General features: G+C 39.6%; 3 protein-coding genes across 4 annotated transcripts in view; all 3 read right to left on the bottom strand.

Annotated features, from left to right (window-relative positions):
* Window positions 1-24,725: 24,725 nt before the first annotated feature.
* LOC125379277 lies at window positions 24,726-34,033 on the bottom strand. The gene is made up of 5 exons (XM_048395543.1): window positions 33,664-34,033; window positions 27,298-27,491; window positions 26,808-26,899; window positions 25,399-25,603; window positions 24,726-25,047 (listed from the first exon to the last, which is right to left on the bottom strand). Exons 1-5 carry the CDS (start codon window positions 33,986-33,988, stop codon window positions 24,922-24,924), a joined length of 942 nt encoding a protein of 313 aa, XP_048251500.1. The 5' UTR covers window positions 33,989-34,033; the 3' UTR covers window positions 24,726-24,921.
* Window positions 34,034-40,860: 6,827 nt separating this feature from the next.
* LOC124124940 lies at window positions 40,861-49,231 on the bottom strand. The gene is made up of 5 exons (XM_046488231.2): window positions 48,845-49,231; window positions 43,655-43,848; window positions 42,852-42,943; window positions 42,449-42,653; window positions 40,861-41,664 (listed from the first exon to the last, which is right to left on the bottom strand). The coding sequence occupies exons 1-5, from the start codon at window positions 49,161-49,163 to the stop codon at window positions 41,539-41,541; spliced, it is 936 nt and encodes a 311-aa protein (XP_046344187.2). The 5' UTR covers window positions 49,164-49,231; the 3' UTR covers window positions 40,861-41,538.
* A 13,935-nt stretch (window positions 49,232-63,166) lies between these two features.
* Window positions 63,167-72,089, bottom strand: part of LOC124124941 — an 11,305-nt gene continuing 2,382 nt past the window's right edge. The window contains exons 2-5 of one of the 2 annotated variants that reach the window (XM_046488232.2): window positions 70,069-70,232; window positions 68,752-68,855; window positions 66,981-67,185; window positions 63,167-64,520 (exon numbers count right to left, since the gene is read on the bottom strand). In XM_046488232.2, coding sequence (XP_046344188.2) covers window positions 64,395-64,520; window positions 66,981-67,185; window positions 68,752-68,855; window positions 70,069-70,232 — 599 coding nt within the window. In that variant the 3' untranslated portion in view covers window positions 63,167-64,394. The remainder of the gene's footprint in view (window positions 64,521-66,980; window positions 67,186-68,751; window positions 68,856-70,068; window positions 70,233-72,089) is intronic. The other variant, XM_046488233.2, reaches the window with a different exon arrangement.

Raw genomic sequence — 72,089 nt, 5'->3', positions numbered from 1 at the left:
GACTGGATAGGAGACAAGGTAGTTCGACTGGATAGGTGACAAAGTAGTTAGACTGGATAGGAGACAAAGTAGTTCGACTGGATAGGTGACAAAGTAGTTAGACTGGATAGGTGACAAAGTAGTTAGACTGGATAGGAGACAAAGTAGTTCGACTGGATAGGTGACAAAGTAGTTAGACTGGATAGGAGACAAAGTAGTTCGACTGGATTGGGGACAAAGTAGTTCGACTGGATAGGTGACAAAGTAGTTCGACTGGATAGGAGACAAAGTAGTTCGACTGGATAGGGGACAAAGTAGTTCGACTGGATAGGGGACAAAGTAGTTCGACTGGATAGGGGACAAAGTAGTTAGACTGGATAGGAGACAAAGTAGTTCGACTGGATAGGGGACAAAGTAGTTCGACTGGATAGGGGACAAAGTAGTTCGACTGGATAGGAGACAAAGTAGTTCGACTGGATAGGAGACAAAGCAGTTCGACTGGGTAGGAGACAAAGTAGTTCGACTGGGTAGGAGACAAAGTAGTTAGACTGGATAGGGGACAAAGTAGTTCGACTGGATAGGTGACAAAGTAGTTAGACTGGATAGGTGACAAAGTAGTTAGACTGGATAGGAGACAAAGTAGTTCGAATGGATAGGGGACAAAGTAGTTCGACTGGATAGGAGACAAAGTAGTTCGACTGGATAGGAGACAAAGTAGTTCGACTGGGTAGGAGACAAAGTAGTTAGACTGGATAGGGGACAAAGTAGTTCGACACGCACACAATAAGCTGGGGATACCGAGGGACTTGCCCGCCCATGCTTCCTTTACCAATTAGTACTTCACTTGCTCTTCTAATAATGTCACTAACGGTGTCCTATTGTTGGGAAACCAAGCGGGGATCAGTTCTCACATTTGGAACGTGGCTCTCGGTTATTTGTAACATCACTCCATTACCCTTATTCTCGTTCCATTTTTGGTTTATTTCCTGGTATAAGGTCCCTCTGCCCGTTCACAAATGCATTAGTATGGTAGGTTTTCCCAAGGAACAGCGGTATTAAACACATTGAGATTTGTTTACTCTTGCTTACGCTGTTTTTTTACATGCCTGTGATATCAATAGTAAGCTGTATTTTTATACCTGATTTCACAATTTTTGAATGTAAGTTTAATTAAGAATTGAACGTCAGTTTGGATGGGTTCATTGAAGTGTGAACGATTTAAAAGCGCTGGTTGAACTGTGTGAACCTCCGAGCTGTGTGAACTCCAAATATCAAATCACGTGACTACCCCTTCAGCCAGTCAGCATGAAAGAAACAGTGTAAACTTTAAAGTATGAAATTATATATTCATGCGCGTGAAATAAATGGAAAGTTCCTAACTCGATCAGACTCCATGAAAATATAACAACTTAATATTGGTTACGCGGACAGCTTAAAGTTATATCTATGTATTCATATCACAAATCACAAGATCAATTATCATCAGTTAACATACCTTATTGATCACTATGACGATAACCGAGTACCACATTCTGCTAATTTCCAAAACTATACAGAAACAATGTGAATTATCGTACGAATACATACTGAAACAATTATCAAATTAATTTGTACTGACCACATTTGCAATCTAACATTGTTGAGATTATTGGAAGTTTAAGCGTGACATTAGCCCGTTTCACAAGTTTAAGCTTCAAATACGTTCAGATTAAACTCATACTACTTTCATTCCGTTAGGAATTTAAACACATGCCGCTTTTAAGATTAAACATGTCTAACGTGTATTTTAGACACGAACACACTGTTACAGTGAATCCTTTAAAAACTGTGCATTAATCAAACCGACATACTTGAATAGATTCAGAATCCTTCGCAATACATTTTTAATTATGACGCTGGTATAAATGCGCTTTGTTATAAACGTACATTTAATAAAACTGCAGACTGAAGAATATACACGTAAGTGACAATTGCTAATGCAAAACTAAAAAAAGGTGTTTACCTTGTGGACGATGTCCTGAGAATAAGCTGCTGCATTGAGGTGAAACACAAACGTCAATCTTATCTCGTGGGATTATCAGTGTTGAGAAAGGCGTCAGTATCGATGTTGAGAACGTGGGACCAGAGATCAGCATCGCCACAGCTATGGGGACGTTGAATAGCCCTGTGGATCAATGTGTGAAGTTCATTTGTTCCACTACTGTTCATATAGTGATGGAATGATTGCTAAAAGCGGCGTTAAGTCCTACTTACTATTTGACATGATCATTAGTACGTGACAGATGCTGGGGAGTCACGTTGTGGAAACACAGGACTTGGCAACAGTGGAAGTAGGGATTTCATGGTGATAGGACATTTAACATAGGCCTTCAAACTTCGGCATTGTATAACAAACATTTTTAAACATTTCTTTCTTTTTGTTAATAAGCAGTCTATTCGCTTTTGCACAGTGGATATGTTCAAAGTTTAGTTTCAACAAAATCATGAAACAGCCTATATATTTCAAATGTAACGTATCGTTTTTAGTTTCATAGCAATCAGGGAATGCGCTATGGTGTGACTGGCTTTCTGGTCAATCCCTTTTTTGTCGAGTTTGTTTGGATGCCACCGTCGCTTATGTGAGGTGTAGGGCAACTGGCGTGTACTTTTATATGCACATTGTGTGAGTTGCGGGTCTTACTGGTAGGACAGGTTACCCTCCTCGCGAAAACAAGGTGTCATCACTGATTTTCAGTGAACCATTCAAATATATTTCACTGCTGTTTTGCCTTTTCACCCAGAGGAGTCTGTTTCGAGACTGGTCGTTCTATGGCGTTGACATTATGATTTTTTTTTATTTATGATAAGTCAGTCAAATATTTAAAATTCTATTGACACTATCTTGCTTAAAATATGATACCATCTTTTTCCCACGATTTGTTTTCCATTTCAGCCATACATCAAGTATTAGTCAATTATTTATGACTGTTTTGACACAAACGCACTGAGGTGCTGCTATTGGCTGTGCAGAGTTGCGTCCTTTGGGCACGCCAGAAACCTATGATTGTGGGCTCGAATCCCGGTTCGCCCCCATTTTGTGTCTATGTTTGTCAGCACGATACCCGTGCTCGTGGGTTTCATCGAAGTGGTAAACGTTTGAGACCTCCATCACTTTTGACTTTCCTCCGACATTAATCGGACACCCCTTGATATAACGGGAATACTGTAAAAGGCGGCGTTAAACCCAACTCACTAACTCACTCACATTCATGTCCACCTGCTTGGTCTCTTCTTTAGGATCCCGGCAAACATCAGACCATCCATCTCAGACCTTCTGTGGAATGTCACATTGGTGCCACTGTCCATGTTGTACACTAACTCGCTAACTAACTAACACAGAGGACATAGCAACATCTGCGACAAGTTGGTCAGGGGTGAAATAACATGAGGAGTTAGTTAAGGTTTGGTAAGCTGGTGTCACCAAAGGTCAGATGTATCTAGTAGGTTGGTGTTAGTTAGGATGGGATATTTCTTAGACGTCAACCTGTTTTCATTGCCAGATGAAAAGGCCATGGTCAACCGACTTCACGCGACTTATTGACATTAGGTTTAGAAGTGTACGTCAGGTCAGTTGATAGATAGAGCAACAATTTAAAGATAGAAGGTGAGCGAAAGAGAGAGAGAGAGAGAGAGAGGGAGAGAGAGAGAGAGAGAGAGATAGAGATAGAGAGAGACAGGGATAGAGACACACGGAGAGACAGAGACCGAGAGAGAGACAAATACAGAGACACAGAGAGTGACAGACACAGGGACACAGAGAGTGACAGACACAGGGACAAAGAGAGACAGGGAGACAAACACAGAGACAGAGAGACAGAGACACAGACACAGAGAGAGACAATCACAGAGACACAGAGTGAGACAGACACAGAGACACAGAGAGAGAGACAGACACAGAGAGAGACAGGGAGAGACAGACACAGATACAGAGAGACACAGAGAGAGACAGACACAGAGACACGCAGAGACATGGAGAGACAGACAGACACAGAGACACAGAGAGAGAGACAGACACAGAGAGAGACAGGGAGAGACAGACACAGAGACAGAGAGACACAGAGAGAGACAGACACAGAGACACAGAGAGACAGGGAGAGAGAGACAGACACAGAGACACAGAGAGACAGGGAGAGAGAGACAGACACAGAGACACAGAGAGAGAGACAGACACAGAGAGAGACAGGGAGAGACAGACACAGAGACAGAGAGACACAGAGAGAGACAGACACAGAGACACAGAGAGACAGGGAGAGAGAGACAGACACGGAGACAGAGAGAGACAGACACAGAGAGACAGGGAGAGACAGACACAGAGACAGAGAGAGACAGGGACAGGGAGAGACAGACACAGAGAGACAGGGAGAGAGAGACAGATACATAAACAGAGAGAGACACAGGGACACGCAGAGAGACAAGGAGAGGGAGAGACAGACACAGAGACAGAGAGAGACAGGGAGAGAGAGAGACAGACACAGAGACACAGCGAGACAGGGAGAGAGAGACAAACACAGAGACACATAGAAACAGGGAGAGAGAGAGACACAGAGACAGAGAGACAGGGAGAGAGAGACAGACACAGAGACACAGATAGAGACACAGAGAGACAGACACAGAGACACAGAGAGACAGGGACAGAGAGACAGACACAGAGACACAGCGAGACAGGGAGAGAGAGACAGACAGACACAGAGACACACAGAGAGAGACAGACACAGAGAGAGACAGGGAGAGACAGACACAGAGACAGAGAGACACAGAGAGAGACAGACACAGATACACAGAGAGACAGGGAGAGAGAGACAGACACAGAGACACAGAGAGAGAGACAGACACAGAGAGACAGGGAGAGACAGACACAGAGACACAGAGAGACAGGGAGAGAGAGACAGACACAGAGACAGAGAGAGACAGGGAGAGAGAGACAGACACAGAGAGAGAGACAGACACAGAGAGACAGGGAGAGACAGACACAGAGACACAGAGAGACAGGGAGAGAGAGACAGACACAGAGACAGAGAGAGACAGGGAGAGAGAGACAGACACAGAGACACAGAGAGAGATAGGGAGAGACAGACAGAGAGACACAGAGAGAGACAGACACAGACACACAGAGAGACAGGGAGAGAGAGAGACAGACACAGAGACAGAGAGAGACAGACACAGAGAGACAGGGAGAGACAGACACAGAGACACAGAGAGAGAGACAGACACAGAGAGAGAGACAGGGAGAGACAGACACAGAGAGAGAGACAGGGAGAGAGACAGACACAGAGACAAAGAGAGACAGGGAGAGACAGACACAGAGACAGAGAGAGACAGGGAGAGAGAGACAGACACAGAGGCACAGCGAGACAGGGAGAGAGAGACAGACACAGAGACACAGAGAGAGAGAGACAGACACAGAGACACAGCGAGACAGGGAGAGAGAGACAGACACAGAGACAGAGAGACAGGGAGAGAGAGACAGACACAGAGACAGAGAGAGACACAGGGACACGCAGAGAGGCAGGGAGAGAGAGACAGACACAGAGACAGAGAGAGACAGGGAGAGAGAGACAGTCACAGAGACACAGCGAGACAGGGAGAGAGAGACAGACACAGAGACAGAGAGAGACACAGGGACACGCAGAGAGACAGGGAGAGAGAGACAGACACAGAGACACAGAGAGACAGGGAGAGAGAGACAGACACAGAGACACAGCGAGACAGGGAGAGAGAGACAGACACAGAGACACAGCGAGACAGGGAAAGAGAGAGACAGACACAGAGACACAGCGAGACAGGGAGAGAGAGACAAACACAGAGACACATAGAGACAGGGAGAGAGAGACACGGAGACACAGAGAGACAGATAGAGACACAGAGACACACAGAGAGACAGGGAGACAGACACTGAGACAGAGATACAGAGAGACAGAAAGAGACAGGGAGACAGGAAGAGACAGACACAGAGAGACAGGAAGAGACAGACACAGAGAGACAGGAAGAGACAGACACAGAGAGACAGGAACTGACAGACACAGAGAGATAGGAAGAGACAGACACAGAGAGACAGGAAGAGAGAGAGACAGACACAGAGACACATAGAGACAGGGAGAGAGAGAGACAGACACAGAGACACATAGATACAGGGAGAGAGAGAGAAAGACACAGAGAGACAGGGAGAGAGAGACAGACACAGAGACAGAGAGAGACACAGGGACACGCAGAGAGACAGGGAGAGAGAGACAGACACGGAGACACAGAGAGACAGATAGAGACACAGAGACACACAGAGAGACAGGGAGACAGACACTGAGACAGAGATACAGAGAGACAGGAAGAGACAGACACAGAGAGACAGGAAGAGACAGACACAGAGAGACAGGAAGAGACAAACACAGAGAGATAGGAAGAGACAGACACAGAGAGACAGGAAGAGACAGACACAGAGAGACAGGAAGAGACAGACACAGAGAGATAGGGAGAGACAGACACAGAGAGACAGGAAGAGACAGACACAGAGAGACAGGGAGAGAGAGAGACAGACACAGACACATAGAGACAGGGAGAGAGAGAGACAAACACAGAGACACAGAGAGACAGGGAGAGAGAGACAGACACAGAGACACAGAGACACACAGAGAGACAGGGAGAGAGAGACAGACACAGAGACACAGAGACACAGAGACACACAGAGAGACAGGGAGAGAGAGACAGACACAGAGACACAGAGACACAGAGACACACAGAGAGACAGGGAGACAGACACTGAGACAGAGAGACAGGAAGAGACAAACACAGAGAGACAGGAAGAGACAGACACAGAGAGACAGGGAGAGACAGGGAGACAGACACAGAGACAGACAGAGAGACGCATGTTCGAATCTCCAGAAATGACGTCATGATAGAACAATGTCTTGAAATATACCATACTTCGTTTTCTTTGTTCTTTGCGATTCATCCCGTAGTTATCTCTTTCATGTGTGTATTGACTTCTAGCCGCAGTCACGTTCAAAGCTCAATAACTTATCAAGTAAACAGGCTAAGCACACACTCCAAAAGAAGGTATTGGACACACCAACAGGTAACATCAGCAATGTGTTTGTTCTAACGATGTTTATGTGTGTAACCTGATGGCTTAGTTATTTCAGATGCTTTGATCTTATTTTCATTTCTTATCACAAATCTTCTTTGACCAAGTGTGCCTTTGCGATCAAAGACGTCGAGTATTCTTAAAAAAATATTTCTATTTAGACTTCAAACATTACTGTTTAGGTCATGCTAAACCCTTTAATCAAAACGTGTGTATAAGGACTGGCTTTCTGTTGCCGTCCTTACATGCACATTCCTGTAAACTTATCTTGAGTTTTGGAACAGCATAAATGACTGAAAATGATTTTTGATCAGATTACACTGTAATGGGGTAGCAATCGGAAAGGGTGACTCTTAAACATTCTCCCCATTGAGGAAACATCTTATACTCGTATTTTCTATAGTATTGCTTCTCTGATCAGAATGAATTATCCCAAGCATGTGTTTATGGATCAAATAGTGATGATCCCAAGTGTTTGCTAACAGGTACCCGTCACCCCTCACCCGTCACCAACACATGCACAGGCAAGTCAAACAAAACGGAAACATACGATGCAAAGTGTATTAAAATCTTGTTTGGAAATGTCATCCACTGGTCTTCCAAAACATTTTGAAACCTTAACAAAGGCTTTGTGTGATGCAACTCTGATTGAGCACCCTTTGAGTAAACAGACACAATACATTTTCTGAAGAAAAAAAACATGCTCGATTATATCTCCAACCCTGCTGGAATAGTGCTGAACATAAGGCAAAGTTGACTGTTGGAAAGTTAAAGTCATCATTCTTGTCATATGGACTTGTTAATATGTTTTTGTCACTCTTATTATTTATAGATTGATATAAAGAATAAAATATGAGGTCATGTCACTGTTGTCTTTGATTTCTGGGTAAATCAGTGCAAAGGGAATTGACAACTTGACAAGTATTGAACGCTATCGAATGTACACTCCCACATGACTTCAAACATCGCAACTGGACTTGGATACAAAATGCACCGAAGGCGACCATTGTTAAACCTGCTGAGAAGTGCTGAGAAGGAATTTCAATAAGAATTCATGCATTCACAGCAAGGGTGACTTGAGTGCTTCATAACATAACAAAGGCATTAGCTTGAACACACTGGCTTGGTGTTGATGGAAACATGTATGGTGGGAAATGTAGCATAGACTTAGGATCATCATACCCATCAAATGTCATTACGTAGATAGTATCCCACATTCCGTGAATCATTTATCGATTCATCACATATGATTTAATCTCTGATTTTTAGTTATATATTCACATAGTTTTCACCGCTATTTATTATTTTGCCGTATGGAATCAGTTTAAGCGATAATCAATACTGGTCGTTGTCTGGCGTTAACATTTTATATTTGCTTGGGGTGGGTCGGTGTCTGTGCTGATGTACTGAAGATCCTGATCGGCATCTTAAGCTCAGCATCATTTGTCAGTAATACTGAGTCATCAACAAAATAAATGTTTGGGCCGAGACATTAAAACTGCCCACTAATGTGCTGCAAACGACACATGTTTCGGGAACGTTATTCTCTGCTAACTATTGCTAGAATATATGTGCTTGTACACAACATGCATGATCAATATGTCAACCAAAAAAGTAGGCGGTCATTGGGTTATGAGGCACTTCTCCACACTAACCTGCCCTATTGTGTGGGGTCCTGGAAGAAAGTGCTACGTTGTGTAGGTCCTTGTAGAGAAGTGCCTCCTCATGTAGGTCCATCAAGAGAAATACCTCCTCATTAGGTCCATGAAGAGAAATACCTCCTAATGTAGGTCCTTGAAGAGAAATGCCTCCTTATTAGGTCCATGTAGAGAAATGCCTCCTTAATAGGTCCGTGTAGAGATATACCTCCTTATTAGGTCCATGTAGAGAAATGCCCCCTTAATAGGTCCGTGTAGAGATATACCTCCTTATTAGGTCCATGTAGAGAAATGCCTCCTTAATAGGTCCATGTAGAGAAATGCCTCCTTATTAGGTCCGTGTAGAGAAATGCCTCCTTATTAGGTCCATGTAGAGAAATACCTCCTTATTAGGTCCGTGTAGAGAAATGCCTCCTTATTAGGTCCATGTAGAGAAATGCCTCCTTATTAGGTCCATGTAGAGAAATGCCTCCTTATTAGGTCCATGTAGAGAAATGCCTCCTTATTAGGTCCGTGTAGAGAAATGCCTCCTTATTTGGTCCATGTAGAGAAATGCCTCCTTATTAGGTCCATGTAGAAAAATACCTCCTTATTAGGTCCATGTAGAGAAATGCCTCCTTATTAGGTCCATGTAGAGAAATGCCTCCTTATTAGGTCCATGTAGAAAAATACCTCCTTATTAGGTCCATGTAGAGAAATGCCTCCTTATTAGGTCCATGTAGAGAAATGCCTCCATATGTAGGTCCATTTAGAGAAATGCCTCCTTATTAGGTCCATCTAGAGAAATGCCTCCTTATTAGGTCCATGTAGAGAAATGCCTCCTTATTAGGTCCATGTAGAGAAATGCCTCCTTATTAGGTCCATGTAGAAAAATACCTCCTTATTAGGTCCATGTAGAGAAATGCCTCCTTATTAGGTCCATGTAGAGAAATGCCTCCATATGTAGGTCCATTTAGAGAAATGCCTCCTTATTAGGTCCATCTAGAGAAATGCCTCCTTATTAGGTCCATGTAGAGAAATGCCTCCTTATTAGGTCCATGTAGAGAAATGCCTCCTTATTAGGTCCATGTAGAGAAATGCCTCCTTATTAGGTCCATGTAGAGAAATGCCTCCTTATTAGGTCCGTGTAGAGAAATGCCTCCTTATTAGGTCCATGTAGAGATGGCCTCCTTATTAGGTCCATGTAGAGAAATGCCTCCTTATTAGGTCCATGTAGAGAAATGCCTCCTTATTAGGTCCATGTAGAGAAATGCCTCCTTATTAGGTCCATGTAGAGAAATGCCTCCTTATTAGGTCCATGTAGAGAAATGCCTCCTTATTAGGTCCATGTAGAGAAATGCCTCCATATGTAGGTCCATTTAGAGAAATGCCTCCTTATTAGGTCCATTTAGAGAAATGCCTCCTTATTAGGTCCATGTAGAGAAATGCCTCCATATGTGGGTCCATTTAGAGAAAAGCCTCATTATTAGGTCCATGTAGAGAAATGCCTCCTTATTAGGTCCATGTAGAGAAATACCTCCTTATTAGGTCCATGTAGAGAAATGCCTCCTTATTAGGTCCATGTAGAGAAATGCCTCCATATGAAGGTCCATGTAGAGAAATGCCTCCTAATTAGGTCCATGTAGAGAAATGCCTCCTTATTAGGTCCATGTAGAGAAATGCCTCCTTATTAGGTCCATGTAGAGAAATGCCTCCTTATTAGGTCCATGTAGAGAAATGCCTCCTTATTAGGTCCATGTAGAGAAATGCCTCCATATGTAGGTCCATTTAGAGAAATGCCTCCATATGTAGGTCCATTTAGAGAAATGCCTCCTTATTAGGTCCATGTAGAGAAATGCCTCCATATGTGGGTCCATTTAGAGAAAAGCCTCCTTATTAGGTGCGTGTAGAGATATACCTCCTGATTGGGACCATGTGGAGAAATACATGTTTTATCAGGTCCATGTTTAGAATTACCTCCTTATTAGGTCCATTTAGAGAAATACCTCCTTATTAGGTCCATTTAGAGAAATGCCTCCTTATAAGGTCCGTGTAGAGAAATGCCTCCTTATTAGGACCATGTGGAGAAATACATGTTTTATTAGGTCCATGTAGAGAAATGCCTCCTTATTAGGTCCATGTAGAGAAATGCCTCCATATGTAGGTCCATGTAGAGAAATGCCTCCTTATTTGGTCCATGTAGAGAAATGCCTCCTTATTAGGTTCATGTAGAGAAATGCCTCCTTATTAGGTCCATTTAGAGAAATGCCTCCTTATTAGTTCCATGTAGAGAAATATCCCCTTATTAGGTCCATGTAGAGAAATGCCTCCTTATTTGGTCCATGTTGAGAAATACCCCCTTATTATGTCCATGTAGAGAAAAGCCTCCTTATTATGTCCATGTAGATAAATGCCTCCTTATTAGGTCCATGTAGAGAAATACCTCCTTATTAGGTCTATGTGGAGAAATACCTCCTTATTAGGTCCATGTAGAGAAATGCCTCCTTATTAGGTCCGTGTAGAGATATTCCTCCTTATTAGGTCCATGTAGAAAAATGCCTCCTTATTAGGTCCATGTAGATAAATGCCTCCTTATTAGGTCCATGTAGAGAAATACCTCCTTATTAGGTCCATGTAGAGAAATACCTCCTTATTAGGTCCATGTAGAGAAATACCTCCTTATTAGGTCCATGTAGAGAAATACCTCCTTATTAGGTCCATGTAGAGAAATACCTCCTTATTATGTCCATGTAGAGAAATGCCTCCTTATTTGGTCCATGTAGATAAATGCCTCCTTATTAGGTCCATGTAGAGAAATGCGTCCTTATTAGGTCCATGTAGAGAAATGCCTCCTTATTAGCTCCATGAAGAGAAATGCCTCCTTAATAGGTCCGTGTAGAGATATACCTCCTTATTAGGTCCATGTAGAGAAATACCTCCTTATTAGGTGCATGTAGAGAAATGCCTCCTTATTAGGTCCATGTAGATAAATGCCTCCTTATTAGGTCCATGTAGATAAATGCCTCCTTATAAGGTCCGTGTAGAGAAATGCCTCCTTATTAGGTCCGTGTAGACAAATGCCTCCTTATTAGGTCCATGTAGAGATATACCTCCTTATTAGGTCCATGTAGAGAAATGCCTCCTTATTAGGTCCATGTAGAGAAATGCCTCCTTATTAGGTCCGTGTAGAGATATACCTCCTTATTAGGTCCATGTAGAGAAATGCCTCCTTATTAGGTCCATGTAGAGAAATGCCTCCTTATTAGGTCCGTGTAGAGATATACCTCCTTATGAGGTCAATGTAGAAAAATGCCTCCTTATTAGGTCCATGTAGAGAAATGCCTCCTTATTAGGTCCATGTAGAGAAATACCTCCTTATTAGGTCCATGTAGAGAAATACCTCCTTATTAGGTCCATGTAGAAAAATGCCTCCTTATTAGGTCCATGTAGAAAAATGCCTCCTTATTAGGTCCATGTAGAGAAATGCCTCCTTATTAGGTCCATGAAGAAAAATGCCCCCTTATTAGGTCCATGTAGAGATGTACCTCCTTATTAGGTCCATGTAGAGAAATGCCTCCTTATTTGGCCCATGTAGAGAAATGCCTCCTTATTAGGTCTGTGTAGAGATATACCTCCTTATTTGGTCCGTGTAGAAAAATGCCTCCTTATTAGGTCCATGTAGAGAAATGCCTCCTTATTAGGTCCGTGTAGAGAAATGCCTCCTTATTAGGTCAATGTAGAGAAATGCCTCCTTATTAGATCCATGTTGAAAAATGCCTCCTTATTAGGTCCATGTAGAGATATACCTCCTTATTAGGTCCATGTAGAGAAATGCCTCCTTATTTGGTCCATGTAGATAAATGCCTCCTTATTAGGTCCGTGTAGAGATATACCTCCTTATTTGTCCGTGTAGAAAAATGCCTCCTTATTAGGTCCATGTAGAGAATTCGAAATGCCTCCTTATTAGGTCCGTGTAGAGAAATGCCTCCTTATTAGGTCAATGTAGAGAAATGCCTCCTTATTAGGTCCATGTAGAAAAATGCCTCCTTATTAGGTCAATGTAGAGAAATGCCTCCTTATTAGGTCCGTGTAGAGAAATGCCTCCTTATTAGGTCCATGTAGAGAAATGCCTCCTTATTTGGTCCATGTTGAGAAATGCCTCCTGATTAGGTCCATGTAGAGAAATGCCTCCTTATTTGGTCCATGTAGAGAAATACCTCCTTATTAGGCCCATGTAGAGAAATGCCTCCTTATTTGGTCCATGTAGAGAAATGCCTCCTGATTAGGTCCATGTAGAGAAATGCCTCCTTATTTGGTCCATGTAGAGAAATACCTCCTTATTAGGTCCATTTAGAGAAATGCCTCCTTATTAGGTCCATGTAGAGAAATGCCTCCTTATTAGGTCCATTTAGAGAAATGCCTCTTTATTAGGTCCATGTAGAGAAATGCCTCCTTATTTGGTCCATGTAGAGAAATGCCTCCTTATTAGGTTCATGTAGAGAAATGCCTCCTTATTAGGTCCATTTAGAGAAATGCCTCCTTATTAGTTCCATGTAGAGAAATACCCCCTTATTATGTCCATGTAGAGAAATGCCTCCTTATTTGGTCCATGTTGAGAAATACCCCCTTATTATGTCCATGTAGAGAAATGCCTCCTTATTATGTCCATGTAGATAAATGCCTCCTTATTAGGTCCATGTAGAAAAATACCTCCTTCTTAGGTCTATGTGGAGAAATACCTCCTTATTAGGTCCATGTAGAGAAATGCCTCCTTATTAGGTCCGTGTAGAGATATTCCTCTTTATTAAGTCCATGTAGAAAAATGCCTCCTTATTAGGTCCATGTAGATAAATGCCTCCTTATTAGGTCCATGTAGAGAAATACCTAATTATTAGGTCCATTTAGAGAAATACCTCCTTATTAGGTCCATTTAGAGAAATACCTCCTTATTAGGTCCATGTAGAGAAATACCTCCTTATTAGGTCCATGTAGAGAAATACCTCCTTATTATGTCCATGTAGAGAAATGCCTCCTTATTTGGTCCATGTAGATAAATGCCTCCTTATTAGGTCCATGTAGAGAAATGCGTCCTTATTAGGTCCATGTAGAGAAATGCCTCCTTATTAGGTCCATGAAGAGAAATGCCTCCTTAATAGGTCCGTGTAGAGATATACCTCCTTATTAGGTCCATGTAGAGAAATGCCTCCTTATTAGGTCCATGTAGACAAATGCCTCCTTATTAGGTCCGTGTAGAGAAATGGCTCCTTATTAGGTCCGTGTAGAGAAATGCCTCCTTATTAGGTCCGTGTAAAGAAATACCTCCTTATTAGGTCCATGTAGAGAAATACCTCCTTATTAGGTCCATTTAGAGAAATGCCTCCTTATTTGGTCCTTGTGGAGAAATGCCTCCTTATTAGGTCCATGTAGAGATATACCTCCTTATTAGGTCCATGTAGAGAAATACCTCCTTATTAGGTCCATGTAGAGAAATGCCTCTTTATTAGGTCCATGTAGAGAAATGCCTCCTTATTAGGTCCATGTAGAGAAATACCCCCTTATTAGGTCCATGTTGAGAAATGCCTCCTTAATAGGTCCATGTAGAGAAATGCCTCCTTATTAGGTCCGTGTAGAGAAATGCCTCCTTATTAGGTCCATGTAGAAAAATGCCTCCTTATTAGGTCCATGTAGAGAAATGCCTCCTTATTAGGTCCATGTAGAGAAATGCCTCCTTATTAGGTCCGTGTAGAGATATACCTCCTTATAAGGTCAATGTAGAAAAATGACTCCTTATTAGGTCGATGTAGAGAAATGCCTCCTTATTAGGTCCATGTAGAGAAATACCTCCTTATTAGGTCCATGTAGAGAAATACCTCCTTATTAGGTCCATGTAGAAAAATGCCTCCTTATTAGGTACATGTAGAAAAATGCCTCCTTATTAGGTCCATGTAGAGAAATGCCTCCTTATTAGGTCCATGTAGAAAAATGCCTCCTTATTAGGTCCATGTAGAGATATACCTCCTGATTAGGTCCATGTAGAGAAATGCCTCCTTATTTGGTCCATGTAGATAAATGCCTCCTTATTAGGTCCGTGTAGAGATATACCTCCTTATTTGTCCGTGTAGAAAAATGCCTCCTTATTAGGTCCATGTAGAGAAATGCCTCCTTATTAGGTCCGTGTAGAGAAATGCCTCCTTATTAGGTCAATGTAGAGAAATGCCTCCTTATTAGGTCCATGTAGAAAAATGCCTCCTTATTAGGTCAATGTAGAGAAATGCCTCCTTATTAGGTCCGTGTAGAGAAATGCCTCCTTATTAGGTCAATGTAGAGAAATGCCTCCTTATTAGGTCCATGTAGAAAAATGCCTCCTTATTAGGTCCATGTAGAGAAATGCCTCCTTATTAGGTCCGTGTAGAGAAATGCCTCCTTATTAGGTCAATGTAGAGAAATGCCTCCTTATTTGGTCCATGTAGAAAAATGCCTCCTTATTAGGTCCATGTAGAGAAATACCTCCTTATTAGGTCAATGTAGAGAAATGCCTCCTTATTAGGTCCATGTAGAGAAATGCCTCCTGATTAGGTCCATGTAGAGAAATGCCTCCTTATTAGGTCCATGTAGAAAAATGCCTCCTTATTAGGTCCATGTAGAGATATACCTCCTTATTAGGTCCATGTAGAGAAATGCCTCCTTATTAGGTCCGTGTAGAGATATAACTCCTTATTTGTCCGTGTAGAAAAATGCCTCCTTATTAGGTCCATGTAGAGAAATGCCTCCTTATTAGGTCCGTGTAGAGAAATGCCTCCTTATTAGGTCAATGTAGAGAAATGCCTCCTTATTAGGTCCATGTAGAGAAATGCCTCCTTATTAGGTCCATGTAGAGAAATGCCTCCTTATTTGGTCCATGTTGAGAAATGCCTCCTGATTAGGTCCATGTAGAGAAATGCCTCCTTATTTGGTCCATGTAGAGAAATACCTCCTTATTAGGCCCATGTAGAGAAATGCCTCCTTATTTGGTCCATGTAGAGAAATGCCTCCTGATTAGGTCCATGTAGAGAAATGCCTCCTTATTTGGTCCATGTAGAGAAATACCTCCTTATTAGGTCCATTTAGAGAAATGCCTCCTTATTAGGTCCATTTAGAGAAATGCCTCCTTATTAGGTCCATTTAGAGAAATGCCTCTTTATTAGGTCCATGTAGAGAAATGCCTCCTTATTTGGTCCATGTAGAGATGCCTCCTTATTAGGTTCATGTAGAGAAATGCCTCCTTATTAGGTCCATTTAGAGAAATGCCTCCTTATTAGTTCCATGTAGAGAAATACCCCCTTATTAGGTCCATGTAGAGAAATGCCTCCTTATTTGGTCCATGTTGAGAAATACCCCCTTATTATGTCCATGTAGAGAAATGCCTCCTTATTATGTCCATGTAGATAAATGCCTCCTTATTAGGTCCATGTAGAAAAAAAATACCTCCTTCTTAGGTCTATGTGGAGAAATACCTCCTTATTAGGTCCATGTAGAGAAATGCCTCCTTATTAGGTCCGTGTAGAGATATTCCTCCTTATTAAGTCCATGTAGAAAAATGCCTCCTTATTAGGTCCATGTAGATAAATGCCTCCTTATTAGGTCCATGTAGAGAAATACCTAATTATTAGGTCCATTTAGAGAAATACCTCCGTATTAGGTCCATTTAGAGAAATACCTCCTTATTAGCTCCATGTAGAGAAATACCTCCTTATTAGGTCCATGTAGAGAAATACCTCCTTATTATGTCCATGTAGAGAAATGCCTCCTTATTTGGTCCATGTAGATAAATGCCTCCTTATTAGGTCCATGTAGAGAAATGCGTCCTTATTAGGTCCATGTAGAGAAATGCCTCCTTATTAGGTCCATGAAGAGAAATGCCTCCTTAATAGGTCCGTGTAGAGATATACCTCCTTATTAGGTCCATGTAGAGAAATGCCTCCTTATTAGGTCCATGTAGACAAATGCCTCCTTATTAGGTCCGTGTAGAGAAATGCCTCCTTATTAGGTCCGTGTAGAGAAATGCCTCCTTATTAGGTCCGTGTAAAGAAATACCTCCTTATTAGGTCCATGTAGAGAAATACCTCCTTATTAGGTCCATTTAGAGAAATGCCTCCTTATTTGGTCCTTGTGGAGAAATGCCTCCTTATTAGGTCCATGTAGAGATATACATCCTTATTAGGTCCATGTAGAGAAATACCTCCTTATTAGGTCCATGTAGAGAAATGCCTCTTTATTGGGTCCATGTAGAGAAATGCCTCCTTATTAGGTCCATGTAGAGAAATACCCCCTTATTAGGTCCATGTTGAGAAATGCCTCCTTAATAGGTCCATGTAGAGAAATGCCTCCTTATTAGGTCCATGTAGAGAAATGCCTCCTTATTAGGTCCATGTAGAAAAATGCCTCCTTATTAGGTCCATGTAGAGAAATGCCTCCTTATTAGGTCCATGTAGAGAAATGCCTCCTTATTAGGTCCGTGTAGAGATATACCTCCTTATAAGGTCAATGTAGAAAAATGACTCCTTATTAGGTCGATGTAGAGAAATGCCTCCTTATTAGGTCCATGTAGAGAAATACCTCCTTATTAGGTCCATGTAGAGAAATACCTCCTTATTAGGTCCATGTAGAAAAATGCCTCCTTATTAGGTACATGTAGAAAAATGCCTCCTTATTAGGTTCATGTAGAGAAATGCCTCCTTATTAGGTCCATGTAGAAAAATGCCTCCTTATTAGGTCCATGTAGAGATATACCTCCTTATTAGGTCCATGTAGAGAAATGCCTCCTTATTTGGTCCATGTAGAGAAATGCCTCCTTATTAGGTCCATGTAGAGAAATGCCTCCTTATTAGGTCGATGTAGAGAAATGCCTCCTTATTAGGTCCATGTAGAGAAATGCCTCCTTATTAGGTCCATGTAGAGAAATGCCTCCTTATTAGGTCCATGTAGAGATATACCTCCTCATTAGGTCCATGTAGAGAAATGCCTCCTTATTAGGTCCATGTAGAGAAATGCCTCCTTATTAGGTCCATGTAGAGAAATGCTTCCTTATTAGGTCCATGTAGAGATATACCTCCTCATTAGGTCCATGTAGAGAAATGCCTCTTTATTAGGTCCATGTAGAGAAATACCTCCTTATTAGGTCCATGTAGAGAAATACCTCCTTATTAGGTCCATGTAGAGAAATGCCTCCTTATTAGGTCCGTGTAGAGATATACCTCCTTATTTGGTCCGTGTAGAAAAATGCCTCCTTATTAGGTCCATGTAGAGAAATACCTCCTTATTAGGTCCGTGTAGAGAAATGCCTCCTTATTAGGTCAATGTAGAGAAATGCCTCCTTATTAGGTCCATGTAGAAAAATGCCTCCTTATTAGGTCCATGTAGAGATATACCTCCTTATTAGGTCCATGTAGAGAAATGCCTCCTTATTTGGTCCATGTAGACAAATGCCTCCTGATTAGGTCCATGTAGAGAAATGCCTCCTTATTTGGTCCATGTAGAGAAATACCCCCTTATTATATCCATGTAGAGAAATGCCTCCTTATTATGTCCATGTAGATAAATGCCTCCTTATTATGTCCATGTAGATAAATGCCTCCTTATCAGGTCCATGTAGAGATATACCTCCTTATTAGGTCCATGTAGAGAAATACCTCCTTATTAGGTCCATGTAGAGAATTACCTCCTTATTAGGTCCATGTAGAGAAGTACCTCCTTATTAGGTCCATGTAGAGAAATACCTCCTTATTAGGTCCATGTAGAGAAATACTCCCTTATTAGGTCCATGTAGAGAAATGCCTCCTTATTAGGTCCATGTAGAGAAGTACCTCCTTATTAGGTCCATGTAGAGAAATACCTCCTTATTAGGTCCATGTAGAGAAATACCCCCTTATTAGGTCCATGTAGAGAAATGCCTCATTATTAGGTCCATGTAGAGAAATACCTCCTTATTAGGTCCATGTAGAGAACTGCCTCCTTATTATGTCCATGAAGAGAAATACCCCCTTATTAGGTCCATGTAGAGAAATGCCTCATTATTAGGTCCATGTAGAGAAATACCTCCTTATTAGGTCCATGTAGAGAAATGCCTCCTTATTATATCCATGTAGAGAAATACCCCCTTATTAGGTCCACGTAGAGAAATGCCTCCTTATTAGGTCCGTTTAGAGAAATACCTCCTTATTAGGTCCATGTAGAGAACTGCCTCCTTATTATGTCCATGAAGAGAAATACCCCCTTATTAGGTCCATGTAGAGAAATGCCTCCTTATTAGGTCCATGTAGAGAAATACCCCCTTATTAGGTCCATGTAGAGAAATGCCTCCTTATTTGGTCCATGTAGATAAATGCCTCCTTATTAGGTCCATGTAGAGAAATGCGTCCTTATTAGGTCCATGTAGAGAAATGCCTCCTTATTAGGTCCATGAAGAGAAATGCCTCCTTAATAGGTCCGTGTAGAGATATACCTCCTTATTAGGTCCATGTAGAGAAATGCCTCCTTATTAGGTCCATGTAGACAAATGCCTCCTTATTAGGTCCGTGTAGAGAAATGCCTCCTTATTAGGTCCGTGTAGAGAAATGCCTCCTTATTAGGTCCGTGTAAGGAAATACCTCCTTATTAGGTCCATGTAGAGAAATACCTCCTTATTAGGTCCATTTAGAGAAATGCCTCCTTATTTGGTCCTTGTGGAGAAATGCCTCCTTATTAGGTCCATGTAGAGAAATACCTCCTTATTAGGTCCATGTAGAGAAATGCCTCTTTATTAGGTCCATGTAGAGAAATGCCTCCTTATTAGGTCCATGTAGAGAAATACCCCCTTATTAGGTCCATGTTGAGAAATGCCTCCTTAATAGGTCCATGTAGAGAAATGCCTCCTTATTAGGTCCGTGTAGAGAAATGCCTCCTTATTAGGTCCATGTAGAAAAATGCCTCCTTATTAGGTCCATGTAGAGAAATGCCTCCTTATTAGGTCCATGTAGAGAAATGCCTCCTTATTAGGTCCGTGTAGAGATATACCTCCTTATAAGGTCAATGTAGAAAAATGCCTCCTTATTAGGTCGATGTAGAGAAATGCCTCCTTATTAGGTCCATGTAGAGAAATACCTCCTTATTAGGTCCATGTAGAGAAATACCTCCTTAGTAGGTCCATGTAGAAAAATGCCTCCTTATTAGGTACATGTAGAAAAATGCCTCCTTATTAGGTCCATGTAGAGAAATGCCTCCTTATTAGGTCCATGTAGAAAAATGCCTCCTTATTAGGTCCATGTAGAGATATACCTCCTTATTAGGTCCATGTAGAGAAATGCCTCCTTATTTGGTCCATGTAGAGAAATGCCTCCTTATTAGGTCCATGTAGAGAAATGCCTCCTTATTAGGTCCATGTAGAGAAATGCCTCCTTATTAGGTCCATGTAGAGAAATGCCTCCTTATTAGGTCCATGTAGAGAAATGCCTCCTTATTAGGTCCATGTAGAGATATACCTCCTCATTAGGTCCATGTAGAGAAATGCCTCCTTATTAGGTCCATGTAGAGAAATGCCTCCTTATTAGGTCCATGTAGAGAAATGCTTCCTTATTAGGTCCATGTAGAGATATACCTCCTCATTAGGTCCATGTAGAGAAATGCCTCTTTATTAGGTCCATGTAGAGAAATACCTCCTTATTAGGTCCATGTAGAGAAATACCTCCTTATTAGGTCCATGTAGAGAAATGCCTCCTTATTAGGTCCGTGTAGAGATATACTTCCTTATTTGGTCCGTGTAGAAAAATGCCTCCTTATTAGGTCAATGTAGAGAAATGCCTCCTTATTAGGTCCATGTAGAAAAATGCCTCCTTATTAGGTCCATGTAGAGATATACCTCCTTATTAGGTCCATGTAGAGAAATGCCTCCTTATTTGGTCCATGTAGAGAAATGCCTCCTGATTAGGTCCATGTAGAGAAATGCCTCCTTATTTGGTCCATGTAGAGAAATACCCCCTTATTATGTCCATGTAGAGAAATGCCTCCTTATTATGTCCATGTAGATAAATGCCTCCTTATCAGGTCCATGTAGAGATATACCTCCTTATTAGGTCCATGTAGAGAAATACCTCCTTATTAGGTCCATGTAGAGAAATACCTCCTTATTAGGTCCATGTAGAGAAGTACCTCCTTATTAGGTCCATGTAGAGAAATACCTCCTTATTAGGTTCATGTAGAGAAATACTCCCTTATTAGGTCCATGTAGAGAAATGCCTCATTATTAGGTCCATGTAGAGAAATACCCACTTATTAGGTCCATGTAGAGAACTGCCTCCTTATTATGTCCATGAAGAGAAATACCCCCTTATTAGGTCCATGTAGAGAAATGCCTCATTATTAGGTCCATGTAGAGAAATGCCTCCTTATTTGGTCCATGTAGAGAAATACCCCCTTATTATGTCCATGTAGAGAAATGCCTCCTTATTATGTCCATGTAGATAAATGCCTCCTTATTAGGTCCATGTAGAGATATACCTCCTTATTAGGTCCATGTAGAGAAATACCTCCTTATTAGGTCCATGTAGAGAAGTACCTCCTTATTAGGTCCATGTAGAGAAATACCTCCTTATTAGGTCCATGTAGAGAAATACCCCCTTATTAGGTCCATGTAGAGAAATGCCTCATTATTAGGTCCATGTCGAGAAATACCTCCTTATTAGGTCCATGTAGAGAACTGCCTCCTTATTGTGTCCATGAAGAGAAATACCCCCTTATTGGGTCCATGTAGAGAAATGCCTCATTATTAGGTCCATGTAGAGAAATACCTCCTTATTAGGTCCATGTAGAGAAATGCCTCCTTATTATGTCCATGTAGAGAAATACCCCCTTATTAGGTCCACGTAGAGAAATGCCTCCTTATTAGGTCCGTGTAGAGAAATACCTCCTTATTAGGTCCATGTAGAGAACTGCCTCCTTATTATGTCCATGAAGAGAAATACCCCCTTATTAGGTCCATGTAGAGAAATGCCTCATTATTGAGGTCCATGTAGAGAAATACCTCCTTATTAGGTCCATGTAGAGAAATGCCTCCTTATTATGTCCATGTAGAGATATACCTCCTTATTAGGTCCATGTAGAGAAATACCTCCTTATTAGGTCCATGTAGAGAAATACCTCCTTATTAGGTCCATGTAGAGAAGTACCTCCTTATTAGGTCCATGTAGAGAAATACCTCCTTATTAGGTCCATGTAGAGAAATACCCCCTTATTAGGTCCATGTAGAGAAATGCCTCATTATTAGGTCCATGTAGAGAAATACCTCCTTATTAGGTCCATGTAGAGAACTGCCTCCTTATTATGTCCATGAAGAGAAATACCCCCTTATTAGGTCCATGTAGAGAAATGCCTCATTATTAGGTCCATGTAGAGAAATACCTCCTTATTAGGTCCATGTAGAGAAATGCCTCCTTATTAGGTCCGTGTAGAGAAATGCCTCCTTATTAGGTCCGTGTAGAGAAATGCCTCCTTATTAGGTCCATGTGGAGAAATACATGTTTTATGAGGTCCATGTTTAGAACTACCTCCTCTTTCGGTCCATGTAGAGATATACCTCCTTATGTAGGTCCGTTTAAACAAATACCTCCTTTTTAGGCCCATGTAGAAAAAAATCCTTTTTACTAGGTCCACGTAGAGAAATGCTACCTTGTGTAAGTCTATTCAGAGACGAGCCTCCTTGTGTAGATCTTTTTAGAGAAGTGCCTACGTGTGTAGATCTGTTTAGGGCAGTGCCCGATTGTGTAGGTTCCTGGAGGAAGGTGTCACGTTGTGTAGGTTCTTGTAGAGAAGAGCTACCTTGGGTAGGACCGTGTAGAGACGTACCTTATTGTGTAGATCTATTTACAGAAGTGCCTTCGTGTGAAGATCTATTTATAGAAGTGCCTACGTGTGTAGATTTATTTATAAAAGTTCCTTATTGTGTATATCTATTTACAAAAGTGCCTCCGTGTGAAGATCTATTTATAGAAGTGCTTTATTGTGTAGGTTCCTGGAGGAAAGCGTCACGTTGTCTAGGTCCTTGTTAAGAAGAGCTACCTTGTGTAGGTCCGTGTAGATACGTGCCTTATTATGTAGATCTATTTACAGAAGTGCCTCTGTGTGTAAATCTATTGATAGAAGTGCCTTATTGTGTAGGTTCCTGGAGGAAAGTGTCACGTTGTGTAGGTCCTTGTAAAGAAGAGCTACCTTGTGTAGGTCCGTGTAGAGACGTGCCTTATTGTGTAGGTTCCCGGAGGAAAGTGCCACGTTGAGTAGGTCCTTGTAGAGAAGAGCTACCTTGGGTAGGTCCACTACAGAAGTGTCTCCTGGGTGCCAACTGCTACCTTGGGTATCTCTATGAAGAGAAGTGATTCCTTGTGTAGGTCCTGGGTGCCAACTGCTACCTTGGGCATCTCTATGAAGAGAAGTGATTCCTCGTGTAGGTTCGTTCAGGGAAGTGCTATCTTTTCTTATTCCGTGGAGGGAAGAGCACGCTTGTTTAGCTTCATGTAGAGAGGTGCTAGGCATTATGCTGACCAATGAAGATGCCTTGAAAGAGTACGGAATTGTGCTTTGCATGATGGTACTGCTCTGCGCATTGTTAAGGAGGCAGGTATTAACACCCACACTTATGTTTTTAGTCATCGGTTTTATAATGTGCGTCTTGTAAATAATCGAGGGTGAGCAAACGACAAACATGTAATTAGTCACTTGAGCAATGGCACCGCGTGGGTACGCTGACATTCAATCAGACATGCCTAACCACCAAACACAACTTTTGTCTCATGACAAGGTTGTGACCCAACTCTAAACCCGGATCCCAAGGGGTAGAAGAGAAAACACCTGTCAGATCCACATGCAAAAACATACACGTTGTAGTATACATTTGGTATTAAAGTATAAATTCATATTGATCCTTTAACCACATACAGTAGTCATGAAGAGTTCAAATTACATACATACTCACTGTTGTTTAAGTGAGTGAGTGAGTTACGCTTGATAGTCACTTCGGCAATATTTCAGCCATATCGTAACTAAAGAAATTTATGCGTTATGAAAACATCAATTTAGACTATGTAAAAATCTGTCAGCAAAGGACAGTAAAATTATCAGACGTATCAAAGATATATATTTTTTAAAACTCGTATGTATTAAAAAATAATACTATATAGAACAATACATTGTAAAAACGGGCTATAGATCGCCAGCAAATGAAGGTAGATCACCATACTAGGGGCCATTGGGACTAACAGTACTTAGGCTTCCTGCATGGACCCCAGCAGGTTTTACATCATCCCTTCAGTCGCTGGCGATTCTACAATATTGTAGCCACAATTTAAATGACAAATATGCTACGTTTGTTGTTTAAGTTTATTTGCAATAAAGAAAGAGAAGACAGGGTATTGCAGTCATGACATACAACCGGCATTTAAACTGGCATATATCTTGTTGTAAGTAGGGTCAGGAACAACGACAACCTGTACACTCACGTGGCCGAGTTGTCGACTCATCCACAAAGTCAGTCAGAAAAACCGATCTTTTCATAATTCAATAATCAGTGTTGTAAACTAACTTAAATGTAGCTGGGCAATCTCGGGAGCGTAAACACGTACTTACTTTTATCTCAAAACAAGAAGTGTTTTACCCGCTAAAACGTTATTGATTACATCATCTGATTCATTGTTTATTTCTTGACGACACAAAAGGATATATCTCACGTGGTCGACGCTGTAGAATTCACTCAAAAATATCGTTCAGGAGAATCATTCTGGTCGATTTATGATGACCGAAAGTAAGATATTTTTGTTATTTTATAATGATTTATTGATACCACATCCAGAACCTATCGTTGTGGCTATATAGGGCCAGTGTATATTTCATAATGTAATTGTGATGCAAACCACTGCTGCCAAAATACCAACCCATGATGACAAATGGTGTTCTGACATTTTAGTTGAACAATTAGTTTGAAAACTGCACTGACATCTAACTGTCTCACGCTCTAGCCATTTAAATTCAATTAACTAAATGTCACAGTTGGCCATGGTGTAATAATATATGCATCGATGTGATGACACATTTGGCTATAGGCATCAGGGACATATTGGTGACAATGAAACAATTGCCACCATAACACATCTCAAATTTGATAAGGAAATCGACAGCTAGTTGCTTTAAAATTCAACACATTCCCTTCCCGATGCTGAATTCATGGAGGGCATTGAATCCATCAAGCTCGATACGTCGGACACCGCTGAGAGGAAAGCGTATTGGGTTAGTCATCCACAAAGTTCCATCGACGTACGTCTGGAAAATATAGTATTAGATAATCTAGGGAAGCATACATTGAAAACATGGTTCGTTAGTGACATAATCTGGTAAGTTCTACCAATTCCTAAATAAGGTATATTTCAATACCTAACACACGACATGTGTAGATCAACAGGTAACACTAATTGTTGGACCGGCATTCTCGGAGTTATTGAGTAAGTAAGAAAACATACAACTTTATGGATAACAACTTCTGGTTTATAGCATATAGTGGCATATCGATGAAGATTCTTATACCGATATCAGCAGCTAAGACGTGTAAGGATATTTTATTAATATTTAACACACTCAAACTTCCTTCTCCTCAGTGACACATGACAAACCTACCAGGAAAGACGTCTCTGTTATGGATATCTCAATCACATAGTTGTCGGAAGTGTTTGGGGCAAAGTCGGTCCGAAACTCAGCACCCCATGCGTTTCCTTGACGAGTGTTGAAGATAATTTTAAAGAGTCCAACGTTGGGAAAGTCCCACCTCAACGACAACAGATAGATGACGTCTTGATTAGGAAGCATCAGCCACACGTGGTTGCTGCAGTGTAAGGATATTCCCTTGTAAACTTGGGAGCGGTGGTGAACATTGGTTCAGTGTGAGGATATTTATTATAAGCTTGGGAGTGGTTACGAACATTGGACAGTGTAAGGATATTCAGCTATGCTATGGAGTAGAGCAAACATGGGTTCAGTGTAAGGCTATTCACTTGTTAGCTGGGGAGTGTTTGCGGATATTGGTGCAGTGTGAAGATATTTACTTGTAAACTGGGGAATGGCTGCGGAGTGTCAGGCTATTCAGTTATTCTGGGGAGTGGTGGTGGAGGGTGGTGCAGTCTAAGGGTATTCAGTTATTCTGGGGAGTGGTGGTGGAGGGTGGTGCAGTTTAAGGTCATTCAGTTATTCTGGGGAGTGGTGATGGAGTGTGGTGCAGTTTTAGGGTATTCAGTTATTCTGGGGAGTAGTGGTGGAGTGTGGTGCAGTTTTAGGGTATTCAGTTATTCTGGGGAGTGGTGATGGAGGGTGGTGCAATGTAAGGTTATTCAGTTATTCTGGGGAGTGGTGGTGGAGTGTGGTGCAGTTTTAGGGTATTCAGTTATTCTGGGGAGTGGTGGTGGAGTGTGGTGCAGTTTTAGGGTATTCAGTTATTCTGGGGAGTGGTGGTGGAGGGTGGTGCAGTCTAAGGTTATTCAGTTATTCTGGGGAGTGGTGGTGGAGGGTGGTGCAGTTTTAGGGTATTCAGTTATTCTGGGGAGTGGTGGTGGAGGGTGGTGCAGTCTAAGGTTATTCAGTTATTCTGGGGAGTGGTGGTGGAGGGTGGTGCAGTCTAAGGCTATTCAGTTATTCTGGGGAGTGGTGGTGGAGGGTGGTGCAGTCTAACGGTATTCAGTTATTCTGGGGAGTGGTGGTGGAGGGTGGTGCAGTCTAAGGTCATTCAGCTATTCTTGGGAGTGGTGGTGGAGGGTGGTGCAGTCTAAGGGTATTCAGCTATTCTGGGGAGTGGTGGTGGAGGTTGGTGCAGTTTAAGGGTATTCAGCTATTCTGGGGAGTGGTGGTGGAGGGTGGTGCAGTCTAAGGCTATTCAGCTATTCTGGGGAGTGGTGGTGGAGGGTGATGCTGTCTAACGCTATTCAGCCAAAGGTATTACAAAGCGTCAACGGCGTCAGATCGCAGAAATGTTGTCAACTGGACACGTGCAAAAACTCACAGGGTAAGAGAAATATTTCACTGATGCACTCACGTACAATATTGTTTCACTTCCTGATACATTGAGCTTCAGAGTCATTCCAACGTCGAGATCAAAGTCCAGATCCTCCGAGTAGGATGCCGCTGGATCCTGAGTTCAAAAGATAATTATTATTGCCGTTATAGTGACATTATCACATACACTAAATAATTTGTGGGTCAAATTGTACTTTGTCAATCGAAATGAAAAAAAATATCACAATGAGTATTTGATATGATGAGGATGAAGGACAACAACGACGACGACGACTGTGACGATTATGGTGAGTATTTCATATTTTCCGAACATAAAATAATCCATAATAAGCTTTTATCTTATTAACCATGGTAATGCTACCCTTGTTATTTTTTATCCTAAACAGTTGACATAGCGACTATGTCAAGAATGGTAAGTAACCCTACTATGCTAGAAATGAAATATGATCAACCAGTAATAGTCAAACCCTTCATCAAGGGATTTGTAAGAATGTCAACTTTATCATATCTTACCATGGACGGACGGGCAGCAAGACTATAACATGGAAGACACTTTATTTTCAATGTTTTCCAGGATGCTCCTCTAAAACAGGAAGAGGAGTTGTCAGACGCTGAATAGTAGCTGCTGTTGCACATCTCCGTTGGGTCTGTGTCGATAACGTCCACGCCCTCCCGGCTATTTGCCAATCTGTAGCCATCGCAGGCAGCTGTGGGGGAAGAGCAGAACTTCGAGCTTCTGATGTAAGTGTATAGCAACTATACGTTATGTGTAATCAACATCTATCACTATTTGTGTTACTGTTGCCTCACCACATGCCAGTAGGCTCCCTTAGTGCACTGAACAGGGGAGGCTAGTGGTATTATGTAGCTACATCATTTCTTTCTCTGTCTCGGATCATTTCTATTGGATCTTTTTTCATGATGTTAAGGTTGTCTATGTGTGACATGACCTTGAATTTCATTTGTCACATCAGCGTTGTTGTACAAAAATCAAAACCTTGACTGATTTGTGCTACTTTTGAAGCTTCATTGACGCAGCTCAAAATACTTGATCTTCATCAAGACTTGAGTAAAGCATGATCACAATGAGAGGCCTTACATAACACCCACAGCTGTGACATCAGGACAGATCGTTACACACAGTGAGGAGTGTTTTTGCTATACTCATATCTATTTTCAAAGTTAATGATTTTAAATGTGCAGCCAAATTAGTTTGAATATTTTTTGCTTAGGTACATCGAGTACATCTTGCTTTTGACATCGAAAATTGTCTTTTTTAGAATGGGTTTTGACAGCACCTTTTCCGATTTTTACTTTGTGAAGGGAAACGTGAAACGACGTATTCTTCACGTTATGCTTCATATCCTGCATGACTATATGTAATGAGTGAGTGCGTTGGGTTTAACGCCGCTTTTAACAATATTCCAGTTATATCGCGGCGTGTCAACTTAATGTGGGGGGAAAGCCCGAAGTGATGCAGGTCTCAGACGTTTAGCACTTCGTTGAAACCCACGAGCACGGGTATGGTGCTGACAAACCTAGAAACATAATCGGGCTGAACCGGGACAATATGTGGAAAACACAAGCGACAAAACAGTTTCTATAGTCACAAGAAATTAATGGTACGATTCCGACTATATCATTATCAAGTGTTTGTGAATCACGATCAAATAGTAATGATCCCACGTGTACCGGATAAATAAAGGTGCCATGTTGATTAAGGCAATGTCAGAATATGGCAAATTGTATTTACAAGTATCAAAATAGCAGTACTATTACAGATATTACAATTGTAGCATACAAATAGTTGGTACATGTTCTGAGTTTTGTAATCGAGGCATGTGTTGACCTTTCTCGAACGTACGTTCAGAATACCTGCTTGTATTTGCTTGTTTCGAAAGGTGCTTTGTGACCTCTTCATTAGCATTTATAGGTAGACTTACTGAAGACTGTTGGTGAAGTTTCACCTATTTATTGATATCCCATTGTGAAAGAACAAAAATGAAACAATGAATGCAGCATTTGAACTGTAATACGGTTTACATGGCCCAATTCTCAGTTTTCTTTTTGTACAATCGGTAGATTAATAAAAGTGAGAAGAAACCTTTAATATTCAAAGGAGTGAGTGAGTATGGTTTTACGCCGCTTTTAGCAATATTCCAGCAATATCACGGCGGGGGACACCAGAAATGGGCTAATATTCAAGGAAACATCACATTTGTCAATTAAATAGACGACCACAAATACTCCCGTCAGAAGCACATGATAAGGCAATCATTTGTTCATCCTGTTTTCAGAACGAAATGTCATTTCACCTCTATCTCAACCCAGTTAATACTTTCCTCGACCTGCACGCATCAACTGGTGCCCTGTTAAAAATGTCAACTAACTATACTGAGTTAAATTAAAAACTTCACATTTTTTAAAAGTAATCCCATATATGATATACAACGGACAAATGTATTAGAGAAGGTAATTTTTAATCATTACTGTCCAAAGAAGGATTTTGATTACCGGTGGTAACCATAATTTGTTCCAAGCACCTAATAACATTAACAGTTTAAATCATAAGTCCCAAGCACGAGAATCTGATGGCACACAAGTTCAGTAGCGTGTATGGCCACCATGTGCGTTGACAACTGCCACACTACGCCTCCGCATGGACCTTGTGATGCTTGTGAACACATGATTGGGAAGACGACGCCACTGTTGCTGCAAAATGGTGCCAAGTTCGTGCAAATTCTGTGGTTTGTTCTGGAGAGAGCGCAGACTTCTGCCATGTGCTGCCATAAAAGGCAGAAGTTCTGGTGCCAGGACCTGGTCGCGGTGAGCAGCGTTGACGTGGCCACGGATGACAAGAAGCCTAGAACGTGCATTGCCACAGAAAGCACCCCACACCATGACACTTGGGCCTCGAAATCTGTCAATTTCCTGTACAGAACACTGGGCGTAACGTTCATGACGGCGCCTCCACACCCTCGCCCTACCATCAGCAAATCGAAGATTAAATCGGGATTCATCACTGAAGACGACTTGATTCCAATTCCTCTGAGTCCATTGTAAGTATTGCTGTGCCCACAATTGACGTTGACGTCTTTGTAATTGAGTCAGAATCGGCCCGGAGTATGGCCATCGTGCTTTAAGGTGAGCAGTTGACAGACTGTTCGAACAGTTTGCGCACTCAGTCGTCCCCTAAACAGTTCTTTTCTGGTTGATGTAGCCGTCAAAAACCGGTAACGGAGGTGACGTAAGACAATCTGACGATACTCTGCATGTGACGTCACACGTGGTCGACCTGGCCGAGGGCGATCAGCGGTGGTACCCTTTTGCTGTAGACGCGTCTGTAAATCATAAACAGTCCGTCGACTACAACCCATCGTCCTTGCGACTTCAGCTACGGACTTTCCCGTCTGCAACATGCCGATGGCACGTTCACGTTGTACATTTGAAAGGCGTGGCATGACAAATGGCCCTAAAGACTTTCGTTTTCTTCTGTTTTTTCTTTTTTTGATAATGACTGCTAACAAGTTTGGCTGAAAACACGTGCGGTATTATGGCCACGTGACCAGTTGCACGTGGAAAACCACTATTGCCAGTATAGTGCTGTGCACATGATTTTGATCGATTCATCTGCACAAAAACGGGTGTTATCTGAAGACAATACATGGCCATTACTGTTTAAATACACAATAAGGACCCACAATAATAACTGGTCGAAATGTTAAAATTTTAGGATTGTGAAGGTTTTAATTTGGTTCAGTATATTTCGTGATTATGATTGTTTGAATGATATATTTCATAGTTTTTGTTGGATGAAAAGTAAGTGCAGCACAGTTTTTCCACACAGCCTTCAACCATCAACTTGGTCGCTATCTCCATGAACAGGTCAGAATTTGTTATGATGAGACAACCAAATTGCTCTTGAAGCCAAGAGTGAAAGCCAAACATATGGATGTATTCTTGTTCTGAGATTAGATTGCAATCTCATATTTTGTCCTTCAGACTAACTGTCAAGTCAGCCTATGCCATCTTTTTTTTGTCTAGCAAACCTGCTTTTGGTTGTTTAAACCAATGACGGTACAACAATTTGTTCAAATCCTGTTTTCAAAATGGTAACCACGACAGGCTTGTTCTAAAACTGTGTTCAGCCATTTATTTTCAAAACAGAATGAAAATTGTTGCACATGGAGTTATAAGTGGTGATCAGTGCCTTTTGCGGTATTTCATTTTTTCTCTATTAATTGACCTTTACGCATTGGTCATGCTTCTAAATTATATTCAAACAATTTCCTCACAATATAACATTCTTGCCACATAAGCCACAAGGCTGGTGTAGCTGACATTTCACAAAAACAGGATCCTCACTCAAAACAATAATCCTGGTTGTGCGTTGTTTAAGCTACCGCAATACATTAGAGGTCATTTATGTAATTACAAACGAATCAAGATGCGACATAACATTGCATTATATTCATTTCATTCTACAAATCAGAAGTAAATATAATATATGTAAAATATGGAAAATCTATGAACTTTTGACATGTAAATGTTAATGTATTTTCTAGCAATTGGACATCTTATGAAAAACAAATGCCGCCAGACGCTGCTGCCACGCGTCAATCCAGTAATCTGCATTCTGTGATTGAATCAAAATCATCAAAACTTGTTCTCAAATTAACAAACTCCGTACAGGCATGTGAAAAAAGACCTCTGGTGCAACATAGTCAATGACACCCTATTATGAAAGTAACCTACTCTTCATATCAATAAATAGAAGCTACAAAACAAACCTCTTGTGCAACATAGTCATTGCCACAAGTGACACACTATTGTGTAAATAACCTACTCTTCATTTCAATAATTTGAAGCTACAAAACAAACATCTTGTGCAACATAGTCATTGCCACAAATGACACACTACTGTGTAAATAACCTACTCTTCATATCAATAAATAGAAGCTACAAAACAAACCTCTTGTGCAACATAGTCATTGCCACAAATGACACACTACTGTGTAAATAACCTACTCTTCATATCAATAAATAGAATCTACAAAACAAACCTCTTGTGCAACATAGTCATTGCCACCAATGACAAACTATCAATAAATAGTAGCTACAAAACCTTCGATTGCCAACTCCAGTTACACAATATAATTTAGTCATCAATATCCGACTATATCAAAATCGTGTCAATGGTTTCTGATTAATATATTTTGAGATAAATATATGTATGTAGCAAGGCATTTATTGGTATAGTTATGATGAGGAGTAAAGGGACCTCAGGGGTACCAGGATACAATTGTGGTGTCACTTCATAATAAAGACGTTTGACGTCAACTCACTCCCGTAAAAAAGCGGGTTCAGAGGATACACAAATCTCTTTTTCTCTCTAGATCGTTCGTTCTATAATACAAACATTATTTCAAAACAGTTCAGCATTCATGCCTACTTTCAATTAACCAGTCACTAATATCTAAAACCTGCAATCATTTCATAAACGGTTATGCATCTTGACAGACTTTTCAGAAAATGAGTTCTTATGTTTATTGTCATGTATCACCTTAATAAATATGAATTAAAGCTTACAAATTGCATTTTTGCGGTCCTAAGATACTGTAGTTTTAAAATATTAAAAGAAGTCAAAAGGTGATGTTTTGCCAAAAAGGGTCATTATCTCATGGCTTGTCACAAATATAATCTTTAAAAAAAGAATCGAAAAACGGATATGTTTTGCCATAAAAGCAAAATCAGGGGACCAAGATCTAGAGGTGCAAAATGAAGAGGTTAAATGTGTTATAGTGGCATCAAAATGATCACAACAAGTACATGCAAACCATTAGTCGGGAAACCCGTACGATTCGAAAAAAACTCAACCAGTTCATTAGCAAGAGGGCCATGGAGATGCGCGTGCTGCCCGTGCAGCCACACTATGAGCGGGTTTAAAGTGCAAGGTTTTTGATTGCCTGGCATCTGCTGCAATCGAACAGTGACAGTTCAACAACATGCCAAGGTTAACAGAAGTGCAAAGAAACAACGTCATAGGCCGCTTGCAGAATAGGCCGCTTGGGGAATCGCGGTCAGCTGTAGCCAGGCTTTTCAATGTAGCGCCCAACACCATCGCAAGGCTTTGGGATCGGTTTCAACAGCATTGGGCATCGAGTGATCCGCCAAGTACGTGACGACCAAGATTAACCAGCCTTGCCCAAGATCGCCACATCCGACTGCGCAACATACGTGAAGGAACTACAGCCACCTCAACCGCATCCGAAATACCCGGACTGTGCAGAATCTCCGTCCATAAAGAACGAAACCGTTTAAAAGCAGCAGGTCAACGAGCAAGACTGTTCGACGCATCCTATTGAGTCGACATCATCGTCAACAACGACTGCATTGATGTGGTCAACACAGGGTATAGCCTCAACTGCGATGGAGAGATGTCTGGTTCAGCGAAGAAGTGTGTTCGGCCCAAAATGTTGCGACTGTTGCGCGAGAACTTTTTCACTTAACTTGGGTTTCGTTAACACCTGTTTCATCATGAGTTTAATTGTATTTGTACTGTATTAAATGATACAAAATACACTCCATTTTGAACAAAGAAAAAATGGTCCCTTAGATTGATAATTAAAAAAACCAAAAACAGTCTGTTCTTACCATGCAGGTGGAGGTAGTACTATTAACTACCTCTACGATAATACGACACACCTTTGGTATAGTTAATATTTTTGAAAGGAATTGAAAGAAATTGACAGAACTGCATTCTCATTTACGCCTGCTGTCATATAATGATGCAATAACCATCAGTCCTTAAGTGATCTTAATGTCCTTGTTGTGTTCATCACAAATCCTTCATACACAGGTTTCATTTGTCATACTCACCCCCATAATACTGCCATCCACTCTCGAAAACACCTTCACTGCTCGAGTTTAAACCTTCAGAGAGCAGTCTACAAGTTCTTGAGAGGGGGTTGTACAAGACCAGGTTACACACCGCCCGCCACTGACACTGAGAGAAACACTCAGGCCTCATGTCCACCTGGTTGATCTCTTCTATCAGGCTCCCGGCAAACACCCGATCATCCATCTCAGACCTTCTGTGGAATGTCACATTTGTGCAACTGTCCATGTTGTACACAAACTGACAATGGATTTGTTGTAAACCTATAAATAATCCTAAGATGTCCACTGACTTCAGGAACACCATTGCTTCTTACTGGAATTAATAGTGTAATCTGCTACTGTGGAGTCACCTGGCTGTGTCAGTAGTAAGGAATGACACTCTCTCTCAGAGCTACATTATTCTACTTACGTTCACGATGTTAGCTCGGGGACATTGACACCAATGAATCCACGCATGACAACTTGATTTGGATTTTTGTATACATTTGGTCGGCTTGGCTTCGGCGTATTTACACAAACATCAACACTTGAAAAATATGAACGAGACTGTCAAACGAGACGAATCAATATTATATGGATTATCAATATAACCCGAAGGAAGCTCTTCTTGAAGATCCTTCTGAGATGCCGAGGAAATTGAACGAGAAGTTCAAATTAAGTGCATTTCCTTGTATACAACACATTATATACTTTGCAGTACCATTTTTCGCTTTAAACTGTAGATAATTCGGAAATAAAACCTTCCTCGTGTGCATCGCCGAGGTAGGGACCTTGGAGCATAGGCATAATAAATAGAGGTTTAACACTGCATGAGATTTGGCATTTCCATGCATGCCCTCATGTTTGAAATAAGCTGTGGAATGTTTGGATTCTATGCCCATAGGCGACATCACCTGTGAATAATAACATTGGCGTGTGCAACTATGCCTTTACATGACAAATGTCAGGAACGTGTGCCCTTAAAATGAATGAATTCCATGTATTCCCAACGGTGCTGGAACATAACGGAATGAATGCATTTCATCATGTATAAGTGTGAGTGACTTGGGTTTAACGCCGCTTTTAACAGTATTCCAGTTGTATCACGGCGTGTCAGCTTAATGTGGGAGGAAAGCCCGAAGTGATGCAGGCCTCAGACGTTTAGCACTTCGGTGAAACCCACGAGCACGGGGATGGTGCTGACAAACCTAGAAACATAATCGGGTCACAATCATAGGTTTCTGGCGTGCCCAAGGGACGCAACTCTTCACAGCCTTAGACGACTGGGCCACCCGTGCCCCCTCATGTATAAGTATTATACATGTTTGAAATAATGGAAATGAAAAGGACCATGACTGAAAAGTTACTATAGGTTTGGAAAGTGATGCAAATTGTAGTATTTTTTACACATATTATAATCACGATGAAATGGTATTGGGAATGTTTGTCCATCTTACATCTGTTACGAGTGAACCACTCAACAGTTTCCACACATAACACACAACCATTTTATAACTGGCAGTCTGATCAAGCTTCATATGCTGTGAGCTAACCAGGGCTTACATATAGACAATGTGAAGTGAAGTGTGTACTGTAAACAGCTTTATTTCTGACCGTTAAAATATTGCAAATACCACACCAAAGACAATACTGCGACGAGATATTTTTGCGAGTTGCCGTGTTGAGATGACCTCTCGATTACCAAAAAAATAGACAGTTTCTCTCCGAAGCTAGTTAATCTGAGTTGGCCGGAAAGTTGACCGGAAGGGATTGCGACCAATTATCAAATACGATAATTGACTCAACACAGTGTCATGACTTTGATTTTGAATGCAAACAAAATTGTTGACAAAATTGCAAAGGACACTGACGCAGTTAAGCGAGGTTCGAAGAAGGCAGAATTACTGTGAGGTAACAGTGACACTGACTGTTCTGTTTACACTGTCATTTGTGATGTATTGTGTGACCATTCTGTATTCAATTGTGTTTTTAACTTATTGAGTAACTTGTGGTTCTGTGGTTTCATCATTTAATGACGTGTTGCAATAAATAAAGTATGTATATATCATTTATACTTATGTTTGCGTTTTTAATTTTTGCGATTGAGTCTCGTTCGCAAAGCTCGCAATAATAAAACGGTCGCAAGAAAAATCCCTGTTTACAGTAATTGGTCAGTGTTGATCACTGGCAATCTGTACACAAGCAACATGATATATCAAAATGTATGACAATACAGTTCATCCAAACTAAGTACATTTAATTTATTCTTCATGACAAGAAAATATACATGTATAATGGATTAAAAGTAAACATACATATATACTGGATTCTCATAACACAACATATCTCTAAAGTTCCTGACTTTGCAATGAATTGGATATACTTTAGTATAATCGATAGTGTTTATGTCCATTGTAGCATCACATGAAACCACAATGCCGAGATACTCGTTCATTACGGAAGTGTTGCGTCATGACTTAAAGGCTGTAACACAGATTGTCCATGCATATTTTTTCGAATAAAACATCGTGTCCGAGCCGAGAAATCAAAAACGAAAATATGGAAATATTAACTCAGCTGTAAGTTTGACAACTTTCAGATACATTTTTGTTGATTGTATTTATAACTTTTGTATACTGTTTTGAAAAATTTGCTTGAAACGTCTTTATTTTGCTCTTTGACAAGTACAATGTGGATCCGTTGTCGAAGTGTTTCCGAAAATTTATTTTCAATAACATTGCTGGAAATAGTGAAGAATTTTTAAATTTATCGATAAAAAATGATTACTTAAAATGGAATGAGTATTTCAGACATTGTGAAATGTGACAGATTTACTAAATGAATCCTATGACAGGTAGGTTCATACAATTATTTACTTTTATGACGTGACTATGGTTTGGCCGTTGTTCCGGCCTATGGTGTTGAAAGAGTTAAGTAGATGGCTCGGAGATAAAACATACTTCGTGTGCATTGTAGAGGTAGGGTTCTTTACACTTTAGAGTTACTTTAGAATTGTAACACTGCATGAGATTTGGCATTGCCATGTATGCCCTAATGTTTGGAATAAGATGTCATGATTGTTGGATTCTATGCCCTTAGGCGAAATCGTCTTCGGGAAATTAAATTGGTTTGTGCAACTATGTCTTTATACGCCAAATGTTAGGAACCTATGCCCATAGAATGAATTATTTCCATGCATTCCAAACGGTGCTGAAACGGAATGAATGCATTTTCTGAGATCTGTTTTATACAGGTTTAAATAATGGAAATGAAAAAGACATGCCTGAATTGTTAACCAAAGGGTTTGAAAGTGACGCAGTAATAGTATCATTTACACATATTACAAACGTGATGTGATGGTATTGTGAATGTTTGTCCGTTATACAACATATCTCTAAAGTTCCAGACGTTGAAATAAATTAGATATCCTCTAGTAGTATCGATAGTGTTTATCCGCATTTGACCTGATATCAAACCACAGTGCCGAGCTACTCGTTCATTACGCAAGTGCTAGGTTATGGCGTGGAGAGGGCGTAATGTTATTGATGTTTTAGTCCTTAATGTCCATACTATATTTATTTTTGGGTCCTTCATTTCCAGAGAAATATCAATAATTATAACATGAATATTCCTAAAAAGATATCACCTACACTGGCACAACATTTCATTTTTTTTCTTTTTAGGCTATTTATCAATATTGAAATAATGTCGTCTTAAATGTAGATTCTATATTGGAGTAGGTTGGTGGCACTATATTCTGTAGTGTACACAATATGCTCTTTATTTTGTCTCAAAGACATCGGTGACAAATACAAATATTTGTTTTTGTGTCACATATTTGATAAAACAATACTCATAACGTTAACTCACCATCTTCAAAGTTTTGTGGGGGCACCTCACTTCAAATTGATGTATGTGTCATACATTATGTCTGCATTAACGTAAACGCAGCGGAAAATACATCTTCAATATATTATTAGTATGTATTTAGTACATATACCATTTACATTCGTGTTTTGTTTCTTGTTTGTTAGAATGTCTGGCAAATGATGCTCATGAAACAGTTCTCTTAACTGAACAAACAACAATGGGATTTTCCTCTTCTCCATCTACTGGGATAATTAAGTTCAGTTTATTTTGTACCGAAAAGGTAAGCGTCACCTGTTTCAAAGTTACAAGGAAGATGTACAGCTACATGTTTTTACGGAGAGTTTCCTTTACTATTTTTACGATTGAATGCAACAAGCTGAAGATAAAATATTGTTTAGAATTTTGCCTTCATGTAATTACTTGACACGTATTGTGTGTTCATGTCGTCGAGTATCATAAGTGAGCATACTGTTTATATATTTCAAGTATCTGAACAGACAACATACAGTTGTGAAATATGGTGGGGCGATGCTAAAGGAAAATCTTATCCGATCCATCGTTCCCTTTTTGAGACTCATTTGAAGATGCTAAATTGTTTAAGCTCGAATGAACATTATTTTCCCATTAATCATGTTTTTTTAATTAGTGACATTCTACATGGTATAAATGACGAATTAAGCAATGATTGGCCTTATCATAACATGTTCTCATTCTAAGTAGTGATATATAAGGCAATGTACACATTGAACAGAGAGAAGACAACTATTTTACAAAATTTACATCATGGCGCTACACATATATCATGTCGTTTTAGCTGGGCATCCACTGGCAATACGTTGACCAGTCTCATTAAATTCCTTGTATCATCTACATTTCATATTTACATTTTGATGCAAAATAACACACTGACGGTTTAGAGTGGGGCGCAACAATGAAACAATTGCCACCATAAAACATATCAGTGACTGACTGCGTATGCACTATATGTGGGTGTTACCTACGGACCCTATAAGAACTCTGTGAGGAATGTCAATGGAGCAGGATTTTATGACATTTTGTTGACCCAGATGTTAAGCTACTAATGCTAAAATATCAAATATATATGTGGAGACTTAAATGGAAGATGTGTAGATCTGTTAGATTATGTAGAAGGTATCCACTCTTTGCCTAAAAGCGAGGTTATCGATGCAAATATTAATAATCATGGGCGTGAACTGCGTGACTTCCTAATTAATGTAAATGTATGCATTGCTAATGGACGTAAAGGTGTGAATGATCATACATATGTTACCTCTAGGGGCGCTTCGATTGTTGATTACTGTTTATGTTGTTTGAAGCGTTAGATTATATCTCAGGTTATACGTCCTAACTTCTTGGTAGACAAGGCTAGGATGGTTGATGTCATAGACGCAGTAGCAGTGAGTAAGCTTGACCACTCAATATTTACCTGGTCAACAACATTTGACTCTTGTATAAGCAATACGAGTGTCGAACAGCCATACATTCAAGACCGTTACAATGTTAAATGTAATACAAAGTTTGTACACAGTACTTTCATGAGTACGTCTCAATGTTTTGATGCTCTCACCGATGTCATTTTAAAACTAGAAATATCTTATCAGGAACAGAGTGTGTCGACAGTGCTTTTATGTGTTTTAAAGAGGCAGTGGCAGCAGAGATGCACTCAGCATTATCAACAAGGCGAATCGTCAACAACTCATCTAGACATCACAAACAACAAAAAGCTACAAAACCATGGTGGGACGACAATCTCACAGCTTTTTGGATGATATCAGTGTTGGGGAACGCAAGTGGTGCAGGCAACGTGGTGTTCGACGTGTACATCTACGATCAGACTGCGTTCATCATCATGCTGTGTTTGACAAAGCCGTCAAGATGGCCAAACCAGAGGGCAGGGCTGAACTCTTAGGAGCCATAAGTAAACCCGGAAGTAGAGATTTCTGGAAAAAGATAGCAAGTATCATTGTTGGTGGAGAGAGGAACAAGCAGATTCCCATGATGGTACTTCAAAAGGTGGAACTATCTCTAAGGACAGAGTTGTTATCATGGAAACGTGGGCAAATGCATATTCAAAACTGATGAACAGCAACGCTTGAGAAAGTAGGACAGAGCATAGTGACAGTCAGGCGATGAAAGACTCTCCCTTAAATGAAGATATATCTGTCAAGGAGGTACGATGTGTGTTAATACAAGCTAGGAATGGTAAATCACCTGGTAATGACAGAATACCAGTTGAAGTATTAAATAATGACAACCATATTTTCTTTTTGAATAGACAGTTTAATATGTTTTTTAAACGTGGAATCGTAGCAGGTGATTGATCGAAGAGTATCACGAATCCAAAATCAAATACAGAGGACTCACGTGACCCTTTGAGCTACAGGGGAATAACACTTGCAAGTTCATCCTATAACCTGTTCTGTGGTGTATTAAACAATAGACTGGCTGAGCATGTAGAGCACAACCATCTTTTGTGTGAGGAACAAAATGGATTTCAAAAGAAGAGATCAACCCTTGACCACATCTTAAGCGTTACCTGTATTATTGAAAAAAAGGAAAATCATGAGAAAACAAACATTCACAGCCTTTATTGACTTCAAGAAAGCATATGATTGTATTGATAGACATCAGCCGTGGGAAAAATACAAAGTCTAGGAATAAAGGGGAAGATATACAACACCATAGTATCCTTGTATACATCCGTTTAGTCATGTGTTAGACTTAATCGAATGTGTACAGACCAAAATCAAAGGTAGTTCATTTCAGAACCCCTTCTGTCCAACGAACAACTCAAGTTTTCAAGTGCGGTGCTACCAATATCAACGTTGCTAACAGTAACAACAATTTAGGACTGTTGCCTACATACACCTGGATTACGTTAGGATGGTAAAAGCGGCGGCAAGCTCAGCCAATAGAGCTCTTGGTCTCCTGATATCGAAAAGTAAAATGCTACGATGTCTACGATATGGAACAGTTACGTAGCTCTATGACTCGATGGTCTGGGCAACATTAGAATACGGCCCGCCAATTTCGGGAACTCCTCATTTTCCAGCCATAACCACTGTACAGCTATTTTCTAAGATTAATGAAGTTTGTTCTTAACAGTGCAGTCTGTGGTGATATGGGATGGGAACCAATAGCCTGTACACAATGGACAGTGTGACGAGGAACTACGAGAGACTGTGTTGTAAAGAACCAACTTGGCGGACTGTCACGCAAATACGTAACTGGAATGTCCATGTTCATGCTAAGAACACTTCATTCCATTGGACAACTATTTTAACATCAAATATATTGTATCCGAAGCATCTGTCAAACACATGCAAATCTACTGGAAAAGTAAAGTGCAGCAGCTGCAAAGTCAACGTGGCAATGGAAGAAATTAACTGAGGATTCATCAACATTTTAAATTCATCCATGGAGCTGAGTAGTACATACAGTTCCCTCCCCTGGTCACAAAGAAGTTCACTGGCTCAACTGCGTTGTGGTGTAGTGCCTTTAAGAGTAGAAACAGGAAGATACGAAAAACTTGCCTTTGGAAGAGAGGGTGTGTTTTAATTGTAAAGAGTGTGTGGAACATGAATGTTATTTCTTGATACACTGTGCCCTTTATAATGAAATTAGAGCGCCATTATTAAGAATGTATTCAAGTCGATGATATTTTCAATGATTATTCTGACGTTTAAAAAGTGTCTTTTATTCTGTCTAAACCCGATGTAATGTTCTGAGCTGCCAACACCCGCAAACTTTTATTACATCAACGCAAATCTATTTTATATCATGGTATGTAAATTGTTGTTGCAAGTCGCAATTGTATTTTCATAATCCATAGACGGGTGACTATATGATGTTTTTTTTACCACGTCATTCATCTTAATATGAGGTGAATCTGTAAAAACAATCTGTTTGTCTGTCCATCAAATGTGATACAGAAATTTACAGCTAACTGCTTTAAAATTAGCGAATTTAGGTGTTTCATCTTCTTCAACACATTGCCTTCCCGATGTTGAATTCATGGAGGGCAGTGAATCCATCAAACTCGATACGTCGGACACCGCTGAGAGGAAAGCGGATTGGGTTAGTCATCCACAAAGTTCCATCGACGTACGTCTGGAAAATATAATATTAGATAACCTAGGGAACAATACATTGAAAACATGATTCGTTAGTGACATAATCTGGTAAGTTCTACTAATTCCTTAAATAAGGTGTATCTCAATACCTCACACACAACGACCATCCTTAAATCAAAACTTACTTGTGTAGATCAACAGTTAACACACTCAAGTTTCATCATCTGGAACCATCTCCGTGGACTAGTGGTCTAGCGGTAGAACGTCCGTCCGGACAGCAGAAAGTCTGAGGATCGATCCCCGGCAGGGTCATACCAAAATATGATACATGTTGTTACCCTGTCTGGCGCTCGGCATACAAAAGACTAAGACAAGGATTGGTCGGCTGGGTGGCAGTACACCGAGTCTGAGTTTAACAGCATCGATATCATTATTGCGGGCAAGTACTCGCAGCCTCACACACACACACACACACACACACACACACACACACACACACACACACACACACGTGCATTCACGTATCTATATAAGTGCAATAATATTGGACGCGACGTTAAACCTCTTTTCACCTCATCTCTTCTGCTCATGACATACATATTTCAACAGGTAACACTAACTGTTGGACTGTCATTCTTGTAGTTGGTGAGTAAGTAAGAAAACGTACAACTTTATGGATAACAACTTCTGGTTTATTGCATATAGTGACGTTTCGATGCAGGTTCTGACACCAAAGTCAGCAGTTAAGGCGTTTAAAGAAGTGTAAACATTTAACACACCCATACCTCCTTCTGCTCAGTGACACATGACAATAAACCTACCAGGAAAGACGTCTCTGTTATGGATATCTCAATCACATAGTTGTCGGAACTCTTTGGGATAAAGTCGGTCCGAAACTCAGCACCCCATGCGTTTCCTTGACGAGTGTTGAAGATAATTTTATAGAATCCAACGTAGGGATAGTCCCACCTTAATGACAACTGGTAGACAACGTCTTGATTGGGAAGCATCAGCCACACCTGGTTGCTGCAGTACAAGGATATTCACTTGTGAGCTTGCAAGTGGTGGTGGACATGGGTTCAGTGTAAGGATATTCAGTTATTGTGACAATTTTGTGTTTGTTTGAAAACAAAAAGGTTCATCTGTTCGCCACGAATACTGTTATTGTGGTTGATATGGCGTCAAGCAATAAGCTTTCACTCACGCATGCACTCAGACACTTACAATCGTGTTTCACTTCCGGATACTCTGAACTTCAATGTCATTCCAAAGTCGAGATCAAAGTCCAGATTTTCCACGTAGGAGACCGTTGGATCCTGAGATTATTACAGAATGGTTATCGTCCTAATTGTGACATTATCACATGCACAAAATAATTTGTCAATGAAACTGTACCAAATATTTTGTCATTTGAAATATGACGATTATGGCGATGAATGTCATGTTTCCCAAACAAAATGATCAATGATAAGCAATTGTCATATTAACCATCCCAATAATACCCATATTATTATTTAACCCGAAACAGTTGGCAAAGCAACTGTGCCAAGAATGAGTAATAACATATAGTTGGCAGTTGTACTTACTATGATAAAACTAACTGATAAACAAGTAATAGTCAAGTAAGGATAAGAAATCATGGATGAACAACTTCTTACACAATTATCACTTCACTTACACCGAATCGTCGCTCTTAATTGTAATAAAGAAGTTGTTCATCCATTAATTCTTATCCTTACTTAGTACTCTAACTTCTAAATGCCTACCAAAGTAGTAATAGTCAAACCCTTCACCAACAGATGCCATTCTAGCCTTACCAGGCTCACCACACTAATAAGATTGTTTCATAAGAATGTAATTTTTATCATATCTTACCAATGACGGACGGACATCAAGACAGTCGACATAGCGACTATGTCAAGAATGGTAAGTAACCCTACTATGCTCAAAATGAAATATGATCAACCAGTAATAGTCAAACCCTTCATCAAGGGATTTGTAAGAATGTCAACTTTATCATATCTTACCATCGACGGACGGGCAGCAAGACTATAACACGAAAGACACTTTATTTTTACTGTTTTCCAGGATGCTCCTCTAAAACAGGAAGAGGAAATGTCAGACGTTGAATAGTAGCTGCTCTTGCACATCTCCGCTGGGTCTGTGTCGATGACGTCGACGCCCTCCCGGCTATTTGCCAATCTGTAGTCATCGCAGGCAGCTGTGGGGGAGGAGCAGAACTTCGAGCTTCTGATGTAATTATATAGCAACTATACGTTATGTATAACCTGTGCCAAGTCAGGATTGAATTTTGTTTTGCACAACAAGATTGGGGAAAAAACTCGACATTTTGAAATGTGTCATCTGTCGCTCAAGAAACAGCACTTCCCTGCATTGATGGCGGCCATCACAAACTCTTGTCTGGTTGTTACCTGATACCTCCTTCTGTTTCGCTACTGACAAAATTAATATCTACCATGATTTGTGCTACTGTTGCCTCCCCACATGCCAACAGGCTGACTTTGTCACGTCGACAACCTTGGTATCCATCGTTACATGAACAGGGGAAGGTAGTGGTATTATGTAGCTGCATCATTTCTTACACTGTCTCGGATCATTTCTATTGGATCTTTTTCACGATGTTAAGGTTGTGCACGTGTGACGTAACCTTGAATTTTATTTGTCACATCAACTTGTTTAACAATTAGGAACTGATGTGTGTTACTTATCAAGTGTCATTGACCCAGCAAGAAAATACATGACATGCATTTAGACTTAAGTAAAGCAATGAGATACCTTACATAATGTTAACCCACAGCTGGGACATTGGGGCAAATCGTTACTCACACTGAGGAGTGTTTATTGCTCTAGTCATATCTGTTTTCAAATTTAAGCTGTATTAAAGAAGTAGTTCCAATAGGTTACGGTTAGGTGCATCGAGTATCCTGCTTTCGAAATCGAAATTTATCTTTTTTAGAATGGGTGTTCACAGCAACTTTTCCGTTGTTTTACTTTGCTGAAGGGACCCGTGAAGATCTGGGGTAGAATAGGTCTTCAGCAACCCATGCTTACCATAAAAGCTGACTTTGCGTGTCATAAAAGGCGACTAACGGGATCGGGTGGTCAGACTCGCTGACTTGGTTGATGCAGGTCATCGATCCCAATTGCGTGGATCGATGCTCATGATATCAACCACTGGATTGTCTGGTCCAGACTCGATTATTTTACAGACCGCCGTCATATAGCTGTAGTATTGCTGAGTACCAATTAACCAACTTTGCTGAAGGAAAACGTGAAACGATGTTTCCTTTGACATTTGATGTGTTCCTATACTGAAGTTGGTATCAGATTTACAGATATGTTTCATATCTTGCATGAAAAAGAAATATATATAAACATTTTCCATAATCACAAGAAATCAATTGTACGAATTCGCATGTTATTGTGAATCACTATTAAATAGTAATGATTCCATGTGTTCCCCATAACAAAAGAGCGCGTGTCCTGCTTCAGCATTTATTTGTAGACTTTCTAAAGATTGTGGATTTACCTTCACATATATCAATTGATATCGCATTGAGAAAGAACAGCACGAAAACAAGAAAACTCTTCCGAAACACATGCACAGGCAGTTAATTGTTTACCCTGTTTTCAGATCGAAATGTTATTTCACCCCAATCTCAACCCAGGTAATACTATTCTTGGCCTGCACGCATCAACTGTTGCCCTATCAGAAATACCAACTCTATTTACGCTACCACAATACAGCATTCATTTCAAATCTACAAATAAGTACATACCATATATGTAAAATGTTAATACAATTTCTAGCAATTGGACATCACATGAATAACAGATGCTGCCAGACGCTGCACAACTCTGCTGCTGCCACACGTCAAGCAAATGATCTGCATTCTCTGATTGAATAAAAATTATCTTACATGTTCTTAAACTAACACACTCGAAACAGGCACGTGAAAAACACAAACCTCAAGCTCAACATAGTCATTGTCAAATGTAGACACACTTTTTTATAAATAACCTTCTCTCCTTATCAATAAATAAAAGCTACAAAACCCTTATATATAATTATTCTGTATAAGGAGTCAAATTAAAAACTTCACATTTTTAAAAGTAATCCCACATATGATATACAACGGACAGATGTATCAGAGAAGGTAATTTTTAATCATTAATGTCCAAAGAAGGATTTTAATTAACGGTGGTAACCATAATTGGTTCCAAGCACCTACGGTATTCCGTAATAACATCAACAGTTTAAATCATAAGTCCCAAGCACGAAAATCTGATGGCACACAAGTTCAGTAGCGTGTATGGCCACCACGTGCGTTGACAACTGCCACACAACGCCTCCGCATGGACCTTGTGATGCTTGTGAACACATGATTGGGAAGACGACGCCATTGCTGCTGCAAAATGGTGCCAAGATCTTGCAAATTATGTGGTTTGTTTTGGAGAGTGCGCAGACTTCTGCCAAGAGCATCTCAGACGTGTTCGATGGCATTGAGGTCGGGAAACCTTGACAACCAGTCCATGCCGTTGACTCCCGCAATCTGAAGGAAATTCCTTGTCAAAATTGCTGTGTGGGGTCTGGCAATGTCGTGTTGTAAGATCAAACCGGGTCCATGTGCTGCCATAAAAGGTGAAAGTTCTGGTGCCAGTACCTGGTCGCGGTAAGCAGCAGCGTTGAGGTTGCCATGGATGACAAGAAGCCTGGAACGTGCGTTGCCACAGAAAGCACCCCACACCATGACACTTCCGCCTCGAAATCTGTCATCTTCCTGTAAACAACACTGGGCGTAACGTTCATGACGGCGCCTCCACACACCCAACCTACCATCAGCAACTCGAAGATTAAATCAAGATTCGTCACTGAAGACGACTTGATTCCAATTCCTCTGAGTCCATCGTAAGTGTCGTTGTGCCCACAATTGACTTTGACGCCTCTGTAATTGAGTCGGAATCGGCCCGCAGTATGGCCGTCGTGCTTGAAGGTGAGCAGTTCTTAGACAGTACCCAACAGTTTGCGCACTCAGTCTGCCCCTAAACAGTTCATTTATGGTTGATGTAGCCGTCAAAAATCGGTTACGGAGGTGACGTAAGACAATCTGATGATCCTCTGCATGTGACGTCACTCGTGGTCGACCTGGCCGAGGGCGATCAGCGGTGGTACCCGTTTGCTGTAGACGCGTCTGTAAATCATAAACAGTCAGTCGACTACAACCCATCGCCCTTGCGACTTCAGCTACGGACGTTCCCGTCTGCAACAAGCCGATGGCACGTTCACGTTGTACATTTGAAAGGCGTGGCATGACAAATGGCCGTAAAGACTTTTGTTTTCTTGTGTTTTTCTTTTTTTGTTAATGACTGCTAACAAGAATGGCTGCAAACACGTGCGGTAGTATGGCCACGTGACCAGTTGCACGTGAAAAAACACTTTTGCCACTATAGTGCTGTGCACAAAAACGGGTGTTATCTGAAGACAATACGCGGCCATTACTGTTTAAATACACAAAAAGGGCCCACAATGATAACTGGTCACAATTTTAAAATTTTATGATTGTGAAGTTTTTAATTTGGTTCAGTATACATTATATTTAGCGAGCCTTGGCGAGTTACATACATAGTGTTTATTCCTAATATAGGACATTTACCATCCCCAAACACACAAGCGTGATAACCTCTGTATAATATAATATCATTCTTCAATTCTGTGCTCGAAAATCTCTTCCCATCTCTCACAAACATTACTTAAACATTGAAAGTTTTCCTGGAATGTAGGTCAGAGGGTAAGTGATGTGTCAGTCGGACAGTGGCAGTAGCCGAAATAGTTCCAACTGAAACTACCCTAACCCTAGTCTTTGAGACGTCACGTCCACAGCCAGACATTGACAGTCGACCTGTCCTGTCATAACGTTACGCAGTGCAGGCAGATGTACAAACAGCAGCAAGACGAAACATATTAAGGCCAAATCAAACTGTTTTAGTTTGTGAAACAGGTTCCAAGCCGCAGAGGTCTACAAGCACAGCTATGGAAACTGATCCCGCTTGTCTAGTGTCCTCCATAAAAGACAAAACTATTAACAAACCTTAGCTACGTCACAGTAAAACACTGATTGTCAGTTAATTAGACTTTATGTTTATAATGATAGCAATTATTCTAGAAGTTTCTCAAGATACACGAGAGATAATTTTGACATGATCGCCGAATGACAAGGGCGACCGGTTTTTTTTACCCCATGTGTGTTATGTAAACACTGAAAGAAGTCCCTATTTGACCTTTAATATTTGCATCTCTCTCCACGTATGCCACCAACTGAGGTTGGTATCCGTTGGCCTTATCCTGCCGGGAAACCGTGCTATCACATAACAAAGACGTTTGACGTCAAGTTACTCCCGCAAAAGAATCCCTGTGTGCAGAGGGTACACCAATATCTTATTTTTCTCAAGATAGTTCGTAATGTAATACAAGCATTATACAAAACAGTTCAGCATACATGTCCACTTTCAGTTAACCAGCCATCTAAAATCTGCAACCATTTCATAAACAGTTATACATGTAAAAATGGGACTTTTCAGAAAATGAGTCCAACTGTCATGATGTCATGTATTTCTGTAACATATATACATGTATATATGAAGCTTATAAATTGCAGTTTACCGGTCCTAAGATACTGTTTTTAAAATATATATAAGTCAAGAGGTGATTTCTGACCCTAAAGGTCCCTTATGTCATGGTTTGTCTGAAATATGTCTGAGCCTCAGAGATTATTTATTGTTTATTTATTGGCCCAAAAAGTTGTGACAGTTGCGCGAGACACTTTTTCGCTTTGATTTGGGTTCTTTTAACACCTGTTTCGTCGTACGTTTAATTGTATTTAAACTTTTCAGACATTTTTTAAAGGCAAAAATACACTCAAATCTAGATATGAATAAATGACCCTTTATATTGTTAATTTGGAAAGAAATGACGAGAGCGGTTCATCTTTCACTACAGGTACTACTAACTGCCTTGACGACTATATGATACACCTTTCATATCGTTTGTATTTTTGAAAGGAATTGAAAGAAGTTGGCAGGATTGTATTTGCATTTACGTCTGCTTAAAAAAATGATGCAATACCAATCAATCCTTATGTTGTTTTTTATGTCCTTGTTGTGTTCATTACAAATCCTTCGTACACATTGAAACTCACCCCCATAATACTGCCATCCGCTCTCGAATATACCTTCACTGCTTAAGCCTTCAGAGAGCAGTCGACACTTCCTAGTGAGCGGGTTGTACAAGACCAGGTTACACACCGCCCGCCACTGACACTGAGAGAAGCACTCAGCCCTCTTGTCCACCTGGTTGATCTCTTCTATCAGGCTCCCGGCAAACACCAGATCATCCATCTCAGACCTTCTGTGGAATGTCACATTGGTGCAACTGTCCATGTTGTACACAAACTGACAACGAACTTGTTCTAAAGCTATAAAAAATCCTAAGATGTCCACTGACTTCAGGAACACCATTGTCTGTTACTTAAATTAATCGTGTAAGCTGCTACTGTGGATTCGTCAGGCTCTCTTAATAGTATGGAGTTACACTCTCTCTCAGAGCTACGTTTTCCTTACTTACAATTACTCTTTACTTAGGTTCACTCTGTTAGCTCGGGGACATAGACACTAATGACATTACGTCTGACTACATAATTTCAACGTGTGTATACACTGGTTGACTGGTCCTTGGCGTATTTACACAAACATGAAAAAAATGAAAAATATGAACAGGAGACTGTCAAGAGAGACGAGTAAAAACTTTATGGATTATCAATATAAGAAAACCCTTGCTAAATGAAGGATGCCGAGGGACTAAACGAAACAATTCAAGTTAATTGACTTTCCTCGGTAAAATACAACACATAATATACTTTGCAGTACCATTGTATATAACTCTTTCAACACCAGTCATCCAGGAGCATTTACTGCTGTGACACCGAGTTCCCACCGAGTTGTGTGATAGATGAAGCCAACATTTATCAAAGAAAATATCTGCTTGTAAACATCTTTGCTCTTACATGTTATACACCATTTGAAAGGTCTGATTCTATTGTTTATAAATATAAAAGTTATGTTTATCACATTATTGAAATAATGAATTTACAACTTAATTAAATGTAACGCATTCATAAAGTCCAGATTAAGGAACAAGGAAACGAAAATTTGACCAAATAAAATTTCATAAAATCCACCTGTCTATTTCATTTTTTACTACTACATACTACTAACACATAACCTGTCATGTAAATCAAGTATTGAAAAATTGTTGCCAAAAAGCAAGACAAAGTATGAATTCGTTAAAATCTGTGGGACTCAACAGTTCTGAGCTACATCCAGCTACCAGTGTAAATATCAGGTTAAGAATGATATTAAAAAAACGTTTTTACGTCTGCGAACTGCTCTTTGATATTAAGGGTCAAAACATTAATGTCATTGAAAATACTCAATGCTATTTCGCACGAACTGTACAAGGACTTGATAAAAGATCTCCATCAGAATCCACTATTGCTAATCTTGGGCTTTGGACAATGATCGGCTATATCGATAAGTGTAAACTTCAGCTGCTTGGCCGCTTATGTAACTTAACCTGTAACAATTTTGTTAAACATATTTTTTGTGCATACATGGCAAATCCAACTAATCCTAAATATGTATATGGAGATTTATTATCAGTTCTTAACAAGTAAAGCCTACGAAACAACCTTTGTACATATGTAAGCTGTGGTGTATTTCCTACAAAGAGAAACTGGAAGCAACTGGTTAATAAAACCATTGAATATGAAGAAAATATGTGGCGCAGAAAAGTTATTGTCAATGCAGGTCTTGCACGCTTCATGCTAATACACACAAAGCTTACTCACCATATATTATGGCAACTAGTATATCTGTACCCAGAGCAGAGGTCAAGTTTAACATTTTGTGTTAGAGTTTCATCACGAAACAAAACTTCCAGGGACTGTTTATTGTGTAACAAGCATGCCTTTGATTATGATAATCACATCATATTACATTGTGAAGCTCTACTGCAGGAAATAAATGAACTGTTTTCAACTTTTATTGCTCTGCTTGATGTTGGAACCTATGTCCAGTTGGAATCACAAGATGAAGAAGTTATGTTGTCATTTTTCTTTGGTGCTGATATTCACTTCTCACAATGCATGATATAGTTACATGGGAATCTGTTATACTGATATTTTCTGCTTATGTACTTACACTAAAGCCTTACCTTGATTATGTCATCTGATCTAACCTTTTGTACTGTGTGAATGGCATGACACTGGTGCCACTGTCTTGTATTGTATATATGTACAGGTAATATGAGTTGGGGGAATATGTTTGATTAATTATGTATAATCTTCGGATTCACTTCTGGAGGAAATAAAGAATCTCTCGTCGCCTAGGGTCCTTTCGTAATTGTAACACTCGCTTTAATTGGATAAAAATTGGTTTCTGCTGAAGATTTCTTGTTGAAATCTGCTACAAGCTTCGTGATTGGTCAAATTTGAGCATGTGAACTGAGGCAGCCATTCAATTCAGAGTACCGTCCTCATGTATGATGAATTTCAGATTTTTGCTAATACGTGTTATTCTGAACGTTTTAAGCAGGAAATCGCGATCTATATTAAACATGTGGAGCTTTGTGGGTGTATCGTACTAGGTTACGAGCTGCAACAAAGATTTCTCATGCATATATTTTCGCTTAAAACATCGTGTCCGAGCTGAGAAATCGAAAACGGAAATATGGAAATAATAACTTAGCTGTAAGTTTGACAACTTTTTGACATATGATGGTTGATTGTATTTATTACTTTGTATACTCTATTGAACGATTTGCTTGAAAAGTCTTCACTTTGCTCTTTGACATGTACAATGTGGATCCGTTGTCGAAGTGTGAGCCCAAGAAGTCTCTTTTCAATAACATTGCTGGAAATAGTGAAGAATTCTTTTAAATTTATCGATAGAAAATGATTAATTGCAATGGAATACGTATTTCAGATATTGTGATAGATATAATAAATGAATCCTATGACAGGAATGTTCATGCAATTAAATACTATTTTGATGTGACTACGGCTTTGCGCGGTCTACCGGCCTACAGTGTCTGGGGACTGGAGGCTTCATGGCCAGTGTTCTGGCCTACGGTGTTGAAAGCGTTAAGTAGATGGCTCCGAGATAAAATCACCTCCGGCAAATTAAATTGGTATGTGCAACTATGTCTTTATACGCCAAATGTTAGGAACCTATGCCAGTTGAATGAATTATTTCCATGTATTCCAAACGGTGTGGAACGGAATGAATGCATTTATGAGATCAGTTTTAAATAGGTTTAAAATAAGGGAAATGAAAAAGACATGCCTGAATTGGTACCTTAGGGTTTGAAAGTGACGCAATGAAAGTATCATTTACACATATTACAAACGTGATGTAATGGTATTGGGAATGTTTGTCCGTCATACAACATATCTCTAAAGTTCCAGACGTTGAAATAAATTAGATATCCTTTAGTATTATCGATAGTGTTTATCCACATTTGACCTGATATCAAACCACAGTGCCGGGAAACTCGTTCATTACGCAAGTGCTAGGTCATGGCGTGGAGAGGGCGTAATATTATTGATGCAGTGTTTTTTTTATTTTTGTATCCATTTCTAGACAAATATCAATAACTATTACATAAATATTCCTAAAAGAGATCTTGCCTACACTGGCATAACCTCTCTTACCCTGTTTAGGCTATTTATCAATATTGAAAAAATGCCACTAGCATAAACGTCTTAAATTTATTTTCTACATTGGATTAGGTTGGTGGCAACATATCCTACATTGTAAACAATATGCACTTTATGTGGTCTAAAAGACATTGATAACGAATACATATATTAGCTCATATCATAAACTCATTGTCTTCAAAGTTTTGATGGAGCACCTCACTTCTAATTGACGTATTTGTCATACAGTATGTCTGCATTGACGTAAACGTAGCAGAAAATACATATTCACTTTTCTTCATTATGAGAGAATTTCCATAATCACAATGGTTGTATAACATATACATTCCTCAACATATGGCATAACGGATATCTTTTTTCGTTTTGAATTTTGAAAGAATGCGTAATCGTCTCAAATTAAGATTTTGTATTGGAGTAGGTCGGTGGCACTTTATCCTACATTGTAAACAATATGCACTTTATGTGGTGTAACAGACATCGGCTACGAAAACAAATAATCCTTGCTTTTGTGTCGTATATTTGATAAAACAATACTCAAATCGTTAACTGATATCTTCATTAACCAAAGCTCTGTTGAAGCACCTCACTTCTAATTGACGTATCTGTCATGCATAATGTCTGCATTAACGTGAATGCAGCGGAACATACCTATTCAATATGCTATTAGTATGTACTTCGTGTTTTGTTTTTTGTAAAATAGAATGTCTTGCAAATGATTCTCATGTAAAAGAATGGGATTTTCCTCTTCTCCATCTGCTGGGATAAATATGCTCAGTTTATTTTGTACCGGGAAGGTAGTCGTCGCCTGCTTCAGAGTTACAAGCAATATTTTCTTTAAACTATCAGGAAGATGTTACAGTCACATATATTTACTGAGTGAGAGAAAGAATTAAATATTATAAATGTTATGATTATACAAACTCTACCATGTGAAACGCTAATATCCCCATCAAAATGAAATGTGTATTTAAGATTATTGTTTGATTAATATATGATGTATAACACATTGAACCTCACAATAAATACTGGAACATCTCTTTGACTGAACACTGATTCACGGAATTCTCCCTTCTAATTTAAGGATAAGAACACGTCTTGTTATCTCACAAGTAACGGGGTAACAGTAATGGGAAATACGGCAATGTTATCAGACAGATAACAAGACAACTAGTTTACATATTTCACTCATGGGAACTACTCATATGTTTTCTTAAGTCAGTGTGCTTGTGACAAAGTTGGGCATCCACTGACAATGCGTTGGCCGGGTAGAAAAGGGGATATTTTCACGAGTGGCGTATCCTTTTCCCCTTCATTCGATAAGAGAATCATGATATTTCACTCGACATATGAAATACCCTCTGTATGATGACGAAATAACTTATTTGTGATGTTGTTTTGGAACCTCTAGCCATTCCGGAATCAACCACCCACTCCGCAACACCCAACCTACCCTGAACCCTAGTCAAGGAGACGACTGATACACCATCACCTTATCGCACTAGATCAGAAACAAGGAGGACTTTTCATCATTGTGATTTGTTTGGGAAATAATGTATGAGCGATTTTAGGAAATAATTTGTATTGTGAAATACAGCAAATATTTTCAGATGAATTGATGAATAACTTGTGTCAAATATGGTGGGTTTGTTGCCCTGAAAGTAACGGTTGCTGTTTATCTCCACCCACGATCATGTATTGTGGTTGAGTCACAATATGAATATTGAATATGAATAGTTATTAATGTTTCAACCTCCTTACACCTGTAAATCCATACTTCACTTTCTTCCAAAACATACCTAGTGCATTGTTAAGTTTTGTGTTTGATTCTCTCCTCCAGTCTCGTGGACGATCCTTGGAGATTTGAAACGATTTGACTGTATTGTTTGTAACCTGAAGATGCAGCATCTGATTCATTAGTGCCCATGACATAATAGCAAACTTAGGCTATCACAAGTGATCGTGAAGAACGTTGTGATCTTCAGTAAGATTAAGTTCCGCGAGAAGAAAGCTTACTGATGCTGCTGGTTTAGAAATTAACACAAAGCTCTGTGTTTTCCCATGATACTACTGGTTCCACTTCATGTAAGAGTAAGTCGAGCAGTCTCTCGACACTGGGTGATTCATCCGTGACAAAAGACGATTGATTATTGTTTTCCACTTGCAAATGAAGTTCATCTGAGACCCATGGGTAGTTTCCTTTGATAATAATGTCTTGTTGATATCCAATTGTCTCCTTGAGTATCAGTGGACTGGAACTCTTTTTCTGTACCAGATGCTGTAAGGTCTCTCGTGTCTATAGTATTGTTGGTTTCGTCATCTGAAAGATAGTCTTCCGCGCTGTGGCTGTCGTTTTGAATGTAGCGAGGCAGAGCGGTAATGCACTGTTTTAGGATACAATGATGCGATATGAGGGGCCTCCTAACACAGGTCAGCTTGACATTAAAAGAATGACATTGCTGTAACGTTGTAACATCTTTTTAACACTCTCCTTTTGTGGTATGTTTTCAATCAAAATAGTATGTAAAACATTGAAGATTGTTTTAAACTGTTGCCTTGTTAGGTGAGACAAATGTGTCACTCTCTTTGGATCAGAACTTCGCATAGCAAGCAGAGAACGTCCATATGAATCTGTTCACTCGTGTTTTTTATATAAATTCTGACCTGTATATGCAAATTGACATAAATCATGTTACCTGGACCGCTATCAAAGATTTTATGCACACTTATGTTGAGTAAACAACCTGTTAGCGCTGGTGGGGGGATCATTGTTCGTTTCATTTGTTTCTTTTGCTCTTGTTTAACGCCGACTCTGCAATATTCCAGCCTTGAGCCGGCGGTCTGTAAATCATCGAGTCTGGACAAGACATGCCAATAATGTATACCATAAGCATCAATCCACGCAATTGGGACATGATGACCGAGCCTGACCACCTGATCCCGTTTGTCGGTTCTTGCAACAAGCACAGTCGCCTTTCATGGCAAACATGGGTTGCTGAAGACCTATACTATCCCGAATCTTTATGGGTCGTTAGGTATTCCGATGGGAAGAGTGATTGAATCAGGAATATACCTGTCTCGTCTGGCAGTCGTGAAGAAAGTGACATCAGTTCGATGAGGACAGGGTCTTATATGTACAAACTGTTCTCACTCTTTTGGTGTTGATGGTCCTGCTTTTTGCTTGTTTGTTCGTTGTTAAACGCCACACTCAGCGATATTCCAGTTAATTGACGGCGGTCTGTAAATAATCAAGTTTGGACCAGACAATCCAGTGAGTGAAATCATGGGCATCGATTCACGCAATTGGGATACGATGACATGCATCAACCAAGTGAGCGAGCCTGGCCACTCGATCCCGTGAGTCGCCTCTTACGACAAGCGTAGTCTCCTTTTAAGGTAAATATGTTTTTGGGGAGACATACTCAAAACCGGATCTTCACGGTTAACGAGATGATGAGATAAGGTGATGTATATATTTAGCATGATATGGCTTTTATATAGTTCCGTTTCTGTCAGTAAGTTTCCGTGAAGCTGAATGTGATGAATAACCCCTTACATGACGATATATATGTCTTGCCATATTGCATACACTGCAAAAAAAATCCATATATACAGGCTTGTATATCCTTTGGAAAGATGTTATTTCCAAAGGATATACAAGATTGGAATGATGATATATACAAAAATATACAAGTTTGTATATACGACATATACAAAAATATACAAATTTGTATATATGGTGTATCCAAATTTGTTTTCTTTGTATATATTGGTAAAGGGAGATAATTATTATGTATTTGTGTATAATTATTATATATGTGCAAATTGAAGTGTTGAGCACTGTGTTTCTTTGTATATGTTGGTAAAGGAGGATAATTGCTATGTATTGCTCTATAATTGTTTTGTATGTGCAAAATAGTATCAGAAGTTACAAAAAACTGATATAGTGGCGGGTAACATTACTGGAATGTTTAATTAGTACTCCACACTGTTAGAGTACATACTGTCCTTGCAATGATATTGACGGGTGGGCGATTGAGGCGTCTGGTACTTTTCCTGGCGCGTTGCTTGGTATGTGAGTAGACTTTATGGTCAAATGCACAGAGAGGATTAGCTGTCGGGGGCGATTGCATTGGCGGTAACTTCTGTATTGAAAGTGTTTGAGCTTGGATTCGCTTTACGGGGAGGCCGTGATGTGTTTTGTAACATGCTCTCGTGCACATATGCCAACAGAGTGGATTGCACAGAGGATGAAAACTATTTTATCACTACTTAAAAGTGTTGCATTTGGTTTGTTCTGAGCTGTCGGTTTCATTGTAGATATACATTGTTATAATGTGAAATCTCGGCGGAAACGCGGAAAATCGCGTTTTGTAAAACGGTAGTCCTTGGGAAAATTGTATTATGAGCAACCGGATGCGTAAATAACGTGTGTAATATATTCCCGTATTATATTTTATAATACTTGTTCTTTTAATATTGTTATCAATGAGAGAACGAAGATTACCTTGAAAAAACACAACAGCATGCATATGTTCTAGCAAAAGGAAACTTGATATATATTCATTTGGCTTAATTTCTACTTTAGAAAACTTAGTTGGCGCTCTAAAAGCTTGACGCTGTATAATTTGGCACGCGCATGGTTGGGTGCAAACCATATGTACATCAATAATAATAATAATAATAATAATAATACATCATGATGGCAGTTTCAATGTAAAGATTAAGTATTTCTAAAGATATGGAAAATAAATCTTGATAACTGCTTTAATCTTTGATCTTTGGGAAAAAAATAATAATGGAATTGGTTGAGTGACTAACGTATTCTACATTAAAAGTGACAGGAACGTGATTTACATAATTAAAATATAGAATAATATACAAATTATAAGAGAGGGTTTGTGATTTATTTTTGGATGAAGTCAGTATTTAACTTGCGCTTTCCGACATTATGCATATTTCGCACACGGTTAAGAAAATAAATGCAATTCATTTATTTATAAGAAGTACGAATGCATCAATCCTACATCACAGGACCATGTACATAATTTGTTGAATGTTATTTCGTGAATACACAAATTGCATAACACATTCCCTGAGGACAAACCCAAATTGCCCGTCCCTTTGTGACACGTGTTAATTAGAGAATGTATTGCCACCACATTATGTCCCGGCACTTTTATGACATGTAATGAACCTAGTCAATCCCTGGGTCTGTAACAACAACATGGGTCTAATAAAATCAAAGGAACATAAATGTTACGTAATTCGAATTAAAAAAAAGACTGAAAAAATGTAACATGAATATAAATGCCCTTTTGAGGGTAATATAATTTTGGGAAAATATACGTTTTCTTGTATTTATGGACGACTTCACACAAGCTGAAAAATTAAACATATGTTTATATAGCTATATTTACATACATGGCATTAACATGTAATAATAATATTGATCATGTTTGTTAATTTGTACATTTCGTTGTTATTGGTATCCTGAGTATGTTGTAATAATGCATGTGTTCTGATCTTATTTGACATAGATTACCTGAACTAGTAGAGTGACTTTCTTTCATCAGCGTGGAAGGATTACCCACACATATACCCTTAATCCTTTGTCAAACAGAAAGAAGTCATATAGATATCATATCTAACTGGTACTAAAAGTTCACTATCAATCTCCTCTGATAACAAACTTACATTTAATATCCCCAAGCTACAATACCAAGCATGCTCATGGAGTAATTATGAGAAACCCGAATGATATCCTGTCTACGTGGTCACACCCGGTGATTGTTAAGACATTCAGACAATATGGCAGTCTGTATTCATTTCTTATATCCCAAAAGTCCCCACCAAGCTTCCTTTTATTAACATTGGGATGAGGGGAGATATACATATTGTATTAAATAATACATCAATACATCAAAACAGAACAAAAAAGATTGGTCAAAAGTGCGGTTGATGGAAAGGGGTTTCCTAAGAAAAGCTATTTAACTGTTTAATACTTAATACGTGTCTCAAAGTATGTATTAATTCTTACTTCTAGTTATTATATATGTGCAAATCCACCCGAACGTCGGATGTACATGGCCGATTTCAAAATAGCTAAATTAGGCACTGTTCAAATTGTTTCCAATAAACAACTGATTAGAAACTCACTTAACCTTTAGAATAAAATCGTTTCTTAATATATTGTAGTTGGGGCATGTGAAAAAATTAATGCAGTGTACCATTGTGACAGCCACAAGAGTATACATGATGTGTTATCTGAGATGTGTTTTTTAAGCCGATGGAAGTTTAAAGTGACAACATCTGGTATCATGGCTTAACTGAATATAACATTGTCCAAGTTTTATAATCCTAATAATAATACCATTCAGTTCTACAACGTATAGCCTGTGAATTGGTTAGATTTCTTTATATGTCATCACTAACAGCAAAGATGTTTTCCATCTTGTAAAAAGGTGTAATGGCTACGTTGGTCTCACTATACATTTTCTCGTGGCTTGTACCTCTTATCGCCCCACAAATAGTCCGTAATCAGTGAGTGGGCGAGGTAAAAATTAACGTCTCATCGGCATTATTTCAGCGTCCGTAATGAATTTATGTGTAGACATTCTAGGATTAATTCTTGTTCTTTGGTACAATTATCCAAAACATGGGAGCAAAATATTGACAAGATATATATGCTTGTTCATGACTTATGTAAAAGGGGTTATTTATCTGAGTGAGTATGGTTCACGGCGGTGGACACCAGAAAGGTATTTAAGACAATTAATCATAGGGATTACCTCTTTAACTCGCCAATGTCAGAATCTGACTGAAATATTAATACCAAAGTCCTTTCATTTTAAGATTAGGTTTTGCACTTGGGCACACTTTGAGGTGATATTGAACATTTTTATTTTTATTTGGATTAAGTTTTACTTGCATTCATTCATTTGGTAATTTTCTCCCAATCGGCATTACTATTTTACGCAGTAGTATTTGGAACTGTCCATTTTGGGAATTGGGTGGACCCCACCGCAAGCACAGTAAACAGAACTTCCAAGGTGAATAATATGTACTATAGTTTGTTGGCTCGACATGCAAGGCTCCATAATTTTAGCTATAAAGTCATAGTAATATTAAATTAATTTTTTTTAGAAATAATTCATTGATGTATTTGACATGAGACGTAGCGACACTCATGTATTTTATAATAACGTACAATTTCAATGCCTTAAATCTGTTGCATTAAACAAATTCTTTGATTTGATGTGGTCATATTGTGACTCAATTTGTGTCTAGTCTTCCAAATGTTCTATTGCGAATACATATAGTGTCAGCGCTCATGATCGCCATATCTATGAATGAATGAAAATATCATCATTAATAAACTTACCTGAGCTCAATATGTGTTCTGAAGACAAATCGCTGTAAAGCATCTTGCACGGCTTCGTTCACGTTCACCCTCAAATGTACGAAAGGAAAATCTGCGACTGTGCGTGTTCAATGTTCGAATGTATTTTTGCGACAGGCGGTCGTTTATTTATTTAGATTCCTCAAATTCATAAATCACAACTGATGTAGCTGCCTTGGTTAACTGGAGTCAGGATAAAACTAATTACAAACGCTGTTCTAATTATGCTAATCGAGGAAGTGCATTATACTGGATGACAAACTTAGTAATCCTTTCACACTAATCTTTGTTTACAATGAACGCATGTCAAATGACTAAATAAACATCCTTTTTATTTTCTTAAGTAGAAGTATCACAATGGGCGCTGAACACAACTGTTTGTAGAATGATAGGAAAGATAGAAAGGAATACAAATACAAATATACAGAAAGGGGTTTAAAATGGTTTCTTTCTTTGCATCCACCCATTGTTGTTGTGGATGCGGTTATTTGCTGTCGGAATTGTTTTTGCAATTCAATTAGTTAATTACTGCATGTCACGTTGGCCTGGACATAAATCACGTGGTGCACTATTAGGCCTATAATAACCCCCAACGGGTCGGAAGGGATCAACCTTGATTCTGCATCAATTCAAAAACTCCTGAATCCTCATCGACTCCTGAATACTACGATTTTGACGTTGTCATCTTGATCATCAGAACCATCAAAGGCGGCAAAATACAGTAAGCAACTTTTCTCCCACTTTTCAATTAAGATGTAGACAAGTACAACACGTTCAGTAACGATTTAAAAAATTGTACGAGTTTCTTAGTGTCAATAATTAGTAGAAGAGACGAAAAACAGACATACGAATGGACACGTTATCGACAACAATCCTATATATTTTAGTAACAATGATTAGTTGGACTGACTAGTATATATTTGCAAAAAGTAGATTTATAAAAGTTCAGCTTATTAAGTACAATACACCCATCAAATAGAGCTGCATGTGTCAGGGACCCAATCTAGATAGCGCCAACATCTTGAACCGCTGCGCCGGAAGAAGGTAACGTTTCTAGCTCTTACGTCGAGTAAAATCAGAAATGATTCGCGTGATACATATATGATGTACATATATGTGAACAGCCTCTCGTTATTAATGCCCTTTAATTGTAGTCATCTTACTATTTGATCGTTTATGCCACACAAAGCTATAAGTTCCGTAATAAAAATACGGAAAAATGAACAGATTAATCTCATGGACATATATTCAAAAATGGTAGCATAACGAATGAAGTAATGTTTGAATTTCCGTTCCCATAATACTGTTTAGATGAAACACCGTTAGCAACTTGAATGGGAATAAACAGTGGTATCTGTCACTAGGCAAAGGATACTAGACTATACAAGAACAGTTTTAGCATCTCACACCGTCCCGACAGGCGCCAAACTCTCAAATATTGCACAACATATATTGATGGCGTAATATGATATTACTATTACATTGTTTCTTGAATACTGTGCGAAGAATATTTTGTACGATGGCAAGATTCAAAACAAGTATCATTATCTTCTTTGCGAGGAATTTAGAAGTTGGAGTATTGAGAGAGGATAAGATCTGTGGATGAACAACATCACTTGCTTGATAATGGTGTTACAACATACACCTAAGCGTCGTTCCTTACTGTAATAAAGATGTTGATCATCAATATATCTTATCTCTACTCAGTTTTCATTATCGCTAAAATTAGACAAAACTGTAAAAATGGTTTAACATTCAATGTTATCAATATTAATTAACACAAGTATTGTGGTAGCACAGCTAGTCCCTGTAAAATTTTCATTTAAAAAAAATCAATAAAAAATCACAGCGCACAGGGAAATTGAGCGGAGCTCAATTCGAACGGTATTCCCATGTTATGTTCTGTTTTTCTGAAAATGTACATGAAGCGGATTGGTCAAGAAGTTTAAATGAAGACCACTCCGGAATACAATGATTCAAAAATGCAAACATGATATTGTAAATATATCTAGATTTTTAGACAGGATATTGCATAGATAATATTCCAACAGTCATTACATGATATCAATAAAATCGACCTGATGTCAAGCACATGTTATTTGACAAGATTGCAGTAGTCGTGAATTATAGGTGGATATGTTTGAATTTCCCCTTAGGACTGTGGTGAATGAATTATGGCTCAATTCGGAGTAGCTAGTTCAAGAAATGGATGGGATAAATGAAGTAAGGTTCACTCCCAGACATCCCATTAGTCTTTAGTCTTTAGTCTTTAGACTTAAGAATGGAAAGGCTACAGGTGTTGATGATATTCCTGCCGAAGTGTTAAAAAAATGTAAGTTCAGTTGATTTGTAGTACAGAATTATTAACTATTGCTTTGTAAACTGTACCAGCTATGTGGAACAGCGATATATCCATCCTATTCCTAAGAGCGGTATGAAGGATTTTAGAAACCCTTTGGTATCATTGTAACATCTATTCCTAACAAGTATATGCTTATGTACTCAATTAAAGACTGAGTGGCTTGAAAAAGACAATATCATAGCTGATAAGCAAAATGATTTTAGATCCAAATGAGACTGTATTGATCATTTATAGGTTTAAACGTCTTTAGTTCAGTATAGAAAAAAACAAAACAATCAACCTTTGTTACATTTGTTGATGTAAAAAAAACCTGACACCGTTTATAGCGAAGCTGAGGAATATTGGAGTTCGAGGAAAGATATTGAATGCTATCCAGTCGATTGTATGTCGATGTCAACTGTACTGCACGTGTAGGAGAATTTCTTACAGTACGTTTTACTGTTTAAAAATGGTGTAAAGCAAGGCTGTAAATTATCCCCAGCTATATTTTCTGTGTAGTTAACCACCTGGCTATTAATAATCTCAATTGTGGCGTACTTGTTGATGAGACTATGCTCTCCATTTTAATGTATGCTGCCGATATTGCATTAACTGCCCCCAATGAATGTTCATTACAATCCATGCTTAATGTACTGCATGAATGGTCAACACGTTGGCAACTTTCAGTGAATATGAATGAGACAAACGTAATTCATTTTAGAAATCACAACCGAGATCACAATGGATGGAGAACGCGCGCGCGCGCGCGCACGTACGCACGCACGGACACACACACACATACATACATACATACATACATATGTGGCAGTTACATATATTGACTATTTCTGGTATTTTACCTTTTAAGTATAATTCATGTACATAATTAAATGCAGCTGTAGTCATTTAATTTTAATGCTCAGCCTACTTTAAACACTAATATAAAACAACACAATTAAGAAGTATATACTAATATTTCAATGAATACAACAGACATTTGAAGTCAGACAAAATCTGAAACTACAACAGATATTGTTTGAACATACATCTCATGTTGAAGGAGATCACGTTTAATATTGGACACAATATCGTTAAGTAATATGTTTGTCTTTGTCTGCAACAAATAATACAAACAATAAAACACACAGACATTCGATGTGACACATAGTTACCAGCATATGTTAAAGAATCACTATCAAATAGTGATGATACCAATGGCACAGGTCATAAACAAGTCAAGTCAATTGTTCATATGAAAAACACACCACGGAAACAGATGGTCGAAATAAAAATATGGATCGGAATCATTCTTGTCACTGATGCGTCAAGTTTGGAAATAACTTCTTTGAGTGGCATTTAGAATTTGGTGTGATGAAGTAAGACGAGTTCTATGGATGAACAACTTCTTTATTACAATTGCTGATTGTAATAAAGAAGTTGTTGGAAATGTCCTCCAAATGTCTATCATAAAACTTGTTGAAAAATTTACAGAAGAGCCACCTAGAATGTCGCCAAGCACATCACTATTTATGTTGAAACAATAACATTCATCAACGAAAACGTGAAGTCACTGAGCTTTTGCATTTGACTGATTCTTAAATCATTCAATAATTTAGACACTGTTTGCAGCTCAGCTTGTATTATGAAGGAGCTCCCACTTACCGTACCTCGTGGTGTTTACTGTACGTGATTTTATGAGGCTTTTGTCACGGTAGTGGTCTGCGCATGTCTTTAAAGGACAGCTTGAAATGATTTTTAGATAATGACTGATATAGAAATTATTAAACTCACGTGTTTGTCACGTGTTATTTTACGACACTGATGCAAGAAATTGTGCATTGCCATCGCCCTCGCTCGGGAAATACAATAATTCTGACACTCGTTTCGTAAAATCAGTATCAAACACATGCTTGTATAATAATCACTATATATTTCTCAGCGTTGACTGTGTATCTAATGTAGGTCTATATGATGAAAAGAATTCTCCTCGACGTTAACTAGCGTGGTCACATCCACGTACGTAACTCGATAATCGACACTTGACAAAGTCAGGATATGGAATATTTGTAGAACACTTCGTCTCGATGGCCAAGCGATATTAAACGTTTCTTATCGACAATCAGCACTTGTTGAAGCCGACCTGAAGCTTATACCACGCAGTGATCCCGTTTACTCCAGCATATCTCACTTCTGTGAAGGGGGCTCGCATGTTGTTGATCATCAGAAGGGAACAATCAGCACTTGTTGAAGCCGACCTGAAGCTTATGCCACGCAGTGATCCCGTTTACTCCAGCATATCTCACTTCTGTGAAGGGGACTCGCATGTTGTTGACCATCAGAAGGGAACCGTCGAGGTATGTCTGCACAACACAATAAAGTTCACAAGAAGTTGCCTTGTTCTGTAAGCAGATTAATTTACTCCATGATTATGTATTCAGAATCATTATACTCGGGTACAGACATGTTGCGATGAACAAAAGTACAGATAGATATAACGCAAGATATTTAAAACTGTGTCTGTTACAACAACCGCATGATACATTAAAATGAACAAAAACAAAGCCCAGTGTTCCACTAGTACCATAGAGAGAAACATGGACTGAAGGATGGACGAATGGATGAATGGATGAATGGATGAATGGATGGATGGATGGATGGATTGATTGATGGATGGATGGATAAACGGATGGATGGACGAATGGACGGATAGAAGAATGGATGGACGAATGGATGGATGGATGAACGGATGGATGGATGAACGGATGGATGGATGGTCGGATGGATGGACGGACGGACGGACGGATAGATGGATGGATGGATGAACAGATGATGGATGAATTGATGGATCGATGAACGGATGGATAGACGAATGGATGGACAAATGGATGGATGAGGAACGTATGGATGGATGGATGAACAGATGGATAGATGGATGGATGAACGGATGGATGGATGGATGGATAGAAAGATGGATGATGGATGGATGGACGGCCAGACGGACGGATGAACGGATGGATGGATGACAGATGGATGATGGACGAATGGATGGATGGATGATGGATGAAAAGATATATGGATGGATGGATGATCGGATTGATGGACGGATGAATGCATGAACAGATGGATGCATGAACAGATGGATGGATGAATGGATGAATGGACGAATTGATCGATGGACGAATGCATTGATGGATGGATGGATGAACGGATGGATGGACGAATGGATGTATGGACGAATGGATGGATGGACGAATGGATGGATGGATGGATTGATGAACGGATGGACAAACGAATGGATGGATGGACGAATGGATGGATGATGGATTGATGAACGGATGGATGGACGAATGGATGTATGGACGAATGGATCGATGGACGAATGCATGGATGAATGGATGGATGAACGGATGGACGGACGAATGGATGGATGATGGATGGATGGATGGATGGATGAACAGATGGTTGGATGGAATGCATCAGGCACCATATTTGTCACAGATGCATCACATTTTGAAATGGCCTCCACAAAATAAGATAAGAAAGCGCTTTTGATGCCTTGAATACTGTAACCTTCTTCAAACACTCTCTAGTCGTATGCCCCTTTTTACAATCATGGTGGACAGGGCATTCTCGATTGTGTCTCAATAGTTGTGAAATGTAAACACCAAAGGCTACAGTTTCTGGAATGTTGCTCAACATGAAGGGAAGGTTGACTACTGGAAAGTTGAAATCACCCCTCTCGTCATACAGTCTTTGGGAGAATGTTTCCCTCTCGTCATACAGTCTTTGGGAGAATGTTTCCCTCTCGTCATACAGTCTTTGGGAGAATGTTTCCCTCTCGTCATACAGTCTTTGGGAGAATGTTTCCCTCTCGTCATACAGTCTTTGGGAGAATGTTTCCCTCTCGTCATACAGTCTTTGGGAGAATGTTTCCCTCTCGTCATACAGTCTTTGGGAGAATGTTTCCCTCTCGTCATACAGTCTTTGGGAGAATGTTTCCCTCTCGTCATACAGTCTTTGGGAGAATGTTTCCCTCTCGTCATACAGTCTTTGGGAGAATGTTTCCCTCTCGTCATACAGTCTTTGGGAGAATGTTTCCCTCTCGTCATACAGTCTTTGGGAGAATGTTTCCCTCTCGTCATACAGTCTTGTGGAGAGTGTTTCCCTCTCGTCATACAGTCTTTTGGAGAATGTTTCGTCACTCTGAATCGTTATGCACAGATCTAAATAAGACATAGATGAGGCGATACATTGTACTTGTAGTTCAGGTATTCATGTACCAACAACTTTATTTGAACTTATTGGTCAAATGGCCTTGTTTTGGTTTTGACAATCCGGGGATAAATTCATAAGCATAAACAAAGATTATTTTAAGCTCTTCCGCTTCCAAATCTAGCTGTTTGATACATAATTCTGAGGTCAGGGTTGAAAATGTAGGCAACAAGGTTCGGGCAGTTCCGGTATTGATCGTTATATCGTTACACTGTCAGGATCTGTTACGAAACGTCGCTATTGCAGTACGATGGAGAATTTGTTGTCTGTGCGGGTGTCACTGGTAAGACATGATTCGCTAATCTGGTCAGACAACACCTACTGCCATTACAATACCATACTGATTCATAAACACAGGCTCGTTATATAGTTGTGATCGTGGCAGAATTTGGAAACGGATTTATCTATAAGCTGTTTTCTGCTTGGTTTCCCGAATCTAGTTGATAGTTTGGGGTATTGGTTCTCTGTTTAACGTCTCTGTCTGGGGTTATGAGTGGGAAGTTGATTATAGTGAAATATACGTCACTCATGTACTCTACACCATTTACCTCAAATACCCCGATGCCGACATGGACGTCAATTATGAAGTGGTCGTAGTCGTTTGGGCGCCACCCTGAAGACGATTCTTGACGACCATATCCAGAACCATGGATGAGGGTGTTGAATATTACCTTAGGTTTGCGTAGCCACACTCTGAATGACGCCATGTAGACGCGGGGATAGAGGTCTGGGCACTGAAGGAATATTTGGCTTCTGAAAGAGCAAGTTCAGATGTAGAGCATAAAGTTTAAATGTGTGCCTCGTAATGTGTGGATGTTATAGCTCCCTGTAAACAGACCCGATAGGTGTAAGGAATCGCCATCATTTTATCACGCGTATGTCTTTGCTTACAGAAACACGTCTGATATAACGGTGCTGTCCAACTCTGTAAGTGTGAGTGTGAGTGAAGGTGCTGGGCAACGGCGGTTGAACACTTTTTCAGTTATTACATACTGTGTTAGTTCAATTAAGAAACACGAGACGATTGGGAGTTGTTTACCATACGATAAATTACTGCACTGTGTACGGCCACGATAGGAACATTTTGTAAAGCCTTTCCAAGGATGTCAATAAGTTGTCCAAGCTTTAAGATGTACATGTACCCGTGCGTGTGTAAATAATGATGTCTCCCAGAATTGAAACCGACTTTGGCAATGTCGGACAACTCCATTTCATGTACAGGGAAGTTAATGCTGGTATTCTCCCAATGTACACGTCGATTATCTGTACCATTTCCCCCAATACCGATTGTCATATCTCTCCCACTTTTGGGTGCGATCGTTCGGCAATTGCGTTCATCTGCGCTGTCCAGCCACATCTATGGGGAACAAGTCAACAGACACTTCACTCCTCACGACGGAGTCCAATTTATCACGTCATCAAGTTGCGAGCGCATGTTCGAATCTCTAGAAATGACGTCAAACCAGAACAAGGTTTTATCGTGAAATGAACCATGCTTCGTTCTTCATTGTTCTTTTGGGTGTTATCGCGTAGCTATCTTATATTGTGATATAGAATCATGACTTTATGCGTTTAGCAGGTTCTCAGCCGTTTACCACTTTCATGAGGCCTACAGCCACAGGCATTCAGCGACAACCAAGAATCATAATCAGGGCAAAGCAGAGAAATCATCTTGTCATTAAACTTGCACATGTATTCCCTAACATGGCCAATTATCGTACTTTCTATTGTATTGTATATAGATTCTTTGTGCATTTATCAAGAGTAAATGCACATATACATGTACATGAACACAATATTTAATTAAATATATATCTGAAGATAATATGTCTGGACAAGTACACAACATACGTGGTTAAGGGGTGAGTGTATTGCAATTTTTATGTGTGTATATCGTACGTGTTACAAATATAATATGTATATATGATATTGTATATGTTACAGATAAATAGTGATATGTCTGGTGAAGTACACAACATGACGTGGTAAAGTGGGTAATTTGTATATGTATGTATCGTACTTGTTACATATATAAAATGTACATGTGTATATCGTATGTGTTACAGATACATAATGACATGTCTGGTCAAGTACACAACATGACGACGTGTGGGAGCAAGAAGATAAAGAATATGTGATGGGGTTATGAGACTCTTTGAGGGAGGTTCTTCGGGGATTGAAATCAAGACTCGTGGCGTATCAAGCAAACACTGTACCTACTCCATCCTCTTGCCCTGCTATACACTAGAAATCGTCAGACTCGGACATATCAGATAGTGATGATGTCGCTGTAACAATTCAACTATTCTCTGAACTAACTTCGTTTGAGGGCGATGTGGAATCCCTCCCGCTAGTCCCCACGTCACTGTCATCCCCGGCTTCAGATTAAATCCCAGATCGTTGATGAGTTGCGTCCCAGTGGACTAGGGGTAAAAAAATACATACACTGCAATTACAGTCGAACAATGAAGTATTAGTATACACAAATATGCATACACTGCAATTACAGGCGATCAATGAAGTATTAGTATACAAAAATATACATACACTGCAATTACAGGCGATCAATGAAGTATTAGTGTACACAAATATACATACACTGCAATTACAGGCGATCAATGAAGTATTAGTATACAAAAATATACATACACTGCAATTACAGGCGATCAATGAAGTATTAGTATACAAAAATATACACTCGCAGTTTATGTTGCAACATATATCGTATCCAACACTTATAGGTACAATACGTACGTCTACAGTTGGATACACTCACAGTTTATGTTACAACATATATAAATATCCAACACTTATAGGTACAATACGCACGTCTACAGTTGGATATACTCACAGTTTATGTTACAACATATATCGTATCCAGCACTTATAGGTACAATACGTACGTCTACAGTATCATACACTCACAGTTTATGTTACAACATATATAAATATCCAACACTTATAGGCACAATACGTACGTCTACAGTATCATACACTCACAGTTTATGTTGCAACATATATCGTATCCAGCACTTTTAGGTACAATACGTACGTCTACAGTAGCATACACTCACAGTTTATGTTACAACATATATAAATATCCAACAAAACATATGTCGATATCCCAAAATGTAGATATAAATACGTACGTCCTCAGCAGCATAAACTCATAGTGTATAGTAATTAAACATGTGTACAATCTGCTTCACTTGTAGGTAAATGCGTACGTCTACAGTAGCATACACTCAAAGTGAATGGTTAATAAACCATTTAGGTCTATACTGTCCATACTGCATATTGAGTATAAGTCTAACATATCGGAATACTTCACATTGTCCTTTAAGTTGTTGTCAGTGTTAGTTTTACTTAAGGTCGCCGTTATTACACACTAAAACGTGCATTTAAGTGAAATAATATGTGTGTATGAATAGAAAGTATTCAGGATTATACTGAATAAAAATAGTGTCGGAAAATAAGTATATCATGAGATTGTGTGCTAAATCTTCACTACAAAAACATATTACATTCAATATTCTTTTCTGTGAAGTATATATATGCACTATTATATTTTGTTTGATATAAAACATCATTATTCAAAGGCATCATGTGATTTTTAAGTACTGGAAGAACACCCACCACGTTTGATGACGGCTTCCCGTAGAAGCTGACATGTGGGACGCACTTGACGTTCACTATATCCCAGGATGCTCCACTGAGGCACTCGAAGTGTCCAGGACAGTGTCTGTTCGAGTGGGACACACTCTTGTAGGTTACAGGACGTCTTACTTCATCGCAGCTAACTGAACATAAAGCATGCATGCCAGTTTACACTGGTCACCCACACCATCATGAGGTGAAGTTGTGTCATCCAAAACTGGTTTCAACTTGTGATTTACAAAGTAGAACACTTCTACCATATCTCAATTTTAAAATACGTTGTTGGAACATGCGGATTGGTAACTGCGTTTTTACGTTCCAAAACTGGTTAACAGATTATATACAAAATCCATCCATCCATCCATCCATCCATCCATCCATCCATCTCGTGATCTTGATAAAATCCTATGTCATGTGGAAATACATTTCTGACATCAGACATCAGCACGTCTTTTAACCTTAGTTTTGTATACAAAAAAAGAATTGCACGGGTAGAGTATTAGTAAATTTACTGTACCTAATAAAGTCGCTATGTTTAATGTAATTTCATTGATACAAATATGAAAATTTGGAGCTCAATAGCCATGTGCTGTCGTTGTACAAAGGCATTGAAAACTGTTCATTGTCATGTCACATAAGGCCACAAGGCTGCGCTGAGCTCACTATCTCGTAGGGACAGCCCCGGACAGCAATCACGGTTCTGCATCTCCTGGGCACTGATTGCATACGTGTAGGAATTGTGTCCTGCGGAATTCTGCGCCATTGTGAGTGTAACGCGTTGACCAGTTGTGGGAGTGTCTGCGGCGTGTTCTGACGTTGACGTACACATCGATCGAGTTCATCCCAGAGATGTTCGATTGGATTGAAATTGGGAGATCTCGACGGCCAGAGCGCCCTCTGGCGGTCATGATGGGAAGAAGGCGAGGTTGACACTACCGCCACCACACTGTGACACTACCGCCACCACACTGTGACACTACCGCCACCACACTGTGACACTACCGCCACCACACTGTGACACTACCGCCACCACACTGTGACACTACCGCCACCACACTGTGACACTTGTACACAATGTTCGGCAAAACGCTCATTTCGACGACGACGATAAACACGATCGTCTCGCCTGTGAAGAAGAAGTTGTGATTCATCGCTAAACCACACTCGTCTCCAGTTTCTCAAATTCCAATGCTGTCAGGCATCGTACCAAAGCAAGTGTCGCTGTCGATGGATCTGTTGCAAAACACGGATGATAACTGGTCTTCTGGGTCGGATTCCAGCCTCGCGAAGATGGTTCCTGACAGTCTGGTCCGATATCCTCCCCAAACCAGGGATGCGTACTGCAGTCTCCGCAGCTGTGGCAGTGCCATGGCGTAGGTGGAACAGTCAGTGTAGCGATCCTGTGCAGGGGTGGTAACTCTTGGTCGGCCGGTTCTCGGACGGTCTGCAGTGCAATTGAACTATGTGTATCGGTCACAAAGTCAGTAAATTAAAATATTGTGCTGTGGTGGACGTTGAAGTTGCGTGCAACAGAGGACTGTGATTCCCCTCTTTGGATACGTCCTGTGGCGATGTTCCGGTCGGCAGAGGTGAGCATCAGCATTTTAACTTGAAAAATGTTGACAATTGAATGACAAATTATTGGCTTACACAAGTTACTTGCACGTGCATTTTGCTTTATTTTGATATTTTTTAACAAGTGTGAGAACAATGCCGTTTAAGACATTGCATATCGACAATGGCTGCATTTTGACGCACCGTTTGTCGAATATCAGGCCTCGAACATTTTCCATTAACATATATCCAATTTATTTACCGTTTTGTGCGTTCAATGAACTACATACTACCTATGCGTTTCTTCTTTTGAAGAGAATATATATATATATATATATATATATATATATATATATATATATATACTCACACGCAAAAGAAACGCAAGCCGAGTATGCAGTATACATGTTATTTATTTTCAACAGTAAAGACAAGAACTAATTTGA

Source organism: Haliotis rufescens, unplaced genomic scaffold (genome assembly GCF_023055435.1).
Source record: "Haliotis rufescens isolate VD_foot unplaced genomic scaffold, xgHalRufe1.0.p SCAF_14, whole genome shotgun sequence".
In the NCBI taxonomy this organism is placed as follows: domain Eukaryota; kingdom Metazoa; phylum Mollusca; class Gastropoda; order Lepetellida; family Haliotidae; genus Haliotis; species Haliotis rufescens.
The sequence above is the reverse complement of the archived record's forward strand: the minus strand, read 5'-3'. Positions and strand labels throughout refer to the sequence as shown.

Excerpts from the sequence above, each read along its gene's own strand:
- LOC125379277 (XM_048395543.1), bottom strand. The coding sequence starts at position 33,988 with ATGGTGTTCCTGAAGTCAGTGGACATCTTAGGATTATTTATAGGTTTA. Across the intron at positions 27,492-33,663 it reads TGGATGGCAGTATTATGGGG|CTGCCTGCGATGGCTACAGA; the intron begins GTGAGTATGACA and ends CTTCCCCCACAG. Across the intron at positions 26,900-27,297 it reads TTGCTGCCCGTCCGTCCATG|GATCCAGCGGCATCCTACTC; the intron begins GTAAGATATGAT and ends TTTTGAACTCAG.
- LOC124124940 (XM_046488231.2), bottom strand. The coding sequence starts at position 49,163 with ATGGTGTTCCTGAAGTCAGTGGACATCTTAGGATTTTTTATAGCTTTA. Across the intron at positions 42,944-43,654 it reads TTGCTGCCCGTCCGTCGATG|GATCCAACGGTCTCCTACGT; the intron begins GTAAGATATGAT and ends TAATAATCTCAG. Across the intron at positions 42,654-42,851 it reads TCCGGAAGTGAAACACGATT|CAACCAGGTGTGGCTGATGC; the intron begins GTAAGTGTCTGA and ends CTTGTACTGCAG.